The sequence below is a fragment of the Lolium rigidum genome, chromosome 3, assembly GCF_022539505.1.
Source record: "Lolium rigidum isolate FL_2022 chromosome 3, APGP_CSIRO_Lrig_0.1, whole genome shotgun sequence".
NCBI classification, from domain to species: domain Eukaryota; kingdom Viridiplantae; phylum Streptophyta; class Magnoliopsida; order Poales; family Poaceae; genus Lolium; species Lolium rigidum.
In genome coordinates, this window is record NC_061510.1 from 319,269,570 (window position 1) to 319,340,961 (window position 71,392).

Genomic DNA, 71,392 nt, shown 5'->3' on the forward strand with positions numbered 1-71,392 from the left:
GCCCCACTAATACAGGGAATGACATGAATACGTGGAGCAGTTATTAGGACTTTTTACAGAAGGAACGAGTAGGTGGTACTCCATGCATGCATGGATTTCGTGGCTAGAAGGCGCATTTAGCTCGGCGTGATGCAACCGTGGTGCATACAAGGGCATTGGAATGGTTTTCGTGGGGCATGTAGACTCATTGGCGGAATCCATTCACCAGCCGTGTCGGCTTCGGCTGATTCCTGGAGGCAGTTATTAGAGAACAAATCAGCATGCATGCATTTCTCAGTCAGGACGCGCATTGAGCTCAGCCTGATGCATCCTTGGCCGGAGAGCATTGAATCATTGGCCGAATCCATCCATGACGCTAAAGCAGGGATGGATGCTGATTTCTGGAGCAGTTGGAATTCCTTCACGGAGTAGAAGAGTAGGTGGTGCATGCAGGGAGCGGTATTTTGGAACATGGGAGCATATGCTCCCTCTATTTTGAAATGTATCTTACACATATTTTGAATTTCAAAAAAATTGAAACTAAAAATTCGCATTTAAATCTTATCGTGCTACACGCTTACAAAGTTGTTTCATAAAAAATCGACTTATCATGTAACGTGTGTAAAAAAGACAAAACTCAGTGCTAAAAATAATGCTTTTCACAAGATAAGTTTTCTCTTTTTTATATGGATCACAAAAAATATTATTTTTTCGTGAAACTTGACGAACGAACATATATTATGAAGATGTACATGTAAAAAATTTTGTTAAAATTTTTCGACATTTCGAAATATGATTTTTTGGTAGAGGGTGCATACGCACCCGGGAGCCGAATTGAATTTCCGGTGCATGCATGTATGTATTTTGCGCTAACATAGAAAGGGTTGTTGAGTTATTAGAGGAAAGAAACCATCGTTAATTAATCAAGGAAGGAGAACAACACCCTTCACGTTACCGATCCGAGGCACCACCCATCTCAGTCGTCTGTTATACTTCACCTGTAATGTAATTAAGGGCTATGGATGGAAACTAAATTAGCTGGAGGGAGGTAGGGAAAATGGCGCTGACAGAGCCTAAAAATTTCGAGCATGTCTATAAGTACCAATAAGGGTGGAGGTACCGCGTGCGGCTAGGGTCCTGGCCGAGAAATGCATGCATTGATTTCGTGGCTAGCTAGGCGTGATGCAACACAAGGGCATTGGCATGGTTTTCACGGGGCATGTAGAATCATTCGTGGAATCCGTCCACCGTCGTGTCGGCTTCCGAGCAGTTATTAGAGAACGGATCAGCTATGGATGGAGCGAAAAGGACCAGTAGGTGTATGCATGCATTTCTCGGCCAGGACGCGCCCTGAGTTTAGCATGATGCATCCGTGCCCGTATACACATCCATAAGTTAAGACCGAAGAGCATTGAATTATTGGCCGAATCCTTCCACAACACTAAAACAGGGAGGGATTTCCTGAAGCAGCTATTAAGGGAAGGAATTCTTTCACGGGATGGAAGAGTAGGTGGTGCATGCATGCATGTAGTTTACACTAATATAGAAAAGAATGTTGTGTTATTAGAGGAAAGAAATCATCTTTAATTAATTAAGGAAGGAGAATAGCACCCTTCACGTCGCTGATCCGAGGCACCACCCATCGCAGCAGTCTGCTGTGCGCTTCACTTGTAATGTAATCAAGGGTTGTGGATGGAAACTAAATTAGCGGGAGGGAGGTAGGGAAAATGGCGCCGACAGAGCCCAAAAATTTCGAGCAGACCGCGTGCGACCGACAGGGAGGGAGGGAGCCCACAGCTTGTCCTCCCGCTTGTCTATAAGTACCAATGGGGGTGGAGCGACCGCGTGCGGCTGGCGCGTGCGACCGACTTAGACTTAGACTCTTGCTCGTCGAGGAGAGGAGATGAGATGAGAGGACACTCTACTTGGAGATGAGATAGCCAGGTATGATGTGATCTTGTCATGCTAACGCGGTTCTTAATTGCATACGTAGGTGCCAGGTTATTGTATCTCTAATGCTTGGTTTATGCATCAGGCTGGTGCCTGGATCGGGCGCGTCGTGGGGAGTGAGCGAGGAGTAGGCGTGTCGTGGGGAGCGAGCCAGGAGTAGCGTCGTCGGGTCTGGACACTTGGTCACGGACAGAGGTCAGCACTATCGTCAATTTCATCAGGTAACTCGTTGACTCGATAGGTTCTTAGGTGATGAATCCGCTCGCTTGGTCGTACCGGCGGCCAATGGACCGGCATGGATTCAGCCAGACGGTGGTGTGTCATAGATATCCACTTCGATCGATTAAAGGCGCGAAACAGAATTAGCGATCGATCCAACCGGATTAATTCTTTTTTTTAGTTTAGGCTGACTATCCTAGTTCCTCCAATCGAAACCTCCTATATAACTGGAGAAGAGCGAGGGTTGAGGTGATTGCGGAGTTGGCGCTTTGGGGTTTCCGCAAGTCGCATGACTGTGTGCATTTGGCGATTCGACACCAGAGATCAAAAAACTGTTCGGTATCTTGAGCTACATTCTACATAGTGCATGCAGTTCACTAGTAGGAAAAAGCCTACATGTCACAGTGCCAATTTGAGCTACCAGCCGAGGTCATGCTGTTGACCATGAGACACCGCGAGCGAGGGCGTCGGCCGCGCGAGTGCCGCGAGCACGGGCGCCGCGAGGGAGTGCAGCGGCCGCGAGCGAGGACGTCAGCCGCGAGCTATATGGTGGACCCCACATACTAAATGGGCCGGCCCTTTAACAGGAAAGTGGGACCCACCTGTGTTTTTGGCCCGGCCCACTATCTTGTTGGGCCGGCCCACTTGCAGTATGGTGGACCCCACATACTAAATGGGCTGGCCCATTAACAGGAAAGTGGGACCCACCTGTGCTTTTGGCCCGGCCACTGGCTTGTTGGGCCGGCCCATTTGATCTAATGTGGACCCCACGTGCTAAATGGGCCGGCCCGATAGCGAGAAAGTGGGACCCACATGCTAATTGGGCCGGCCCAATAACTTCTTGGGCCGGCCCACTTTCTTTAAGGTGGACCCCACTTGGTAAATGGGCCGGCCCGATAACAGGAAAGTGGGTCCCACATGTTTTGTGGGCTAGCCCTTTTCCCTGTTGACCGGTCAAACGAGTGCCTTCACGAGAACATTACTATGACTTCTTTTCATACAGAAAGGTCACCTCTTGAATTCCAAATGTCACTATTAATTAGTATAGCCGTAATGTATGTTGCAACGATAATAAAACCTGCCATTAAAAATCACATTATTTGGCCTACGAAAGGATCACATTATTTTGAGTTCACCAGCGGCCTCTCTTACCCACCGCTTTATCTTGACATCTCTTTACCTCTCTCTCTCCTTCCACTAGCTCTCTTGCCACCCCTTTCCCGCAACTTTCTCTCATCATAGCCCTGGATTTATTTTACAATTAACAAATATGAAATGACATAAATCACCAATTTGGAAATAAATTTAGCGTCTAAGAGCCATAGAACAAAGGGACACATGAAATCAATCCAAGAATCAATCTAGGCCCAGAAACCCGACGGCGCTGCATGGTCTGAAGCAGAACGGTCAAGCCCTCTAGGCCCAGATCGGGCCCAAATCAGGCCCGCACCACCGCTAGATCGCCGCCGCCGCCGTCCCGCATCCCGTCGCCTTGCTGCCTCCTCCGCCGCGCCAAGCTCACCCGCCGACGCACCTCCCCACTCAGATGTGCCGCCGGACTTGCCGCCTCCTCTGCCATCCACCATTTGGCGGGTCGGGCGCCGCCACCGCCGCTAGCACCGGTGACGGCAGCGGCCTGGCCGGGGCAGGCGTGGAGAGTGACGGGGTCAGGGTAGATGGATCTCCTCCGGAGCCGCCCGAGGGGGAGCGACCCGGGAGGGAGAGGCGGATGGCACGGTGATCTCTTCTCGACCGGTGCCCTCTGCGGTGGTTCTTCCTGTGTGCGGACCCTCTGGCTCAATAATGTAGTTTGCTGATTTGTCTTCTCGTGAAAGGTCATAAGAATTTAGGTCTGCTTTTGAATACTCTCAATGGCCGTTTTGTATTTCATCATTTTCGGATTTTTGTTTACTGTACTTTTAAACACAAAAGTTTGTCCGGATGGAGATATAAAAAGAACACGGGGCGATCAGTGCACAGAGGGGGCTCACTCGTGCAGTAGCGGGAGGCCGTGTGATTTAGTCATCAATGCCGAAGTCAGGCTCACGGGGCTTAGGCACGGGTACATGGATCATGACCACCTCATCCCGCTTGGAGCGTTGCCTGTGCATCTTGGCGGCGAAGCGGGACACCAGTATGGTGGTCTTGAAGCTGGACGAGCGTCCCTCCTCTTCCTCCTCCTTCCGCCGCAGCTCGGCCGCCTTCCGCTTGAGGTGCCGCCGCCATGCGGCCTGGATGTAGGTGGCCGCCCAGGTGCGCCACTGCTGGGAGTAGAACCTGAAGGTGTGCTGCACCTGCTTGCTGTGCATGCGGCGGAACTGCCCCGCGACGAACTTGAGCTCCTCGGCGTGGAGCGCGAATGCCTCGACCTCGGAGAGCGCCATGACGGTGCGCGTGGAGGAGGGCAGGCTGACCCCTGACTTGGGGTCGAGCGCCCGAGTGAGCAGCTCCTCGCCGCAGAAGTCGCTCTCCTGGAGCATGCTGCGGTTGAAGAACCCGCTGCGGCCGCCGTCGGTGGTGATGCTCTCGAGGCTGCCGCGGATGATGAAGACCATCTGGTCCACGGGTCCCCTTCCCGGTTGATGTAGTTGCGCTCAGTGTAGAGCGCTGGCTTGAGCCGCTCGCATATGGCGTCCAACAGTCGCTCGTCCATGTTGTCGAAGAGCGGGATGCGGCGGACCAGGCCCATGCAGAGGTGTCGCTTGATGTCGCGGCGGAGGTCCTTGGGCAGGTTGTGGACCAGCGCCTCCTCGTCGATGTTGCGGGTGTTGACCCACTTGTACTTGTCGTAGCGCCGGACGCGCTCGTGCAGCTCCTACGGCAGGAGGCGGTGGTGCATCCACTGCTCCGAGTCGCGCCGCTTCTCCCGCATCTCCTCCAGACGCACTGTCAGGGACTGGAGATACCCAACACGCTCCACACGCAATCCCCCACACAAATCGGGTAGGAGCAGCTGCCTCATTTTCAATGGATTAATTTAATTTGGTCCGTCTTTTCTTCGAGGTTCTCATCTTTCTTCTTTTCAACTAGCACCGGATTAGCTAGCCACTCAGTATGCAGTACTTCCACGATGAAACCGGCAACCAACAACTTTGTCACTTCTTCTCCAATGATTTTCCTCCTATCCTCAGCAAACCGGCGTAAAGGTTGTCGCACCGGCTTCGCATCCTTCCGGACATTCAAAGAGTGCTCAGCCAGCTCCCTCAGAACACCTACCAAGTCATCATTACACAGGCAAAGATATTCCGATTCTCACGGAGGAAGCTGACGAGCGCGCTTTCCTATGCCTCACTGAGGCCGGCACCAATACGAACGGTGCGCTCAGGGTAAGCCGGATCCAGCACGATGTCCTTTGTTTCTTTTGTCGGCTTGTACGCCGGTGTGCCCAAGCTTGTACTCATTGCCGCTAAGCTCAACTGTGAGGACTGTGCCAGCGCAACCGCAGTTTATCCTCCTTTTCTCCTCTGCAATCACCAGCGATTCTGCCAGGTTCGATCCGGCGGAAGCAGTTTCCAGCGAAATCTTGTAGTTTCCCACCACAGTTAAGGGTCCACGAGGTGCCGGCATCTTCATCTTGAGATAGGCCGTGTGAGTCGAGGCCATGAACGCTGCCAATGCCGGTCTCCCCAGCAATGCATGGTAAGGACTATCTAGGTCCACCACCTCGAACTCAATGTTTTCAACCCGGCAATTGTCACGTCCTCCAAACGACACATCCACCCGGACTTTTCCCACTGGTGCGCAGGACAAGCCCGGAATGATTCCGTGGAAAGTTGTACGAGTTGGCTGTAGCATGTTGTCTGTTATGCCCAGCGTATGCATGGTGTGCCGGTACATGATGTTTATGCTGCTTCCATTGTCTATCAGCACTTTACTGAACTTGACTCGAGTCGTTGGCCCCTGCATGATTGGGTCCAACACAAGAGCATAACCACCCGGATTAGGCATTACCTTGGGGTGATCTTTGAACGACCAGAAGATTTCCTGATCTGACCACAGCATGTATTTTGGTATTGCCGGCATTACAACGTTTACTTCCATGGAACGGCGATGTAGGCTTTGCCTGTCTGTTGGCTCAGTAACGAACACAACACAGCACACGTCCGGATCCTTGTAAATGTTCCGACCCAAAGGTGCCGGTGGAGGTGGTTGGCCATTGCCTTCTCCCACCTGATGGACTTGCTGGTGCTGCTGCCGGTTTGGCTGAGGCTGCACCGGTAGAGCGTTTGCTCCGGTAAGTGGTGGTGGTGGTGGTAATTGATGCTGATGCAACATATCTTGAGATGGTGGTAGCATGGTGGAGCACCCTTGTGCCTGCGCATCTTTTACTGCTCCCTTGAGCATCAAGTACTTGGTCCAAGAACAGTCCTTCGTCAGATGATTTGACGGATGGGCCGGATTCGGAGTGTGCCACCGGCAAGGTTGATCCATCGCGGCTTCCATGGTGTATTTCACAGGTTCCTGCCAATTCTTTTTCTGGCCCCAAGGTTTCTTTTCGACCCATTGTTTCTTAGGACCCGCCCATGGCTGTGATCCGGTTTTCTGCCTCTGGCTGCCGCTGTCCTAACTACTGTCAAACTCGCTATTGGTTTACTCCATGTGCTATCCAAATGTCTCTCTGCAGTACGCCGCTACAGGAATTGTACTTGTCCAAATTTTCTTATCCAAGTGCCTCTGCAATACCTGAATCGGATTGTTTTCAGAATTGCGGTGTATGCTTGCTAGAGATATAGACAACTGAATTACAGCAACTGTGAAGCAGTTTGACACATAATAATAGATTAATAGCAGTACAACCAGTAATTCAGTTTGAGTACTGAGCACATAATAATCAACACATAACAATAGCAACAGTAGCAGATTTCAGGATATGGTCAATAGGTAGGAATTCTGCTTGCAACAAATTCTTGTAGCTTGCTTCCACTTCTATGTAGATACTTGTGATTGTGCTTGCTTGTGCTTGTGTTGCTTACGCTTTTTGCTTGTGCTTGTGCTTGCTTCTGCTGTAGGTATTTCTTCTTTTCTCTTGCGCTTTCTAGATTGATTGCTTTTCCTTGCCTCTTCCTTTTCTTTCTTTGCTTCTTCTCTTGCTTTCTTTGCTTCTTCTTTCTTTCGAGTTTCTTCTTGCTTTTCTTCTTCTATTGCTTTCTTTACTTCTTCTTTCTTGAGAGCTTCTTCTTGGTTTGCTTCTTCTTCAAATCGATGTACTAACTAAAAAGGTTACCAATCAAATTAGGAGGTGGGATCATCGCAGGTCGACTACGACCTCTGGTGAATGGATGAGATACATGAATTTTATTCTTGGTCTAACATACGACATAAAACTACTTCATGCCTTTACATAATCATAATATTGCAATTACAATCGCCACTAGGATAACAATAGCACCTTAGACATATTTCCTTCCCAAAAGCAAATCTATTAATCTTCAACTTTGATGCATCGGCCTTTATCTTGTGTTTGTGTAGGATACCAGCGAATCTCGTCCTCACCGTCTGGGGCCACGACAAAGATCGATCCGTCCCCATCCAGATACCCCGCTTCGACCGCGCCATCTCGATGAAGCTGACCGTGTACAACCTCCAGCTGGCACCGCCGGCGCAGGGCGCCCTGTTCCCCGTGCTGGAGCGGCTGACCATGTCGCGCTGCCACTTGAACACGGATTCGCTGGTCAGGCGGTGCCCTCGCCTGCGCGTCCTAGAGTTGCTCCAGTGCGCCATCGGCACAATCAAGGTTCACTCGCCAACGATCGAGGAGCTTGTGGTGAAGCAGAGCTTTTATACGCAGTGCATTCACATAATGGCCCCCATGCTTAAGCGGCTGACAATGGATGTCCAAGTGTGGTTCTTCTTCACCTTGTCGTGCTTCTCAGCGCCGATGGTGGAAGATGTCTCGTGGGAGTGCCGTAGTTTCTACCCAAATATTGGGGTTGGCCAGTCGTGGCGTCTACTATTGACACAGAATAGTGCCCGCACCCTACGGCTGTTCATAGATGCTAAGATGCTTCACTATACGGTATGGTTGTCTACTGAACCTTTATATTCATGTTAATTAACTGGTAGTTATCTGAGACCAGGGATTTGGTTACCGCCCGGGAAATCTGGTTCCCGGCCGGGAATCGGATATCCTGACCATCCCCGGGAATTGGTCTAACCGGCAAAAAAATCCCGAATTTTTTTGTTTTCGCGAAAATTTTAAATTTTAGCGAATATTCTATATAATTTTAGCGAATATTCTCTTTGAATTTAAATTTTCGATTTTGAATTCGTCCGGTAACCGGGCGGGATTTTCCGGTTACCGCGGTAACCGGGAATCCAGAGCACCCCCGGGATTTTTTTTCCTGTCGGGAGCCAAATCCTTGTCTGAGACTACATGAGCAACATGTCAACATGTATGTCCAAATAATAGTTTGTCTATGACACAATAGACGAGATGTAATGGGTTTATGCATCAGTCGACGCAGAGACACGGGGTCAATCCTCTTTTTCAAAAAAGTAATAGATGGAGATGCATATTTGAACCTTATATGTATCTAGAATAATATCCCTCTAATTCAAATTAATCGACTCAACTTTATCTAGATATGGGTGTTCAAATGTCAACCTAATTCCATGTATAGTCCTTGTTATCGAGATCAGGTAGACTAGTCGTAAATAGGGCATCGCATGCTGCCAGGTTTCTCAAATTAACTTAATACCAAACAATATACATAACTGAAAAAAGTGAGTAATTTCCCAAAATCATATTGCTAAAGACCCACTAAAAGCACGATGATAAATCTTCTTACTTTATATACGTTTTTGTTATCGAACGTCCTTTTGTATACTTGTATGCATGTGCTTAGAGCATCTCCCCTTAGATCCACGATATTTCACTTCCAAAAGGACGTTTTTGGGACAGGGGAGAGAATTTTTGGGCAAGTCAAAATTATTCGTATTTAGCAGCTTTCCTAAAATGTGCTCCATAAATATTATAGAGTCCTGCTATACATACCACAAACATCGTCCGATAATCGTACGATCCTATGTGGCTGCACTGCTACTCGCGCGAGGCAACGGGAGGTAAACACGATTTTGGGTTTGGGTCCAACTATCGGCCCAGCTCTCTCTTTCTGGTAGGCCCAACCTGGCAAATAATCATTATTTTTTTACTTTGCCTTATTTATCTTTTTTGCCATCACACTTTGCCTTATCTCTTTGTTGCTTGGGCGGAGTGTTCTAGTAGCGGACTAGCGGTAGCAACCAATTCGTGTAGAAATTTCACCAAGATGAGCTCTACGTGAGATTGATTAGATAGGCTACCGTCATCAGGCTCAAGGATTCAGCTTGAGACTGTAGCAAGGGAGATCATAGCATCTCCACCTGCGAGTCAAATAGAGCCCCCGACACCGATATTGGGGCTAGCGGTAAAATTGGAGTCACAATGGCGCTCCTAATAAGGCGCTGGCACCGTTTCGAGCCCAATAAAACCGTTGGCAGCCTCGTGCCGGTTCCACCACGCGGGGTTCCAAATGGGCGCGTCCGTCAGCGAGACATGGTGTCGGTTGCATTTTTCAAGACGTGTAATGGCCGGTGCAGCTAATTTAAAACCCCCGTCGACACCACCGTCTCCGCCCAACCCTAGCCACCGCCGTCTCCGCCCAACCCTAGCCACAGCTGTCTCAAATCCATAGCGCACAACTACGAGGCCGGCGGAAGCGGTGCGCTCACACCAGTTCACACCGCCGCCAGTTTACTATCTGTATTTCCCAAACGGAGGAAGGCGTGACGGCGTCCCCCATAATCGAGTGACGGCGCAGTTGTCAGCGCCTATTTAGGGGCCGCCAGTGGGGATGTTCTCAGCGACTATACTCGTCGGTGGCATAAATCAGATTGTGCTAGCCGCCTGGATGCAGCTTGTAGGGACAAGTGGAGCTCGCAATTTTGCTGGCTCGACATGAAATTTAGAGATGGAGCAGGGCCGACGCAATTTTTACCCTAACAGCGTCAAGGCCCCATTGAGGCTTGCCGTTGGCGATTACCGCTTCCCTCGCGGGGCCGGCGGTTCCCGTGCACGACCAATAGATTGGCGCATTTCGATGTCGTTTTTCGCGCGCGGGAAGCGGCTGGCGCGCGATTGGTGTTTCCCGCCCCGCCGTGACAATATATGGTCGACGCCGGCGGACGAGAAGGCACAACTGAACCCACTAACCATAGAAATCATCCATGGCCGAGCACGACCGCACCTGGGCTCGCCTTGTTGAGATGGCCCGCTGCGCCTACCCGTATGATCCGGACCTTACCGCCATCCACGCGATAGAGGCGTTCGTGGAGGAACAGACGGCCGCGTACATCCTCCAGGCCGAGCAGCTGGAGGCAGAGACGTCTCAGCTGGCAGACCGTCCACTATATGTCGGGCTGCTGAGTGTGGATGCAAACGCATATTACGACAGACTGCGCGGTTAAAAATGGTCGCTCGATCCGTGTTCATTTAAGTCAGGCCGTTGAAGATGCACTAATGTGAGAGGTTAGTGACAGACTGCTAGTTATTCTACACTCACTTTGAAGAGGGGGAAGAGGTGGAGTCGGACATATTTTGATGGGCTTCGGCAGTATTGTGGATTTGGGCTAGATTTTAGCTTAGAAGTAAGTAGCATGAGATGGAGGAAGTGTCGTACAGGGATCGGACGTGAATTATCGTGTGTGAAGCAATTCCGAATATTATATTTGGTCTAACATACGACATAAAACTGCTTCATGCCTTCAAATAGCACCGTAGACATATTTGTTTTCTAGGAGCATATGTTTTGATCTTCATCGATCTCCAACCTAGATACATCAGCATTAATCTTGTGTTCATGGAGGATATTGGCCAAGTGTACCTCAATTTGTCTTGTCTTCTTGAATTATCTTATCTTCTTTGATTGACTTCTTTCCTTCTTCCTCAATTTTCTTCATTGCTTCTCCATCTTTCAGGTTGCCTCACGTGCTAGCTCTAGCTTCTCTTCAACCTACTTCCTTTCATCAGATTTCTTCTCGTAGATTGTGAACTTCAGCTATTCCAAAATTAATATTTTTTTTTGAGTTAGTGCTTGCACTCGATTATCAAACCCGGAAAAACGCATGCACACGTCGATTAGAAATTCACAAATCAAATTTAAATCCACAAAAGTTCATGAAAACCCCAATCGGGTAACCCTAATTTTTTTAGCTCATCAGGCGAGGATATGTAGTTTCCAACTAAGCCTAGGCGCTCCTCGTTCTCGTTGGTATCCGACGAAACAATAATGAGCTCACGGTGTTGGCAATCTCTTGGGCGACAACAGCGTAGTGGTGAGATCATGAGGACAGGGGTGGCCGGGGTCGTGGGATCGCGAAATCATCCTAAATTACACCCAGCATACTAGGAATCATTTCTGCGAATTTACTATGAGATTCTCTCAATGACTGAAGAACATTGACATTTCATTTTAATTTTCTGTTGGTAAGGTTAGTTATTTTGATTTGGTCAACCAATTTTATCATGTTTAAATATATTATGGATATTTTTTAATACATGGGGGTCTATCGCAAGAAGTTCCAAATTTATCCACAAAAAGATAATGATTGGCTGATGTTTACTCACCTTGGTGTATACTTCAGTTTACATTTGCATAAAGGAGAAAGAGTGGTGGAGCACGTGCGCCCTGCGCACCCGTATCGCCTCTGTCAAATTTGTTTCCTCCCCTCAGGATTTCTGCGGCAGGGCCAGCTACATGCGAGTACTTCTAAAAAAAATCTGCTGCCACTCTGTCTCAAAAAGTCAAAAGTCTCTTACAGTCCTCCCTCTCTAAAGTTTCTCTTCTCTCTCCTAACTCTCTCTACTCTCTCCTGAAAAAGTTGTCGCTCTCTCACCTCTCTCTCCTCACTCTCTGTAAAAAATGCATGCAGCAAACTCTCTCTCTAAAAAAGATGCATGCAGCACACTCATTTTCTCTCTCACGGGCTGCACAGGGAAGAAAGAAGACAAGTTATAGAGGGCCCCACACAAAGAGAGTTGGTGCTAGTCATGGATTTCATTTTCACTGAAATTTCAACGTAATACAATGAATTTCAGTGATTTCGGTGGACACCGAAATTATTACCTTTCGGCAAAATATTTCAGTCATTTCAGTAATACACATGGATCTAAAAAAAATTAAAATATTTTTCAAATTTGATGCGCTCTACATTGGTGCTAGTACAGTACATGGTGCGCTCTACGCAGGTGCTCTAAAAATCCAGTCTCATAAACTTTGCATAAAACTTAGCAACTACCACTTTGATGTCTCTCTTATAAGGCTTCCTTCCGAGAAAGACATAAAACCTTTATTTGACCTTCTTTTGAAACTAACAATAATAAATACCGTATCATAAGTCACACAAGCATGCATGTTCCAGTTATCACTTTGTTGATGAAATTACTTCTGTGGTACATGGTATATTGTTAATTATTTCCTTTTCACACGTCACTTTTTAAATATTTGCAGAAGTATATGCCGCCCGCACAGCGAAATTTTAATCAACATATAGGACAACTCCCCGCCTTTTCTGTTATGGAGCTATATCTACTAAACGGAGAACATGTTTTTGGAGCAGCAGTGTTGAACCTACTTGAAATTCGTTCCACTATAAGAAGTCTTAAGGTGGTCATTCAACATCATGTGGTAATTGATTCTTTAACCAAGATCATTGATGTATACACTTTTGAAAATGTGTTGAGTTAGCTGCATAAGTTGATGTTGTTTTCGCATATGAAGAATCAACATTACTTTACTTTTGTTTCAGGACGAAGAATCATGCCCACCAGAATGTGCTTGTGATCTACCACGAAACTGGAGAAGTCAGAGCGTCTCCTTGGCGGCTCTTGAACAAGTGGAAATAAATGGTTTCAATGGAACTGACCACGAAATTGATTTCTTGAAACTTCTGTTCCGATGCGCAACTCAGATGAAAACAATGGCCGTGCAACTTTCCACAAATGTTTTGGGAAGTAACAGAAAATGGGCGGAAATATACAACATTTTTGAGGAAAATCCTTCCGTCGAATGTTCTCTTTACCATAGCGGTGAACAGCTTCTGTTTGGATGATGATTCTATGCTTCTGAGTGCGACAAGAGACTATATGTAAAAAAGATCAACTCTATTTAGTCAAAACACCTCTGTCCCGAATGCCTTCATATATACAGATGCCTTTGTGTTTTGACCTGTATGTTTCTTTTCATACTAAGGAAACCCGGCATGTTCTTTTGATTGAATGTCTATTGGATGATTCCTATTTTTGTTGATAAAAAGAGTGTAGCTGGTTGTCATCTTTTCTTTGGTTGTGATTATTTTGGTTTGTTTGGCCTCTAGTGCTGACACCTTCACTCAGGATGGATGTCTATTCATTCTTCAAATAATGCATCCTTAGACTGGTTAGTTTATGTATTTTATATCTTGTGGATCACCTGGGAAAAGCTCTTCGCTGTAGAGCGGACAGTTTTGTAGGTTCTCCATTCAGCGGCTGGTCTACACGACATACAGCTTCAGCATACGAGCAAAATCTCCGTACTCCCTCAGAATCCATAAGTGTCAGAGTTTAGTTTAAAATTAATTCAAATTTAAACTAAAATTCTGACACTTAGTATGGATGGGAGTATGATGCGATTTTTGGCATGACCTCTGCTGACCAAGTCACGTGTGAAAACTGAATGACAATTTAGGAAGCACAATTATTTTTTAAACTTTTTTATCTTTAAAATTTGTTTTAGAACTTATGTAGGGTTTTTTTGAGATGAACTTATGGAGAGTTGGAGATACAGATTGTTCAGGAACAGGAGTCGGAGAGCAATCCGTCCACGAGTCTATATGCATGGCTGATCCAGGCGATCGCCCCAGGCCTACAAATATGCCCTCGACAGAGAGATGACTGGAAGACAGAAGGATCCGATCGATGCCGCCGATTCGACGACACCTCGATCGCGCCCGTTCCGCGGCGACGCCATACCCCAACGGCTGGCTGTCGCGACGCCACCGCCGGAGCAGAACCACACGCGCCGATGGCGATGGGGCCCTACCGGCCAACGTCCTCTCCGAGATCATCGCCCGCGCATCTTCGGGCAACACCGACGTCGCGCGCTTCTCTTCCACGTGCCGCCGCTGGGGCTTCGCCGTGGCCACGCACGCCGCCGCCATCTGCCGCTCACTGCCTCCGCCCACACGGTACCAGACGCACCTCACCCTCGGCTTCTTCCATCAAGAAAACGAAGACGTCCGCGCCTTCCACAGGCGCCGCCGACCTTGCGACTCCGCGCAGCCGAGCTTCGTGCCGACAGCGTCCGCCTCACACCTCCTAGGCACGCTGTCGCTGGGCTCCCAACTCTTCGGCGGCCTGTTCGAGCATGCCCGCCCGGTCGCGTCCCGGAACGGGCGCCTCGTCCTGGAGCTCCGGCGCGAGGAGCGCGCCCAAGGCCTCACCCTCAGCGTGTACAACCCCATGACTGGGGAGGTGTCCGTGCTTCCCGCCCTCGCCGGCGAGGACTGCCCCGGGTACTCACTACTGTACGGTCCATATTTAGGGGCACTTCAAAGTGCCCCAATAGGTAGCCAAAGTGCCCCTAATTACTTTTAGGGGCACTATGAAAAGTGCCCCGGATGCTTGTGTCCCTAAATGTATTTGGGGCACTTTGAATGAAATGCCCCAAATACATTTAGGGGCAGTTTGAAAAGTGCCTCTAAAGGTTTTTAAGGGCAGTTTGAAAAGTGCCTCTAAAGGTTTTTAGGGGCAGTTTGAATTTTGCCTCTAAAGGTTTTTAGGGGCAGTTTGAAAAGTGCCTCTAAAGGTTTTTAGGGGCAGTTTGAAAAGTGCTTCTAAAGGTTTTTAGGGGCAGTTTGAATTTTGCCTCTAAAGGTTTTTAGGGGCAGTTTGAAAAGTTCCTCTAAAGGTTTTTAGGGGCAGTTTGAGATTTGCCTCTAAAGGTTTTTAGGGGCAGTTTGAATTTTGCCTCTAAATGTTTTTAGAGGCACTTTGAAAACTGCCCCAAAAGGTATTTAGGGGCACTTTGAGATGTGCCCCAAAATACAATTAGAGGCAGTTTCATAAAATGGCCCAAATCCCATTTAGAGGCAACTAGCAAAATACCCCAAAACACAATTTGAGGCGATTTAATAAAACACACCAAAACACAATTAGAGGCAACATATTTAAATGACTAAATGTATCACAAGGCAATATAAACAATAATGCCTCATTATACCAACAGAGGCAATACAAACAAGCATATAATCCGAGGTATCCAATATAAACGGTAGCAAAAGGACACACAAGAGGCAGGCGCTGCCGCTGGTAAGGGGAATGCGCAGGGGAGCAGCTGGGCAAGAGCACTTGCAGCCACACAAGCATCTCGGGCATGTGTAACAGGAGCAGCAGCCACAATCCGCACACACGACGCCTCACCGGTGGCCGCTGCAGCAATGGCACAACCCTTCCAGCGCTCCAAGGAAGCAGCAGCAGCTCGGCCCCTTGATCTTGACGGTGGAGTCGGCTTCTATGTGTCAACCCCTGAAACAACATAATCAAGTCTGATTGCCTAGCTGAAATGGTGAGGAGGCTGTGGATCCCAGGTGATGCCTAAAACAGTCAAAACAAATCAAACATAAATCATTTAGATACAGGTCATGTACTGATCACTGGGGTTGGGGTAGAATCGTCCACGGGCTCACTAGCTGAACCGGCGATGCAAGATACTCGATCTACACCAGCAGCAGGGCCTCACCGCCGCGCATCTCAGCAAAACAGAATTTCTCCACGGGCTCACTAGCTGAACCGGCGATGCAAGATACTCGATCTACACCAGCAGCAGAGCCTCACCGCCGCGCATCTCAGCAAAACAGAATTTCTACCTTTCCACTCCGCGCCCCTCTGCTCTGTGGTGCTGGATCTGGAGTGCCGGCAGGGGTTCCTCCATGCATGCGCCAGCAAAGCAGGGTTTCTAAATTTATGCTCTCCGGCCTACTTATTTCCGCTTCTTTTTCTTCTTTCTAACCTCCGATTAATCTCATCTCTTTGCCTACGGCTACGGCTGCTTGCTCCCCCTTCTCCATTTTTCTAAATGTTTTAGCCAGGCATGGTCTCTCAGGAAAAGAAAAATAACGGATACAGAGCTACAGGCTGCTAACTGAACATACAAGAAAAACAAAGAGCAACGTCACGACAACTCACGCGTAGTGTTCTCATGCTTGTGTATAATTAGCTTAGCTATGATACTCTATCTAGCCACTGCCATATTCCTGTGCTTACGTAATCAAACAACAATCAAGTCCAATCTGATCCATGCCAGCAAACTAACAAGAGCAACACGGCAGCATCGCAAAACTTTGTTTTCCTCACTGCTGCATCTTATATCATCTAATTAAATCACTTTTTATAAAATACTTAGAATGATCATACTCTCGAGGCAAGAAAAAGATAGTCCTCCGTACCACACATTCCACCGCACCAAGGTGGGGAGCCCCCGGCCACCCAGGGGACATCAAGAGGTGATAATCGTCGACGTCGGGGTAACAGAAGCATAGGTGTTGTGAGCCCCATCCCCACATCTAGGGTTTCACGGGCATGCGCTGTATGGTGGCGTGGAGGTGTGGGTCCATGCAGAGCACAAAATAACATATTGATCAGGTTTTATAAAAGAAATAACACCGGCCAATGAATATGTTTTTCCTTCAAGAAAAAGCAAAGAAACATTCTACAACAGCAAAGCTTGTTTTAACTCTTTACCATAAAAAGCAAACCTAGAAACTAAGGCTCAAAACAAAAGAGAACATATTCCAAACAGAGAAGCACAATGGGGGTCCATTTCCATTAGTATAAAGAAGGAAATCATGTCCTGAGCATCCGAAATCACAAAAAATGAAATGAATTGTGTGTTGATAATTTATATGTTGCATGTCCTTAAAAATCCATGTAAATACCACCACTCATTAATAGGGACGTAATGACCATTTAGTAATGGTGCATGACTCCTTTGACACCTCTGTTTAACATTTGAAATAACAATATTTTATAAGAATCTATATTCAAGACCCTCCTATGTATAAAATGGCAAAAGTATCAATGCTACAAACTATTGATAATAGCTGACAAAGAAGTACATAATAAAAATATCAGGGAAACTCACTTAAATCGTGACAAACGCCACCACAATATATCTGCTACAAATTGGATAATGTACTGCAGGAGACTTACATAGAAACTCCCTCTTTGATAAATATAACCTGGAAAACTAAAATGGCAACATCATCACATGCGGAATTTATGCAATGAACTGAACATCTATTAATAGATTAAATTTCCAAAAAAGATAATGCCAAAGTGCAAAAGACCATAATTGGATCACACAACGTAACAATAAAGATTAAGGCATATGAGAACCTGATACTTGTCTCATCTTATATGTATGCAATATTTGCAATCTTTCTCTTTGATAACAAAAATATGTGCCTCATCTTGTTCCATCCTGTGTAGTACAGAACCCTGACCGAGAAACATGCAGTAGAAAAAAGGCAGATATGTTCAGCCTACAAGAGCTCAAACTGGAAGGCTCGCAAATTTAGTATACTGATGCTCTAAGCTCGTGACAAACCAAGTACTACCTTCTGTGAAATCGTATCACATGCATAATTTCTTTGGGGTATCCATTCAACCTGGACAACTGTGTCATCTGAGTACCACAACAACTATGATTTTAACAGATCAATTTGAAAGTGAAAAATTTGCATTTTTTCTCTGTAAAATCTATAATTTCTCTCCAGCTTAGAAACACCTTTTGTGTTTGTAGCATGAAGTGTGTTTTTACCGACGTCTACCTTATAACAAAATTTCCCATGCTGCCTATAAGAACAAAATCTCAATAGATGGATGTTTTATGTCCTATCTTCCTTCAGCCATATATAAAGGAAACGAATTGAAGGAAGCAATACTGGACTATTAACCATGAGACAATTAACTACATAAGTCTTACAAAAAATAGTTAATATGTGGCTAAACTTTATTTATATCACTGGACATTCCTCCAATAAAATGGAAATTAGCTTTTCTGACCAAATAGTATAGTAGGCTATAAACTAAATAGATGTGCCACACTATCAATTAAGCAACTTAACCTCAGTGAACTTATACAAATACATGAAGTAACAGGGAGAAGGATTTCACAGAATAGGTTCCCACATCAACAATCCAATATATCAGTGTGCAAACAGGAAATAAGATAAAGCTGTAGGTACATATGATTGAATCTTTTATTTACCATCAGTAGAGATACTATTGTGGGAATCTAGTGCTTATATCATAAGAGTGAGAAACTAAAGAACCAGTTAGGAGGAAAGCTTTCAGTGGTTGCCTCCCTCCCTGCTAAGAACAATGTGTTACACCAAAACCTGACAACTAAAAACTTCAATAAGGAAGATGATTCATGGAATTGAATTAACTTTAATACCAGTACAGGAAATCCTAGAACATTACAAGCTTAATGAGGAACTATTGGAGGCAAAATAGAGTAGGACAGCACAATACTTTGAATCATCTATAACCAGCACAGCTTTAAACTAAAATAAAATTAAATTAAATTAAATTAAATTAAATTAAATAATGAAAACTAAGAATGCTAGAGTAGGACAACAATGTCAGCGTTAAAGAGCAAAACATGGATTAACTCACCAGGCATATCCAAGGAACAAAACGTACATCTCACTTATTGGCAGCACCACTCGGAAATAGGGAAGAGCTCACCATCTCGCTGAAGAGAAGATTAAGATATTAAAGCATGCAAATTATCTTAATATAATTCACAGTACCAATAGTTGGCAACTCCATATGATGAAGGGAAACATGTATTCTTTTCAAGAAATATAAAGTAAACCTGATAGTGAGGTACAGAAAGGTTCCATATAAAGTAAATCGGCCTATTTCCATACAGATTGTGTGATACCTACAGATTGTGGAGGAAATTAAATTGTAACTGAGTTTGGGACTGCACTACCACACTTTCTTCTATATCATACCTAATTATGATGGTACAATGGAATAGAGTATGGTGATAACTGAACTACCACACTCTCTTCTATATCATATGTTAAACATAACCAAAACACTCACACGATGCCTTTCAACTCAATCAGGAACTACAGACATTTTAAAAAAATAGCTGCTTGGCACTCATCTGCCAGAAAAATATGGAAGGATTTTTCGGGTTTCTAATTACGCGCCCTTATGCTCATACGGAGTATTTAGACATTGGACTGCTCTTGTGCGAAATTTTATTTCGATTGGTAGGTGCTCAATTGCTAGCTTTAGGAACATGTCCGGATATTTATTTGTCAAAGCAATTGAAAAGTACTGCAAACATAAGTAAGAAAAGGTTGGTCTATGTCTTGTGTAGAAGGATAGGATAGGAAACAGAACACTTTATAGCAATGTAGTCATCAGAGTCGTTGGATCTTGAAGCGGACGATGAGACCATTGCGCCATGAGACTGTTAACCCAATAATATAATAATTTTTTAATTTAATTTTTTTGTCCCTAGTCAGTTCAAATACAACATGAAATGCTAGCAGCAGATAACCTAGTGTTGTTGAAATCATTTGTGCTCAACTTGCAGATTCAGATGGTGTCAAACTGGCAATACAACAATACTTTAGGCATCTTACAAGATAAATTCTTATAACAAAAATTTTAGGAAAATGAGAGGTTTCCACAGACGTGGTCCAGAAGTAAATGTTCATGTATGAATATCAGAGAACGCCCTTGTTATCTATTTTATTACCTAGCTTTATTTCAACAATGCATCATTTTACCAATTAAGTCAGCTTAGCTCGAAGCATCTTTCATAAATACAGAAGCATGAATCGACAAACTAATCAGGGTAATGTGTATCTCAATAATTTTACAATCTATGGAGATTATCGGGGAAGAATGAGTAGCTGAGCATCACCTTGGTATCTACTTAATGAATTTATTTCATAACCTAGTGCACTAAGTAACTAATGGAGCAAGTGTGCTCTTCCTATGACATGGTTGTAGAATAAGAAAAAACCGACAATGCTTCACTCTTGTCCCGTAGAAGGGTGAGACATTATACACCAGAAATACTGACCACTAATGCCTACAAATAACAATATGATATTTACCAAAAGAATTCGGAAAAAAAATTAAGGAAAGTAGCTAAAACTAAAGTATAATATATTTTTTTGAGGGAAAAAACTAAAGTATCATATTAGTTCTCCAAGCCTAAAGCTATTTTCTAAAGAATCAGCAGCTCTACTATATTCTGATGTGTCCTACTAATGAGAGGTTCTGAAGCATGCAGAGAGCGAAGATTCTAAAAGAATTGGAATCGTGAGAATTTCTGAGAATCCTGAAACATGGAATGGCGGCAGAGGAATATTCAGTACTCGATGGACATCAATCATGGTAAATATGTTTAGATATATGCAGGGCAATTTCCTGTGAGGATGCCTATTGATAGCAGTCTATACTTAATTTTCTTGGTTTCGTGAGTTGCACTGTGACTTGTAAAAGGCAGAATAGTCTGGTCATGTTCAGATGTGTATTGAGGACCTCCTAAATAAATTAAGTATTTATCTATACATTCTAGTTTACAAAATTCGAATTATACTTGAGTCATTTTGTCAGTGCATGGTACATGTTTGTTGCGTGAATGAAAAGACATAGGAAAAAATATTGCTTGAGCCCTTTTACTTGTTCACCACTATCTAAGCTAAGGAAGTAAGCACTAATAGAGAATGGTACACAGACATTCCTTTTTACTATGCAACTGCGAGCCGAAAAGCACACTATCAACATAACAACCAGAGACTGTCAGGTTTTGCATAACTAATCACAGAGGGTGAAAATGATGATGAAGGTATAAAACACTACAGTTTACCGTCTAAAAACCTTTTAGCCAAATCTTAAGAACTTTAAATTCATTGTCTCGACGAAGGAGACAGACTGCTGGGATACTCGAGATCTGCTCCATCGTGAAAACAGACCCAGGTCCTTGATGTCCTTTTTTCCTAGATGATACCTCAGAGATATTACTGGTTGCTGATGAAGATAGTCAACAAGATATAATCACATCATTTCCAAAGGAGAAATTTACCTGGGGAGCAAACTCTGAATGTGTTCATGTTGGTTCAGCCTTTACTGGAATACAAATAGACCGGCCCATCTTATCCAACTCCTTAGCCCTCTCTGCATCTTAGACAAAGTGACCTTTAAGTATCAGTTTTAAGCTTCCAGATGATTGTACATGCATACTGAATCTTGCAGCAAGCATAGGGGAAATTTATGACAAAATATATTGTGAAGCAAAAGTATAGTTGGCTAGTTTCTTTTCAAAAAATCCTACTTAGAAATTCCAAAAATGTTGCTCTATCATCCAGTGGCAAACTGTACATTAGTTAAACCAAAATTCAACATAGTTCGGTTCAAGTCTTCATTTTAGAAGCACATATTGTTGTAATTGTAGAGATTCAGTAAGAGGTTGAATGGGCACCCATCCCAGCCTTACACATATCCGGCCAACATTGGTGTGAACCTGAGTGGCCAAAGCATTGGTGTGTAAATATGAAATTGACTGCATATGAATCAAAAGTTCAAAACTACTCCAACAACAACTTACAGGGAAGGCATTATGATGTAATGTCAGTAGACGAACACATTACACTTTTGAGCCCCACTACACGTAAGCTAAGCAGGTAATCCCTGGGAAAAAAATGAAATCAGTTTTAATGAACTTCTCTTTACGGAACTGCATGGGGCTTCCAGACTTTCTTAAAACTAAAAAAAAATATCCTTAACTATTTTAGCCAACAACATCACATATTACAGCCTTTTGATATGATTGTGCCACGCACTTAACTTTTAAATTAGCACACAGTACTCATATGCTAGAGGCACCAAATTCATGGAAGTAGAATAAAGAATGCTTCATATGCTAGTTGGCATGCCTCTTTTTTTCTAGATATTATGGGGTTTACTAGTAGTATTGCTAAGCAGTTTTTAGATTCCCAATTTGATAGAGAAACAAGTCATATGTCCATTATTTAAGAGTTAAGACTAAGTCTCAGGAAGGCGTCACCTATATCATAAAGTTATAATGATGGTAATGAACCTCACTCATTTATCACCGCAACAAGATCACAGTTGTTAGGGCCACCTGATGATACCAGGGCAGGGTGGTAAAGACTGCCAGGGGCACAAAGGATTTTTTATTTATTTCATGAATGGATATTTATCATTGATAGGTCATGCTACAGAACAAGAAAGATTCAGAAACTCTTTCAGGAAAACATCTAGACAAGAAAGACCTCAAGGAAAAATAACATTTAGGCAGATACCACTCTCTTGACAAAAATATTATTACCTGAACGAACCCGAAAACATCTAGAGTACTCTAAATAAGCTACTTGCAGTGCAAAGACTTCCCTAACAGATCGAGTTAAATGAGTTTGACTCGCCTAAGGTAGAAATTCTTCAGCAAGATATACGCTTCAGGTTTCATCTCCATTCATATGTTTCCGCCCTCCAGCACCTTGAAGAGGACCAGAACCAATCCATCATTCAGTTCTGATTTAAGGTGTATCATCCCTGGATACAAATGAAGCCCGACACAAAATCAGTTAGCGGTGGAACATGTCAAGAGCAGGTTAGAATACCTAAGAATTGCCACCGGAGTACATCGTGCAGCCTCGCATAAAGAAGTTTCAGCAAGAAATTTGGCAGGTCCGCCAAGTAGACCATGGAACATACCTCCTCCAGGTCACCCTCAACTACCCATTTTAGTATGTCAATGTAAACAGGCATCCACACAACTTTGCAGCCAGAGCCAATGTAAGTAAACATAATAACACATATAGGTGACCTGTGGCGTCATGCGCACAGTTCTGAGATAAAATACATGTCAATATGATTGGTTATGTCTTACAAACAAAGAAGAGCGACTGCGACTTTTTACTATCTTACCACTGAAAAAACTTCAAAATAAAATCCTATCTGTTTTATACTATGTATGACAATACAGCAAAGGTTGTTTGTACCAAGCTACATAATTTGAGCATCAAATATTATTCCGGATACATACTACACTTTATAGTTTCTTATAGCTATATTTGGTGTGCACTCTGTACATCGTGTGAATTACATTTGCTAGATTAGTAAGACATAGTACTGATGTACATGTAAAATAGAAACATTACAGTGAAGAAACATACCCTGAAATCAGTTTGAACACACAGTACCACAGTGCGCTTAGGTTCTTTAACCTATAAGGCTGGTATTGACATATTGTAAGAGTCAGATATTGAAAATCATATGTGGTTAAGAAAAGAAAACGCAATACATGGAAGAAGTAATAATCGATGCATTTTTTTTGTTTGAAAATGCTACTCTACTTACTGTAATCAATACTGTATACACCTACTGCTACGCTCCTAGCTTCGATTCTGGATGAATAAATTACCACCACAATGAGACCCCCCAAATTCCCCTCAAGCAGTCCCCAAAAATCGATCGCCCGCTCCAATCGAGCAACCACCATAGAGGGCCTACTCTAATTCAACCACGAAATAGGATGGGAACGATGATTCATACCTTTGGGAGAGGCTTCCGCCCGGTCCGCGGGGGCGGCGTGGCTTCGGGGCGACAAAGGGGACCACCAGGAGGCGCGGCGGCGCGGGAACCGCGGCGGCGACCGAGCCCACAGCTAGGGTTAGCCGCAGCGTCGTGCCCAGGGGCGGAACGGCGGGGCGCGGGTGGGGATCCGGGTGTTGGGGCAAGGCGCAGCTTTCTTAGGGCGTGGCTGCGGAGGATGTGGCCGGCGTTGGCCGGCACGGGGGCGAGCGGCGGTGGCGCATCGGGGAACCGAGGGAGGCGCGAGAGAGGGAGGGAGGGAGGCGCGGTCGTGCCGGGGAGGAGAGAGAGAGAGAGTTGAGTTCGGTAGGTTCGATTTTTGGCATTTAGGCCCTTCAATTGGGTCGTACGAGTACGTCGCAGTATAGTTTTCATTTTTGCCCCTTAGATTCTGAGATATTAACCCGCACTCCGTATGCCCTCGCCCCTGTTCCAACGCCGCCCGCTCCGTCCCCCACGTCCGAGTCGCCGCCGTCCCCAAACCCGGCGAGGAGTAGGGCGCTAGCGAGGATGAGTTGCCTCCACGCTGCACCGACAACCATCGCGTGTCCCGCATCGACGAGGGCTTCTGAGCTCCCGGCTCGAAGATGCAGAGCGTCGGCCGACGACGAGTTCTCCTACAACTGCCAGACCACATCTTCGACTACCTCGTCAACAAGGATTCAGTGAGTTCTCCGCCCGCTCCCATCCGATCCTTGCTTCATTCGTTGTGGATTTGATTAGACATCTGTTGATCTGGTATGGTTTGTGCTCGATTTTTGCAGGCTGGGTGCAGATCTGTTTGCACAGTCTGGGTGCAGATCTATTTCCAGGCTTTCTTTGGTCTGGAGAATGTAGCCCAGGCTGTGGATGAGGTAGCTGCCACTGCCAGTAGCTATTCGGATTTTCTTTGTGCATTTTGTGTTCCCATCGAATCAAGATCACCGTGCTGTTCGTCTAATGAACCGTGTCCTGATGTGAGTTGTTCATCTATTCTAGATATGTGCAGACATACATTTTCAAGAGATATTTTTATTAGAAGAAATATTGGTTCTAAGGCTTCATTCGTAGGATACTGCTTGCTTGGGTCATAAGATATTATGATTAAACCGAAAAAGGTTACATTGATGATTTAAATTGTTTCTTTTATGTATAAACTTTAAAGTATCTATGATTTCTAGCATTCTAAAGTGCTCGTATGTGTCTCTAGATGCCATGTACTTGTTGGGTTTTTTAAGATCTAAATTACGGAAATTCTGTTTTGAATGTTATGTTGTTACCTATTTCTGTTACGCTCCCATGCTATGCAAAACTAAAAACTAATTCTGTTATGATATTTGCAGCTTGAGATTAAAAAAGAAGGATCGAGTACACATGTAGTTCTGAATAGTTTTCGATAAACTGAAACTTGGTTGGTTTGTGTATCCGACCTCTAAAAAAATGGTTTGGAGGGATAGTAGCTCACTGGTGAAACTACTAAAATCTTTCTCTTGGATATTTTGAGCATAAGTTGGCACAAAGTGGTGAGTTATGACTTCCCAGCTTGCACACGTTCTGTAGTAAATCATGTTGCCACAGTATATATGAGTAGTATAAAGATCTGGTTGTAAGGTTTAATGTTAGGAATGGAAAATGTTCCCGTTGATTGTTGTTTCAAATTGACACTCGATCATTAGTATTTAAATATTACTTATCTTCTTAATTTTTATTTATGTATTTATGGATGTTATTTGTTGCATTCAGTATCTAGGCATGTAAAACGTAATACTCTGAATGAGGAGCTGTATGGTTCAGTAAATACTCCTTCTGGTGAGTGTCCTTGCCGTTCATCCTTATCCAGGTGAATCTTTTTTTCCCAGTTATTCCTTCTGTCCATAATCTCAGGCCAAATGAAAGTATATGTTCTTGTCTTCCAGCATTTCATTGCATACCATAGATGATTGTCTTGTCTCTTTCTTGGTTCACATTGACAACTGCTTGTTGCTTTGTTGCAAAGTACATATTTATCTCAAAGTTATATTTTAAATATCAGCTAGAACTTGTGTTTTCAAGAAAGGATAAACATGTTTTGGAAATTGTTAATTCCGTGTACCTTGTTTTTGTATAAAAAATGTCAGCAGAATTGCAAAGATGACACAGTTCCGTGACATGGAATTGAAAGCTGATTTTTTTTTTCCAAACTCCAGTATGATGAGTGTTTTATGGATTCTGATGTCGATGTTGAGAGGGAATGGAGCTTTCACAGGGAGCTGGCTAGATGAATTGTATTCTGTAGCTACACAGGGAGCTTTTATATATTGACCAATGCATTCTTTTAGCAGATTAATATCGTATTCTAGAGTTCGTAGCCAACAAGCATGAACATCTGTAGAAAACATCGATATATCTTTTCTTTCTGCAAAACATCAGTAGAAAACATGTGTTAAGACATAAGCATGTCTTAACATATGGGATATTGATTTGGTTCCGTTATCTTACTTGCAGCTTTTATTTTCAAGTTTCGACCATAACATGCTATACTAAGCAGCAACCATCTTCTGAGCAACTTTTACTTGAAGTCTTGGACCATAATGTTGTACTCATCAGAATCATGGGCAGGTCGACATCAACCTATTTTTGATGCTGCTTGCTTACTCAACATGTAGTATATTAGTAGCTTATGTAATGTTAAAATAATTATTATAGATGCAGTAACATGTATTAGTGCATAAACCATTTACTTGTACACTACTCCTGATGCAGAGCTTTGCAAATAATTTTCATGGCTGTGCATAAATAATCTCCAATTCTGTTATCCTGAATCGTGGTGTGCTCAGGATTCTGCTCTTCTAATGATGTGGTTTTGTATATGCTTGGTGCTCGCAGTTGACGGAGAAAAAGCTGGCAACTTCATGCGGGAGATAAAGGTGCAGAAGCTCGTCCTTGACATCTCCGTCGGGGAGTCAAGATCGCCTCAGCCGTGCGTCGAAGGTATAAATATGACTATCTATTTATCCTAATTCTCTCCTGGTTGAGCTCGCGCTTGTCGGATTCAGATTACTTTCGTCGAGATATATTAGTATGTTTGCTGTTAGCTTTGGTGATGCTGGGATGAGCAGCGAGTGTTCTACTTCACTTGTAGCATTCTAGTTAATCTGGAACAACCTACAAAGTCTTTTCCCTGTTTGTCTTGGTCCTTTATGTCTCCTAACAAATCAAATAGATTATTTAGCTCAGTAGATATGTTACATGGCGATATAGTTTGATCGACTAGTTCTTTTTTCTTGGTAGCACACAACACACTCTGTTCTGAAATTCCTCTCATTTTCTCTCTGATCTAATCTCTCGCTCTCTCTCTCTCTCTCTCTCTCTCTCTCTCAATTACAGTAACCATGCAGGATACGCGATTTGGTGGTGCTACTTTTCCCAAGACTTGAGGTTATTTTCCTCCCCAAATTCTAATCCTTTAGGACTGAGAATGTGGATGCTTATGCTTGTAGCAATGTTTGAACATGGAATTTTCCCTTCTAAAATATGCATGTTGTGGTTTTAGTACACAGAAATCTGTTAGTACTGGTTATGATGTTGAACCATGACCCTGGATCTTTTCCCTTGTTGGTAATATTTAGTATATTTTCAAACCTTGATATTGGACCTTATATTCTTCATTTAGTTCCACCAGTTCATGTTCTTGCTCGATATAAAAAGGAGCTTAAAACAAAGCTTCTTTAGAGAAGGAAACCCCGGAAGTTAGAATAGCCAATGAGAGGAAAACAAGTGAATGCCAATTATGTATGTGCGTCTTAGTAGCCTATATGTGAGTTTCTTCCTACACCTGATGCTGCTACGTTGTTTTTATCTAGAATGGCTTATTAAGTTGTTGCAAAATTTCTGGTACTCAAAGATATAAATGAGAACAAAAAACACATCAGTTTCATAGAAGATTTTTTCAGAAATGGTTGGCATTCACGCTGCAGCAACAGCCTGTCAGCTTTCTAGACATAAGACATGGAGTTAATAATTATGCTGCTAACCTTGTACAGCATGCTGCACATTAAATCTATTATTTTCTTTGCAATTGGAATGGAGGTCCTTGAGGTCCTTCATTTCTTGTCACATCCCTTTTCTTAATTGACAGGACGTGAAGGTTTTACGGTAGCTCCACGTCAAGGTTTGATGACATGTGAAGCCTACTTATCAAAAAAGTATCAGAGCTGTGGTTGTACTGTACGATACATGATGTAATAGACTGATCATGTGTAATACTGATCCTGTGTAACAGACTGATTCTGGCCGTATATCAAGCGTAAATTTGATTTATGCCTGGTCTGATAATTATTATTTTTATTTATATACTTTAAAAACATGAAATCTGCATTCTCGAAAACAACAGCGAATCGGGAATCTGAGGAACATGACAAAACCTGACATGTGATATGTGGTGCCTGAACTGATTTGGTGTGGGTTTGGCATCCGATGCTGATAAAGTAATACTGCTTTTTTGTTGATCTGCTCTTGGTGCCTGAACTGTAGTATTTCTCTTCCAGGTTCCTTCACCGCGTTCACTTTTCCAAACTGCCCCAAAAAGACTTACCTATTAGGGCACCTCTCCAAAATACCCCAAAAAGTAGCCACCTACAGGGGCACTTCTCCAAAATGCCCCAAAAAGTAGCCACCTACAGGGGCACTTCTCCAAAATGCCCCAAAAAGTAGCCACCTACAGGGGCACTTCTCCAAAATGCCCCAAAAAGTAGCCACCTACAGGGGCACTTCTCCAAACTGCCCCAATAGGTATATACCAATTGGGGCACTTCTCAAAACTGCCCTAATAGGTGTATACCTATTGGGGCACTTCTCAAAACTGCCCCAATAGGTATCACGTATTGGGGCACTTCTCAAAACTGCCCCAATAGGTAGGGCATTAGAGGCATTTTGGCAAAAGTGCCTCTAAAAGGGGGTATTTAGGGGCACTTTGAAAAGTGCCCCAGGGCAAAGTGCCCCTAAATCCCTACCGTGTAGTAGTGACTACGCGTGCGCCATACTCACGGGCGACGATCTTGACGCCGCCAGCACTCCGCTGGGCTTCTTCCGCGTGCTCCTCGTCTACAACCGCCGCGGTTTCACGGCGCTGCGGATCTTCTCCTCCGACGTCGGCAGCTGGGGGCCGGAAGGCAGGATGCCCGGCGCAAAGATGGATGCCGGTAAGCTGCGCCGGCTAGGCCCTGCTGTCGTGGTCCGCGGAGTGGCCTACTGGCCCATGCACCGTGCGGCGTTGGGCGTGCGCCTCGACGGCGCACCCATGGAGGCGATCACGGACGTGTTCTTCGTGCCCTACATCGTGTTAGAATTGTAATTAGACCCGGACTCTGTCCTGTCGTGTGTATCAAGTATACGTGTTGTATACGTTGTAATTGTATGATGTCAATATAAAGTGGAGATAGGTGCGGGGTTGTTTACCCACGCACAAACCCTAAACTCTCTTTTCAATCTTGGTATCAGAGCCACAGCAGCCGCGAGTCTCCTCCGCCGCCGCTGCAAGATCCGATCGTCGCCGCCGCCGCGAGTTCCCTCCACCGCCGCTGCGATGACGTCCTCCCTCCAGCTCTCCACTTCCGTCGGGTCCATGGCATCGTCGTCGTCCGTCTCTGCTTCCGCGGGGATCGTCCCCGCGACCGCTGTTCGGCTGGAGGCCGGGAACTTCAACCTCTGGAAGGGCATCCTCCTTCCCAATCTCGCTGGTGCCGGCCTTCATCGCCACCTTGACGCAACCATCGCGGCGCCAGCGAAGACCATCACGACGGGGGAAGGTGACGAGGCCACTACTGTGGCTAACCCCGAGTACGAACGCCTGGTGGATCCGGGACCAGCGCGCGTCATCGGGCTTCTTCTCGGCTCCATGGAGCCCGACATCGCCAACCAGCTCATTGGTCGCGCGACCGCTGCCTCGGTCCGGAAAAGCGTCCATGACCCGTACGGCGCGCGAGTCGCGCCAATGTGCGCCACATCCGTCGCCAACTTGTGTCGACGCGCAAGGAAGACCTCTCCGCCGCCGCCTACATGCAGAAGATGAAGGCGTTAGCCGACGCCATGGCTGCAGCCGGTGTTCCCATCACCGATGACGAGCTCGTCGATTACGTTGTCATTGGGCTCGGTTCTGCCTACAACGCCGTCACCGCACCACTCACCCTCGGCAACAGCACCGAGGCAATCTCCTATGTGACCTTCTACTCGAACGTGCTCTCCTTCGAGTCCCTCCAAGCGCAGCAGGCCCACGCCGAAGGATGGACTTCCTCGGTCAATACGGCCATGCGTCCTAACCCTGCCCTTCAAGGCGGTGGATCCTCCACCCGTCCCTACGGCAATGATGGCCGGCGGGGACAGCCCCGCAGCGGCGGTGGCGGAAACGGCGGCTTCGGCGGCCGCAATGATGGTGGCGGCTACGGCCGCAACGATGGTGGAGGCTTTGGTGGTCGCAATGACGGCCGCACTGGTGGCGGCAACGGTGGCGGCTGGAATGATGGCCGCAACAACAACAATCGTAATGGCGGTGGTCAGCAGCGCCGCTGGCGGCCACGCTGCCAGATCTGTGGCAATTGGGGGCATCTCGCCAGGGACCGCCGCAACCGCTTCGATGCTACCTATCAGCCTCCGCAGCAGCGCGGAGGCAATGCTGCCACGACAAACTACAACAACAACCCCTGGATCATGGATTCAGGGGCTACGGATCACCTGACCAGCGAGCTCGCCCGCCTTCAAGCTTACGAGCGCTACGGTGGCAAAGATCAGGTGCAAGTGGCCAATGGTGCAGGTTTGTCAATTTCGCATATTGGTCATTCACTTTTAGCTGGTTCATCTATTCATCTTAAGAACATCCTTCATGTGCCTGATGCTCGTCTGAGTCTCCTTTCTGTTTATCGTATTGTCTGTGACAACCATGTGTTTGTCGAGTTTCACCGTGACTTTTTCTGTGTAAAGGACAAAACCACGAGGAAGGTTCTTCTTCTCGGTAGGAGTCATGGAGGCCTGTATCCCGTCCCTTTCGGAAGAGCTTCGTCATCATCTCGAGTGTCGGCCGGTGCTATCTCTTCACGGTGGCATCAACGTCTTGGCCATCCATCCAATAATGTAGTTCAAAATATTGTTAGGCTAAATGAGCTTTCTAGTTCCTCGTCAGATACTTCTTTTTCGATGTGTGATGCTTGTCAACGTGCTAAAAGTCATCAATTACCATACTCGTTATCCTCTCGTGTTTCTACTGTACCTCTTGAATTGATTCATTCTGATGTTTGGGGGCCGGCAGTGTCTCCTCGGGTGGGTACAAGTACTATGTTAGCTTTGTTGATGACTATTCTCGTTTTTGCTGGATTTACCTCCTTAGACACAAATCTGATGTAGAACAAGTTTTCTATTCCTTTCAAACTCATGTTGAGCGTCTTCCGAACGCTAAGATCAAGGCTTTTCGAGTCTGACCGGGGTGGTGAATACCACCGTCTACATCGGTATTTTGAGCGCACCGGCATAGTTCATCGTGTCTCGTGTCCTCATACTTCCCAGCAGAACGGGATAGCTGAGCGCAAACATCGACATCTGGTCGAGACCGGTCTTACTCTCCTTGCTCACTCGCAATTACCCTTGCGTTTTTGGGATGAGGCCTTCCTTACGGCATGTTATCTCATTAACCGTATGCCTACCCCCGTCATCAATAAGGAGACACCTTTATTCCGACTCATGAACATTCAGCCTAACTACTCCTTTCTCCGCATTTTTGGGTGCGCTTGTTGGCCTAGTCTCCGGAAATATAACTCTCACAAGTTAGAATTTCGGTCTAAGATGTGTGTGTTTCTGGGGTATAGTCCTATGCACAAAGGATACAAATGTTTAGATCGATCCACGGGGCGAATTTATATTTCTCGTGATGTTGTCTTTGATGAGTCTGTTTTTCCTTTCGCTACCCCCGGTGCATCCGTGGATATCACTTCTCTTGAACATGCTATTCGCTTTCCCTCCGATGAACCAGTTACTAGTGAACCTGTGCGAAATTACGACCTATCGTACCTGTCTACTGATCCGTCCGTGCCAGGTGTTGGTGTTCCCTCGCAGGTGGTCGGTGCTCTCCCGGATCAGGCGACGATCGACGTGGTTCCGATCGACGTGCATGGAGGGGCCATGCACGCGCCGTCCCCTGGCGCCAGCTCGCCTCCCTCTCGCAACGGCCCATGGGCCGCCGGAGCCTCCCGTGATCGGGTCAGCCCGCGTTGCCTTCGCCGCACCGCCGGCCGCGGCGCCTCGGTTGACCCGTCCGATGCTGCTACGTCGCAACATGCGATGATGACCAGGCATCGCGATCAGACTCGACGGGAGAAGGTGTATACTGATGGTACGGTCCGGTATGATCCTCGTCGACGTGCCTTCTTTGCTGCCCCATCTTCGCATCGCGAGGCGCTTCTCGAACCGGCGTGGCATTCCGCTATGGCTGATGAGTTCTCTCGCCCCGAAGAAGACAGCACGTGGACTCGGGTTCCGCGGCCACCGGGCGTTAATATCGTCGGCAGCAAGTGGATTTTCAAGACAAAGCATCGTCCGGATGGGTCTATTGACAAGCATAAGGCGAGATTGGTCGCTCGTGGTTTCACTCAGCAGACACGGGATTGATTATGGAGACACGTTTAGTCCAGCTTGTGAAGCCGGCTACGGTCCGTCTCGTCTCCGTCTCTCGCAGTTTCTCGTGGGTGGACGCTTCGATGCAGTTGATGTCAGCAATGCCTTTTTGCATGGATTCTTGGCTGAAACGGTATATATGCAGCAACCTCCTGGTTTTGAGGACGCCCAATACCCCTCTCATGTTTGCAAACTACAGCGGTCGATCTATGGTCTAAAGCAGTCTCCGCGTGCATGGTATGCACGATTGAGTCAGCGTTTATATCGACTCGGGTTTGTTTCCTCCAAAGCTGACACGTCACTCTTCATCTACTCGCATCATGGTGTGCAGATTTTCATGTTGGTATATGTGGATGATATTGTTATTGCTGGTTCTACACCGGATGTCGTCGATGTTCTGGTTCGTTCTCTCGCTGCTACGTTTCCTATCAAGGACTTGGGCAAGTTGGAGTATTTTCTTGGACTGGAGGCTACTTACAATTCAGGGGGAATGATATTGACTCAGAAGAAGTATGCTCTTGACCTTCTGCATCGAGTCAACATGGAGAATTGTAATCCTGCTATTACTCCACTTGCGGCGTCAGAGACTTTGTCAAGAAGTTCAGGAACTTTGCTCAATTCTGATGACTCTCACAGATACCGCAGTGTTGTTGGAGGACTACAGTATCTCACGCTCACTCGGCCTGATATCTCTTTCGCGGTGAACAAGGTTTGCCAGTTTCTATCACAGCCAACTGATGTTCACTGGGAGTCTGTGAAACGTATTTTGCGTTATGTCAAAGGGTCGTTGACGACTGGTTTGCGGATTCACAAGTCATCGTCAACAGTCATCAGTATCTTCACTGACGCAGATTGGGCTGGCCGTGTAGATGATCGGCGTTCCACCAGCGGTTTTGCAGTGTATGTTGGAGCAAATCTTATTTCTTGGAGCTCTAAGAAGCAACCAACAGTCTCGAGGTCAAGTACAGAGGCAGAATACAAAGCGTTGGCTAATGGCGCTGCTGAAGCTATATGGGTCGATTCTCTTCTCAAAGAGCTTGGTGTGGTTCGGCAGCGTACCCCCATATTGTGGTGTGATAATCTTGGGGCAACTTACCTGACGGCGAATCCAGTCTTTCATGCTCGGACGAAGCACATTGAGATAGACTTTCATTTTGTGCGAGAACGAGTAGCAGCCGGTGACTTGGATGTCAGGTTCATCTCCACTCGTGATCAACTGGCTGATGTACTTACTAAACCAGCCACCCGACAGATGATAGATAGATTTAAGTCCAATCTCAACCTTGTCACGGTTTAGATTGAGGGGGAGTGTTAGAATTGTAATTAGACCCGGACTCTGTCCTGTCGTGTGTATCAAGTATACGTGTTGTATACGTTGTAATTGTATGATGTCAATATAAAGTGGAGATAGGTGCGGGGTTGTTTACCCACGCACAAACCCTAAACTCTCTTTTCAATCTCATCGAGCACTTTTTGCCGGATTACCGCCTGCTGGGCGTGACACCGGATGGGAGCCTGAGCTTCGTCTACACGCGCTCTTCACCGGCCTCACCATCACCGTGGAGAGCCTGAAGCCGCAGAGCTTGAGCACGGCTACTGAGTGGGAGTTGCGCGAATTGATCGACGTTCCCGAAGCCCCGGTGAGTGGAGGGACCGCGTTTAAGTTGCGGTGGTTCAACGAGAAGAGCGGCACCGTGTTATTCACCACCAGAGAAGGCGGAGACGCTACCAGCGGCGCCTTCATGTTGAACCTCGCGACCAAGTCCCTGGAGAAGCTTGCGGGCGGCGTCGAGTGTCATGGATGGAGAAACTTTTGCGGGTACGAGATGGACCGTGTGGCTCTCCTTGCTTCCATAGCCCGCTTCTGAGTCCTTGTTACCATGTGGCATGTGCTACTTTGATAAAAAAAAAATTAGATAAAAGGCACTTAAGTGCCCAACGGCAAGAACGATACAAAGTGTTGAATCCAGCTTACAGAACGACACCACACACCCACACGAAATACCGAAGAAGCTACAACCGGAAGCACGACCGACAAGCTCAGCCAAAGCGCCTACAAGGACTCGGAGAAAAAACGCTACTTTGATACCTGATGATGTAATCTTGGTTTTTTAACACATACTCTTTATTTTCATTCATAATTAAAGTTACATTTATGGTCGCCAACCAAAAATCTGAACTTTTAAATTTTGCCATATGGGCTAATTCATGAACAATACGAACGTGGCGATTCCGCCACGAGTTTGGGGCCCTGGTCTTATCTCTTATCCAACCGCCACGAATGTGCTAGATTAGTGCAAGTATAGTTTGCACAAAATATCTGAACATTGAACGTATTCACACTCCTATAGAAATCATAATATTTTTTTAAAACAAATGTAAAAGATTTACCTCATTCTATTAATTAAGGAGAAGCATCCTGACATGACTAGGTAGGTGTTCAAGGTTACCAAAACAGATTCCTTTCCAAACATTACATAGCCCAAATTTTTCGTCTCCGCCTTGACCCAAAGCTTCACCTCATTCTTGATGCTTCCGAGTAAGATGGTCGTAGGGGCTGAATTTTTTCAAAAACCCTTGTGGTTCTCTCGTTCCAAATCATCCAACCAATCAACATGGTGAGGGAGGTCATTGTTTTTCGATTCGAAGTCGCTTTGATGGACATGGTGGGTCACCATTCATCGATTGAACACTCGTTAGACCACTCATGACCGTAATGGTAGGTAGCTAGGCCAAACTAATCCTTACTCATTCCCCAAATTCTCTTGGTATACCGGCAATGGACGAATAGGTGAGCCTCTAATTCTTGTGTTTGATTGCAAAGCGTGCAAATATTGTAATTATTTTAATCTCTCCTCTCAAGTTTATCCACCGTACAAAGCCTATCATGCACGGCAAGTCAAGAAAAAGAACTTGATACTTGGAAGAGACCAAGCCTTCCACATCATCTTGTTGAAGCAAGTTCCCCACAGTGACTCTAAATGTACATTCTCGTGCACAATTGCAGAGAGTCGCCGGCACGAATCTATTGTGTAGAGAGTTCATATATCTCGATGCCTCCCATTCATATACACACAGTTTGATTTTTTTTTTGAAAAAGAGGTGGTATTCAATTAAAGAAACACAAGGCGGTTACAATATGCATACAGACCCCTAACCTTACTTGCCCTGAAGAACCTAGTTTTTGAAGATAAGGCATGTAACTTTATAGAAAACACCCCAGAACAAAGAATGTAAAAGCAATCAGGTCCTGGAGTAGCGCCGCCGCTGATCGCCGGCTTCCTCGAAGCGTCGCCGCCAATGAAAGGAGAGAAGAAGCTCGAACTCTTCCGACCGGCGAAAATCCACCCCCACTGGCAACCTTCTCGCCGCCGGGAACGAAGCACTTGGCTGCAAGAAGGCGTCGAGCACCAGTAGGGACAGAGAGATGCCTCCGTCTCAGAGGCAGAGAAGCAGCCATCATGTCGGCTGCAGATCACAGCGGCCATGGAGCCAGCTGTGTGTTTGCGCTTGTAGAGAAACCACCAGAGAAAGAAGAAGTAGATACGGCACCACCTCGAGTGCGCAGCAGCAGTGCCTCCCCTGCCCTCTCTCTCGCCTCCACGGCCGACCAAGAGGAGCAGCAAAAGCACTCGGCCGCTGCACCAAAAGCAGCGAAGATAAGGCCACCCATCGGCCGGCCGACGAAGATCTGGCGCGGCTGTGCTCCTCCTCGCCTCCATGGCCGGCCAGGAGCTCGATGACGCCGTTGGTCGCAGGTAGGGACGCTTTTCCCCCCTCGCCGCCGAGGCCGGCCAGGGAAAAACGCCTCCCGCTGCAGTCGATCTGCAGAAGGTGGATCGCCGCCACATCTTTATTGAGCTGAGCAGTCGCCGTCCTCTCCACTCCCACCTCCGACCACCGGAGAAATAGAGAGAGAAGGAAGAACCCTAAATCGGACGAGATCCAGGCGGACTGATCTCCTCCACCGCTCGCACCATCGGGCATCAAGCCCCCTACTGGCATAAAGCCACAACTCCTAGCTAGACTATGTACTCCGGCGCCTCCCCTCCACCCATCTCGGCCGGCGACGCCGGCGAGATTGGCTTTGGTTCGGCCCGGTCTCTTTGGGGAAAAGCTCAGCTACTGTAGCTGCGTGAGAGAGGGGAGGGGGGAGTATGGGCACTGCAACGCTTTTACACACAGTTTGATAGATGGATCTATCATATGCATGTTCTCTAAAAACTATATTACATGTATGCGCTAGGAAGCCATTACTTCAACCAAACAGGTTGAAGTAATCCAGGTCCCCTACAACCACTGCAATCCACTCCTAGTGAATCATATCATCTTCTTTTATCTGGTGAGCAGGTGAGATACATGTCATGTTGCAGCCGATGAAATATATAATAGGAAAACCTTATCAAACTAGTACAAGGATGGTAAATATAAATGTGGAATTGCATCTACCGCATATTAATTACTTAGGGCATCTCTAGCAGATCCCTTCAAATCTATTAGAGGATTTTTTTTTGGAGGTTAGATCGCACCTAGCCGATCCCTCAAACTGGTTACTCAGGTGGTTTAGTCGTCCTCTACATTATAAGGGATCTGAAGTTCTCACCAAAGTTGGTGGAATTTTAATCAACAAATAACTATACTAATGCCCAGGTTTAAATGTAATTTACTTAAAATTAAGCGTGAGAAACTTTCTTCATAGATTTTAGCCTAATATTTCGTGCTTCTTTCTTCATATAACAATTATCGAAGATTTATCAAATTTGAAGATATCTAGATAGTTTCACGAGACGGAGGGAGTATTTAGAATGAAAAAACGGTTGTAATGAACCATTGTCACACCCAAATAGAGTTTTGTAATCATTATCCGCCTGTTTTGCCGCCCCAAAACAAAAAAAAGCTCGCTCTTATGAAAGTTTATTTTAAGACCAGACAATTGTTCAAAAATGCATAGAACAAATTTCACATTTAGAGCTTTATCTAGGTCGTGTTCCATAAATAAAATGGTGTCATATGCATACTGACCCCCCCCCCACCCCTCCATGTACAAGATGAGGAATAAGACTAGCAACCTGACCATCTTCTTTGGCCCTAACGATCAGAATAGCCAACATATCCGCAACAATATTAAATAGAATGGGAGACAGATGATCGCCTTGTCTAAGACCTTTTTTTGTTTGAAAATAACGACCTATGTCATTTTTTACTCTAATACCCACACTACCTTTCTCAATTTAATTCTAAATCCATGAACACCACTTAGGATCAAAACTTTTCATACGCAACGCTTGTTGCAAAAAAAAGCCCTAGTTTACCTTGTCATATGCCTTTTCAAAATCTATCTTAAACAAAACACCATCTAATTTCTTCCTATGAAGTTCGTGTATGGTTTCGTGAAGGATAACAACACCCTCGAGAATGTGTCTACTAGGCATGAAAGTAGTTTGGGTCGGCTGGACCACACTTTCAACAATATTTGAAACACGATTAGTCCCTACCTTGGTGAAAACTTTGAAGCTTACATTTAACAAGCAAATAGGACGATATTGTCGTCTTTGGATGGCATTTTCTTTTTTTGGGGAGAAGGATGTTCGCCCCAAAGTTCAAATGAAAAAGAGGTAACTCTCCTCTCTGAAAACATTCGAACATCGCTATCAAGTCGGATTTCAAGATATCCCAGCCGGGAACCCATCCGGTCCCGGCGCCCTATTCTTTTCCATTTGCATTATGGCCTTAACCTCTTCTGCAGTAAAATCACAAATCAAAATCGCATTTTCCTCGGTAGAAATTTTCTTTATATCATGATTCATCGATTCGACCATAATACAAGAACTAGGTGGTGGCGGTCCAAAAAGATTTTTGTAATACTCAGAGATATAATGTTTCAAATTTTCCTGACCCAAAATTGTTCGTTCCTCTTGTTCTAATTGGAAAATTCTCTTTCGACGACTTTTGCACGCTCATCCCACTTAGACTCCTCTTCACGATGTAGCTTAGCTAAATCAACATTTGCCTTACGCATGGTATGTCTCTCTTGAGCATCTAACGGGACTGTTTCCGCTTTGCAATCAAGGATCTCAACAATATTTAAGAGCCTATCTTTTTCAATTTTATAGTATCCGCTTAAATTACGTGTCGAACCACGAAGATATTTTGCGGGAAATAATTTCTTGGAAATAGGCAAGAAAACGTCGACAAACACTTTTGTCTTTGACTTCACAGTGAGAAAAATTTCCAATTTGTTCTCTGAGATAATCAATAAAGACATTCATCCTATTTTGGTTGTAAACTCATTTACTTACGCTATGCATACAAAAATTTAAGAAAGAACTATTAGGGTTTGTACCATAACTTGTATGGTGTCATTTTTACGGACTATGATGATGCTCTATTTAGTGTAAAAACGGTAGTCTCTAAAGCATAATCTACAAAAATATAATGGCATCATTTTATTTTATATCATCATTAATTCAATAAGCTTGCAGGCGGAGTTGAGTATCATGGATGGGGAAACTTTTGCGGGTATAAGGTGGACTTTGTATCACTCCTTGCGTCCATAGCCTGTTTGTGAGTCCTTATTACCACATGCAACTTTTGTAAATGATGCAATTTCAGTTTTTCGTAACACATAATTCCTCTTTATTCATTCATAATCAAAGTTACATTGTCAATTAAAAGAGATGCTATGGGTTTTTTTTTTGGAAGATCTTTTTTGGGTGATCGAGAGTTTAGGGATTCGCAATATCCGGTATGAAATAGCAGACATATACTCCCTTTGTGCTAAATTGTAAGACATTTATGTGTAGTAAAACAGTGTGTCACAACGTCTTATATTCCCACAGAGGGAGGGAATATAACTAAAGTTTGTCTAGATCATATTGACACACCACCCGATCCAGACGTCAAATCATTGACTCGGTACAGATGATGAAGGCTAAGCTATGTTAGGAAGTAGTAACCGGAGGCGGAGGCCGTGTGTGTGATTCAGTCATCAATGCCGAAGTCAGGCTCACGGGGCTTAGGCACGGGGACATGGATCATGACCTCCTCATCCCGCTTGGAGCGTTGCCTGTGCATCTTGGCGGCGAAGCGGGACACGAGTATAGTGGTCTTGAAGCTGGACGAGCGTCCCTCCTCTTCCTCCTCCTTGCGCCGCAGCTCGGCGGCCTTCCGCTTGAGATGCCGCCGCCATGCCGCCTGGATGTAGGTGGCCGCCCAGGTGCGCCACTGCTGGGAGTAGAACCTGAAGGTGTGCTGCACCTGCTTGCTGTGCATGCGACGGAACTGCCCCGCCACGAACTTGAGCTCCTCGGCGTGGAGCGCGAATGCCTCAACCTCGGAGAGCGCCATGACGGTGCGCGTGGAGGAGGGCAGGCTGACCCCGGACTTGGGGTCGAGCGCCCAGGTGAGCAGCTCCTCGCCGCAGAAGTCGCTCTCCTGGAGCATGCTGCGGTTGAAGAAGCCGCTCCGGCCGCCGTCGGTGGTGATGCTCTCGAGGCTGCCGCGGATGATGAAGACCATCTGGTCCACGGGGTCCCCCTCGCGGATGATGTAGGTGCGCTCCGTGTAGAGCGCCGGCTTGAGCCGCTCGCAGATGGCGTCCAGCAGCCGCTCGTCCATGTTGTCGAAGAGCGGGACGCGGCGGACCAGGCCCAGGCAGAGGTGCCGCTTGATGTCGCGGCGGAGGTCCTTGGGCAGGTTCTGGACCAGCGCCTCCTCGTCGACGCCGCGCGTGTTCACCCACTTGTACTGGTCGTAGCGCCGGACGCGCTCGCGCAGCTCCTGCGGCAGGAGGCGGTGGTGCATCCACTGCTCCGAGTCGCGCCGCTTCACCCGCATCTCCTCCAGACGCACCGTCAGGGACTGGAGATACGTCTGCATTTGCGCAATCCCCCACATGTTGTCACTTGTCAGTACACTTCAGACAGTAAATTAGTTCAATCTTGTGGGGGCTTGGGGCTACCTGAATGTTTCCGATGAGCATGGCCATGAGGATGAGGCCGAAGGTGGCGAGCGATATGGCGAAGAGCGACTCCCCGGTGTAGATGGTTGTCTTGAGCCCCTGGCCGAGCGTACTGATCGATCGATCGATCACCAATGTTAGTACTCTACCATTGCAACACAAATCGATCATGGTAGCTGAGCCTAGAACTTTTGGATACCTCAAGTTTGCGAGGCCAAACCATAGGCAGAAGAGCAGCTTGGTGGTCATGTCTTTTGACCTGATGACCTCGGAGGTGACGGCGGAGGAGTAGATGCCGTAGTCGAAGGGGTTCTGTCCGTCGGGCTCGCAGTTCTCGTAGATGACCTGCTTGATCACGGTGGTCCACTCCTTGAACTCGTCGTTGCTCTCCTCCGTGGAGCCGCAGTACATGTAGATGGTGTTACATCCGGGGAACTCGTCGCAGTTGGCCCTCCAGCAGTCGCTCACCCGCTCGATCGACAGCAGGTACCAGAACGCGCCCACGATCTAACACAATCAAGAATGCTCGATCAGCGGATGATGAGGATGCAGGGTCATGATGGATCCGATGATATAGGGTGGGACGTACATGGCTGGCGAGCATGTACCAGAGGAGGTAGTAGGCGGCGCCGGCGAGGGCCGTCTCGGCGAAGACACCGCTGGTGCGCTTGAGCTCCGTGGAGAGCGGGTATATCCGGACCAGGCGAGGCACGTACTGCGCGATGATGATGAAGAGCAGGTTGTCCTTGGTCTCCAGCACGGCGGTCTTGCTGTTGCTGAAGAGGAACCTCCAGGTGATCACCTGCGGCAGCGGCAGGATGGAGAGCACGTCGGCGACGAAGAAGCGGCGGAAGTAGCGCTTGGCGATCTCCACGGTGTCGATGACCAGCTCGCCGCGGCCGAACACCCTGGAGGAGGGCGCGATGAAGGCGGTGCGGAACTGCAGCACGATGCGCGCCAGGAAGAAGAGGTCCACCACGGTGCGGAGCACGGCGGTGGAGATGGCCAGGCTCCTCTCGATGCCGATGCACATGTTGTTTTTGTTGTCATCCAGGGTCACCACGGGCCCGTAGAAGAACATGGGGTCGATGGCGATGGACAGGATGCACGAGATGAGGAAGCTCCGGTTCAGACGCACCAGGAGCCGGTCCTGCGGGTCGAAGATCTTCTTCGACGTGGTCTTCAGGTCCTCCTGGAACACCGCCGCCATGGCTGCGCCCGTGCGGATGGACCGCCCCAGCGTGCGGAGCTGCGCCGACCCCGTCGTGATCACGCCGCGCGCCAGGGCCTCCGGCTGCGCCAGCCGGCGCCGGGAAGCGCCAACCACGCCGCCGTACCCGATGTGGAAGGCGGAGCGCCGCCGCTCCCCGCCGCCGATGCCGGCGGTGGACGCCTCGTACGACATCCTGCTGCTCGCGGCGTCCTCGTCGTCGTCAAGCCTAAGCTACGAGGCAAAAACACGACGTTCAATTTCCATCCACCATGCATGAGGGCGCGGCAGCAAGAGACTAATGCCTTCGATCTGATGCGCGCACCTTACGAATTTCTTCTTGCTGCCGTCGATGAACTTGGTCTTGTAGCGGCCGCAGCCGAACATGATCTGCTAGCTGCTGCTCCTGGAAGGTGGCCGATCCGATTCATAATAATAATGTGGCCATGAACCAAATTAAGGTTCTGCCGCTTCACTCTCTATCGATCGATCGATTCCTCCTCTCGACAAACAGATATCTGCCGCTAAAATGCCCAAATGCTTAAAAACAGAGAATTGTTATCTGCAATCAACGGAAGAAACCAAATTAATTTTCGTACGAGCTTTCACCTCTCGAATCAATGGATCAGTATGGAAAGAAACGAACCTTGTTCATCGCCTCCCCACTCCAAAACCGCTCTCTGCATCAGGAACACATTTGGTTCCCCCGTTCGCATTCGGCCCAACCAACCACCATGCGGCTAAAAACGGCAAAGTGAATCACCGGCTGAGGATCCGTGGGCTAAACTTGGTGTCAAGTGGGATCTCATCTAAATCTCACTTGTAGCGCATTTTGCTTTTTGTAGTATAAATTTTGACACTAAATTTAAACTAGAAAAGTTAAAATACACTAAAAGTGAAATCCCACGAGAATCCCACCTTGACACCACCCCAATTTGGTCAGAGGCTAGTTTTGAGAGCTGCTTCTAAGCTTGAGTGAGCTGATTAGGAGTTGCAGATGCATGCTTGGGACCAATTATTTGTTCCCATCTGTTAAGTAGTGTTAATGTTTGGCTGAAAGGTTTGAAAGGTTGGAATAGGAAACTTGCGGCCGTGGTGATTGCAGTTGTTATTTGGGGGATTTGGAAGACAAAGGACTTAGCATGTTTTCAAAGGAAATGGCTGTTGGATAATTAGGCACAATTTCCATGATTAATTCCAGAATATAAAGCATGACGAAAGTAACTACTAACATGTGAAACTCGAACACACTAGATGCAGTGATCAACATGTACAGTAGCAGAGCAAACAGTACAACATCCATCGCTAAAACGCGATCGAGATATGTCGCACGTACCGATCCGGTGGAGGTGGCGGTGGAGGTGTAGCGGACGATGTCGCAGCGGTAACGTTGTTGATGACAACGTTGTTGACGACGGGGACGATGGGTCGAAGTAGACGGCGTTGAAGACGACGGTAGGCAGCACCGCCCGACTTGGACGGAAGGCGACCCGTGATGAAGAGCTTGAGCAAGCCGCGCGAGCGCTTCCCAAAAACCTAATTCGCCCTCTCCCGTACAGGATCGCAAGGACGAGCGGTTCCGGAGACCTTCTCTCCCGTTCGCCGATGCACGCTCGGCGCGCGGGATGGAGTAGGCTACGATGGCGGCGCAAGCGCAGAGAGGTAGAAACCCTAACTCGTGTATTAGATGTATTTCTCGCGGTAGTCGGGCAAGAGATTATATAGGCTCGGGAAACCCTAGGCAACGTGGGCCACGCCCACGTCGCACGAACGTTTCGAGTCGGTTACGTATAGCCCACGATCCGGGAGCGACCCGAACCGACTCAACCGCGACGCGTCCGTCTAGGACTCGTTCGTTTTCCCGAACCGACTAACCGCGACGCGTCCGTCTAGGACTCGTTCGTTTTCCCCGAGCTGCAAAAGTAAGGAAAGTCTCGGCTCGAGGCTCAATCCACTCACCACGAGCGCGGCGCGCGCGTCGTGACGTGTCGTGTCGATTCGAGACGAGCGAGCGAGGAGGAGGAGGAGCGCGCGCGTGTAGCACTCCTATTCTCACTCACTTACTAGTGGTGAAACAACCCACCTTATAAGGTGGTCTAACTTCCTCCCAACTTTCCATGTGGGACTAAACTTCCCACCTATTACCCCTCCCTAGTGAGCTGCCACCAACTTGGGCTCAAACTCACATGGCTGCCACTATGTGGGCTTTGAGATTTATAGGAAAAACTGAAATCTAATTTGGGCCACTAAAAGTGGGCCCAATATTTCAACAATCCCCCACCAGATCTCAAATCCCCATTTAGAGATTTACCAATACTCGCTCGCTTGTTTATATACCGGTGTTTCGGCGGAGACCGTAAGTTGAACTTCCGCCTAGAACCTTAAGCTACATCCATTCACACTTGAACAATGGACTAAGCCTTGAATTGCAAGTTTTGCGTGAACAGGGTTTCACTCAAAGTCATGACCAGTACATGGCTGCCGGCAGCCTACCCCGCGGGTGAAGCATATGCGTCATACTTCGTGGTCTCTTCATGAGTTTACTAGAGATCACCCAAATCTCATAGATTGCGACGTTTAACAATCGGACTCATATAGGTGTGTTATTTCAAGAATGCTCGTAGGACAGCACCTTTGCTAAAATAGCCAACATAAACACATTAAGGCTTGTTGCCAACCTGCCTTACAGCAATTGAGAGTTGTGCATCTTCACATAGAGAGGGTTACAGAATACTCTCCTCAATTAAACCACTAGTTTGTTCTTCCCAAGTCCTAATTCACGGGATCTCCGATCACAAAGGTTGGGTTACCACTATGGTGTAACATCAACGGGTCTCAAACCCATCTCCCTCGATGCACTTTCTATCACATTACGTGATAGTCCCTTTGTAAAGGGATCTGCCAGGTTTTTGTCTCGTTTGAATATATGTAACAGCTTATTACTCCGGAGTTTCGCAATTTCCCGACGGACTTCAAACGTCTCTTGACGTGTCTTGATGACTTCGCGTTATCCTTAGAATTGTTCACTTTGATAATTACAGTTTGATTGTCACAATTCAAAAGGATTGCCGGAACAGAGTTTTTCAACCACATGCAAGTCCATCAAGAGCTCACGCAACCATTCCGATTCAACGAGTGGTTGTGTCTAAAGCAAGAAGTTCTCGCTTCCATAGTTGACCTCGTCAATATGGTTTGCTTGCAAGATCTCCATGACACTGCGCCACCTCCAAAGGTAAATACATACCCACTTGTGGCGTACGGATCAGCTACATCCGAGATCCAATTCGAATCACTATATCCTTCAAGCACAGCTGGGTGCCCCGAATAGTGAATCCCATAACTCATTGTACCACATAGGTAGCGCATGACCCTATTAAGTGCATGCCAATGATCGATACCGGGTTTGACATGAACCTACTCAACTTGCTAACGAGCAAAAGAGATGTCGGGTCTAGTCGCGCTCGCTAAGTACATGAGTGAGCCAACGATCCGAGAATATCTCAATTGATCTATGGAAATCCTCCGGTTCTTGCGTAGTGTCACACTCGGGATCATAAGGTGTTGAAGAAGGCTTGCTATCAATATAGCCGAACCGGCTCAAGATCTTCTCAACATAATGGGATTGCGTTAGAGTAATCCCACTCTCGTTCTTAATCAGCTTGATGTTCAGAATCACATCGCCTTCTCCCGGATCTTTCATATCAAAGCTCTTTGACAAGAAAGACTTGACCTCGTGTATTACTTTCATGTTTGTACCAAAGATCGAATATCATCCACATACAAACATAGTATAACACCTTCGCCCCCACCATGGCGATAGTAAACACACTTGTCGACCTCATTGACAACAAAGCCTACATAAGTCAAAGTTCCGTCAAACTTCTCATGCCATTGCTTAGGTGCTTGTTTCGGGCCATATAAAGATTTCAGCAACTTGCACACCTTTCTCTACGCACCTTTTACTACAAACCCATCGGGCTGATCCATATAGATTTCCTCTTCCAACTCTCCATTAAGGAAAGCTGTCTTTACGTCCATTTGATGAACGATAAGACCATGGGAGGCAGCCATGGATAGTAGTACTCGAATGGTGGTAAGTCTAGCGACGAGTGAATAGGTGTCGAAGTAATCTTCGCCTTCTCTCCGTGTGTAGCCTTTCGCTACAAGCCGCGCCTTGTACTTTTCAATAGTACCATCGAGGTCTTAGCTTCTTCTTGAACACCCATTTGCAGCCTACGGAGCTTGCATCCGTGGGGTCGTTTCGACAACTCCCAAGTTCCATTAGAAAGAATCGAGTCCATCTCATTATGGACAGCTTCTTTCCAGATCATCTGCATCCGGAGATGCATATGCCTCTCGCAATGGACGTGGGAGTATCATCCACAAGGTACACAATGAAATCATCACCAAAGGATTTTTCAATCCTCCGTCTCTTGCTCCGTTTAGGAGCTTCATTGTCATCCTTCTCAATAACAATCTCATGTGATTGTTCAAAATACTCATTAGATGTACTAGATTCAGGGAACTATGTCGGTAGAAATTCTAGCAATGCTATGCATATCTTTCATAGGAAACATATTCTCAAAGAATGTTGCATCACGAGATTCCATAATAGTATCAACATGCATATCGGGTACTTCGATTGAACTACTAAAAATCTATAGCCTACACTCCGCGGAGCATAACCTAGAAAGATACAATCCATCTGTCTTTGGTCCGAGTTTGCGCTTCTTAGTAATTGGAATATTGACTTTCGCCAAACATCCCCATGTGCGCAAATACGAAAGTGATGGTTTTCTCCCGGACCACTCCTCGTAAGGGGTTTTATCTTTATTCTTGTTAGGAACTCTATTCGGGACATGACATGAAGTCAACAAAGCCTCCCCCACCATGCCTTTGATAAACCAGCAGTGGCTAACATGGAATTCACCAAGTCGGTCAGCGTGCGGTTTTTCCTCTCGGCAACCCCGTTTGATTGGGGCGAATAGGGAGACGTCCTCTCATGAATAATACCATGTTCCTCACGAATTCATCAAAGATTTTAGGAAAATACTCGCCACCACGATCCGACCTAAGACGCTTGATCTTTCTCTCTAGTTGATTTTCAACTTCGGCCTTATAAATTTTAAAGTAGTCTAAAGCTTCATCTTTAGTTCGCAACAAATAAACATAGCAAAATCTAGTCGCATCATCAATCAATGTCATGAAATATCTCTTTCCACCTTTTGTCAACACACCATTCATCTCGCATAGATCGGAATGTATGAGTTCTAGAGGTGCCAAGTTTCTCTCCTCGGCCGCCTTGTGAGGCTTCCGAGGTTGCTTTGATTGCACACAACTATGGCACTTAGAACCTTTGGCAATGGTGAAATTCGGAATTAAACTTAAACTGGATAGCCGAGACATTAAACCAAAATTAATGTGACATAAACGAGAATGCCAAACACCGGTATCATCACTAACATTGCCACAAATATGGTTCACGTACTTATTGCTGAAATCGAAGCGAAAAGCGGAACAAGCCTCCGCACTCATAGCCTTTACCAATAAATTGTCCAAACTTGGAAACAACTACTTTATTCGACTCTAAAACAACCTTAAACCCATCTCTGCATAGAAGGGAGCCGCTAACGAGATTCTTGTTCATAGTAGGGACATGCTGCACGTTCCTCAGCTCGCACGATCTTCCCGAAGTGAACTTCGGATCTACCGTGCCAACACCACGAACGAAGCATGTGACCCATTCCCCATCAAGACGGAAGAATCCCGGGCGACCTGGTAAGAAGTGAACATGGATATGTCAGCACACACATGAACATTAGCACCTGTATCAATCCACCAACATGGAGATTGAAATACCGAAAGAACAGTAAAGAGATTACCGTACCCATCAGCATTGCTAGCGGTCACCGTGTTGACTTGCCTTGCCTTTTTCTTGCGGTCCGCCCTCTCTCGGACAGTCCTTAGAAAAGTGGCCAGCCTCTCCACGTGTAAAGCAGCTCGGATCTGCTTTGTTTATCATCTTCTTCTTCTTGAAGGTTGTAGTCTTCATAGGCTTATTGAAGGAGGGCTTGTTATTCCCTTTGTTCTTGCTCGTAGGGTTTCTTCCGCACCATGTTGGCGCTAGACTCGACCCTCTCCTTTCTCAGTATTATCCTTAGCCCGAGCTTTCTCTCAACATCAAGAGACGCTATCAGATTTTCAACCGATATCTCCCTGTCTCTTGTGTTTGAGAGTTGTGGCAAAGTTCCTCCATGAAGGGGGCAACTTAGCGATGATGCATCCAGCCACAAACTTGTCGGGTAAGGCACACTTAAGGAGTTCAAGCTCTTTCGCAATGCACCGTATCTCATGAGCTTGTTCGACTACGTAACGGTTGTTTACCATCCCGATGTCATGGAAGCTCTCCATGATGTACAGTTCATCGCTCGCATCGGTTGCACCGAATTTAGCATTCAGTGCATCCCGGAGCTCTTTACCATCCGTTATGTGCATGTACACATCACACGGACGATCGGCAAGAATACTCGAACGCATCCGACGAAGAGAGTATTGTTTTCCTTGAACTTGTTCTGATCTTGGTCAGATATAGTTCCTTCGGGTAAACCATCGTAACGTCGAATATTTTCATATGAGTAAGCCGAGCATGGCCTTAACTTGCCATCTCTTAAAGTGCACACCGGTGAACTTATCCGGCCTCGAGGCATCAGCAGAAACCAGCCATTGTTAACTCAGGAAATTGCCTACAATTAGGTTTTTGGATTGTTGGATAATTAGGCACAATTTCCATGATTAATTCCAGAATATAAAGCACGACGAAAGTAACTACTAACATGTGAAACTCGAACACACTAGATGCAGTGATCAACATGTACAGTAGCAGAGCAAACGGTACAACATCCGCTAAACAGATCGAGATATGTCGCACGTACCGATCTGGTGGAGGTGGCGGTGGAGGTGTAGCAGACGATGTCGCAGCAGTAACGTTGTTGATGACAACGTTGTTGACGACGGGGACGATGGGTCGAAGTAGACGGCGTTGAAGACGACGGTAGGCAGCACCGCCCGACTTGGACGGAAGGCGACCCGTGATGAAGAGCTTGAGCGCTCGCGCGAGCGCTTCCCAAAAACCTAATTCGCCCTCTCCCGTACAGGATCGCAAGGACGAGCGGTTCCGGAGACCTGCTCTCCCGTTCGCCGATGCACGTCGGCGCGCGGGATGGAGTAGGCTACGATGGCGGCGCAAGCGCAGAGAGGTAGAAACCCTAACTCGTGTATTAGATGTATTTCTGCGGTAGCCGGGCAAGAGATTATATAGGCTCGGGAAACCCTAGGCAACGTGGGCCACGCCCACGTCGCACGAACGTTTCGAGTCGGTTACAGAGCGACCCGAACCGACTAACTGCGACGCGTCCGTCTAGGACTCTGTTCGTTTTCCTGAGCTGCAAAAAGTAAGGAAAGTCTCGGCTCGAGGCTCAATCCACTCACCACGAGCGCGGCGCGCGCGTCGTGACGTGTCGAGGAGGAGGAGGAGCGCGCGCGTGTAGCACTCCTATTCTCACTCACTTACTAGTGGTGAAACAACCCACCTTATAAGGTGGTCTAACTTCCTCCCAACTTTCCATGTGGGACTATACTTCCCACCTATTGCCCCTCCCTAGTGAGCTGCCACCAACTTGGGCTCAAACTCACATGGCTGCCACTATGTGGGCTTTGAGATTTATAGGAAAAACTGAAATCTAATTTGGGCCACTAAAAATGGGCCCAATATTTCAACAATGGCAAGATGAACCAATTTGTGTGATTTACAGAATTTGCTATTGGATTGTTTTCCTAGAGCTCTTCGCAGGTGAAGGACCGCGCAAGGGACCGACTTCAGTGGCTCGCAAAGCTGGTGGAGCGAGTCGCGACTGAAGTGTTTGGAACGAGACGAAGCTGGAAGTCGTGGAATCCAAGGTTGACGATGTAGCTATAAGTTTTTGCTGAAGAAGGTCTTGCTTCAAGGGATAGGATTATGTCAATTTGTCTCAGGCTGGCAAGAAAGAAAAAGAGGAGAGGTGTGTAATTCTGAGCTACCATCTGAAAAAGCTAATATGGAAGGGAGATGTATAAGTGTAGCTCTCAGTTCTTAGGAGTAATCCTCTGTAGCTTTGCTTCCCCTGCTATTTCTCTTCCCACTTTAGCTTTTTCTGTGTTTGTGTAGTCTCTCAGAAATAACTAAACCATGGAGGTTAACTCTGCTTTGTTGCTGAGGCTGTAGCGAATTCATATGGTTTCTATCAATGAAAATCGGGGAGAGCCCTGTTAATCTAAAAAGTAGCATTTGCAAGTGACGGTACTAGTAGAATTCTTTGATTATGATATTTTGCTCACACTCAGCCCAACTAAGCAACATCGGATCTCAACCTAGTATCGCTCTTTTTTGTTGCTTTCAGATGCCTTCGACCTTTTCTTTCCACCCAAATTCGGTAATAACGATTTGTTGAAGGTTGTGTGCAGTGTCTTGGTTCAAAGGTCAAGTGATCAATATACAAACCTGACGGAAAACCCATGAATAATGGTGGTAGGTTGAACAGTTTTATAGGGAATGCACATCAAACTAAGAAAAAAGGATGCACAATACAATTATGTCGTGTTTTAAGTTCTCATACTTTCTATTACAACTGATGATATTCCTATAGAAACTACAAACAAAACACACTTTTTTGCAAATTTATAGTTTAACCCAGGAGAACATGGAATACATATTTGACAATAGATAATCCAATAAACGAGAAATGCCAAAGAGAGAAGGAAAAGTCCTTGAGGAAATCCTGTATGCTCTAGAATTTTCCATTACTTGCACCTCGGATAGGCAACAGTATACTATACTCTATAAATGTATGTAAAATCATTAGATATTAGCCTTAGATCTTCATGTTGGAATATTTATGATAAAATTGGCACACAAACACATGTATATTATTATTAATATATTTGCCACTAATAATCTACAAAGGCACTATCCATTATATTTATATACTATATTTCTAGTATATATGGGACTTGAAATAAAGGATTTAAGAGTTGGTGCATAAAAAGGAATCACCTCACGGTAATTTTTATTGCGGAGAAATGTGTAAATCAAATATTAACACTGTTCAAAAATTAAAATTTATTCTACTAATTATTATCACTATCATGTAATTAATTTTGGTAAGTGTAATAGTAGTGATCCTCCATCTACACACACATCTTATAGAAAACAATTACCTCTTGTAGGTGCGATAATACAAAGCTGAAGGTGTTTTCAATAAGGATAATTTTTTAACCAAACTATACAAAGCTGAAGGTGTTTTCAATGCATAGTCCGTAGGTTTTAGCATTATTGGTGTAATAGATTATTAACTTACCAATAAATAGATAAATGAGATCTTTACTCTAGTGCATTGATGTTCCCAAGAAATAAGAATCCCTCGGGTGTGTGGTAGTGGCAATACATTACATTATGCCATTCAGATAAAAAAAACTTACAAACAAGATTAATGGAGAATGAAAAGTTTCTTTAATTTACTTAGCATTGCACCCTCGATAAAATCCGCAAGCAAATCGGCCTTGGGGACAAGAACCCACATGTCTTGTTGAATGATCGTAAAAGACTAGGCTATCATCATGGTGATGGTTCTCGACATCGAACATAATTGACGAATACATCACCAAGTAAATAGTGCGTAACCGATCTCGATCGTGTATTTCTGTCGAGTCTGTAGTGACAAGAGCGTGTAGTGACGAGAGCATGTGTGGCGCCCCAACCAATACCTCTGTTCACCCGATCCGGCTGGAATCAATGGAAACAAAGATGAAAAACAAACAATGCATCAAATTTACAAGACATGAAACAATATTTTCTTCAAAAGGAACAAACAAAACAAGATGAAGAACTACATTGGTCGGGCAAGCAGGAGTGTAGGACCCACTACTTGTCATTCTTTCCAGTTGTCGGAACGTTGGATGGTTGTCATCTTCCCCTCCCTTGATTGCCCAAACGGTGTGGCCGGAGAACCACATAGGATATGTTGTCGTTTTTGACCCGGATGCCATTCTTCCAATTTGTAGAGAATCATCGATGTTCTCATCCAAACCGCCAACCATGGTGACCTGAGAGACCCATAGATCATGCCATTAAACACGAGGTGCAAGATTGCAAGAACTAAATAAATGCAAGAACATAATTTTTTTATATGAGAAGAGCAATGTCTATCCTGGGTTTATAAAGATACTTACAGGAAGAACGAGTGCTCCTAGCCAGTGGTGGAGCTGCATGCTGACTATGTTGTCAAGGGACAACACAAAAAAATGATGTGCAATAATCCCCAGCTATGAATATACTTAATTGACCTCATAAATCCTATTTCTTGGCATCAGTGTGATTCCTTTTTTTAAGATTTGATATCCCTGTGTGCAATTCCCAGCTCCACCACTGCTCCTAGCTGAGCCTGGGGATGGTGGTACGTGGTTGCAGGCAGCAATTAATGGATGCATGCACATGCAGTCGGACAGTTCATATTTGCCGCTCAACTGGCAGCGGGTAACATGTTGCGCACCCCGAACCATTTATGACGGCTTAGTTTTTCTGGTCTGTTTTCTTTATTTTTATGTTTTTTCTTTTTCTTTTTATTTCTATTTTCCTTTTCTTTCTCTTTTTTTCTATTTCTATTTCTTTGTTTTAATTTTATGTTTCTTTCATATTAAAACTTTATTCAAGTAGTTTTTATAAAATATCCATGGGTTTTAAAATATTACTTATGTATTCCAAAAATAGGTTAACACATTAAAAATGTTAACAAGGTTTTAATAAATTGTTCATGTTTTCCAAAAATAGGTTAACGAAAATTCGAAACAATGTTCACAGGATTCACAAAATGCCTTCACACACTAAAAATATATTCTTATCGTATCTAAAAGTTGTTCATGTTGTTTAAACAATGTTCACGAGGTTGTATATATTATTCATGTGTAAAAAACTATGTTTAAGGATTCTTTTTTGCATGTATTTAGACAAATATTCATGGTTTTGAAAAATACATGTTCATGTATTCGCAAAAAAAACATTCTAGGTTCAAAGATATTCATAGTACAAAAAATGTCCATGTTCCGTTTAGAAAATGAAAAACATAAAACATACAAAAAGAATAGAAAAATGGAAATCACCTATTATAATGTGCCCCTATTCTCCGCCTTAAGTCGGCGGTAGGCTCGCTCCGCATAGTGTGTTCCCGCCAAGGGCCGCCAGGTAAGAAGTACAGTTTTTCATTTTTTTTCTTTTTTCTTTCTGGTTGCATTTTGAAATATATAAAATTTAAAACTATTTAAATCTAAAAAAGTTAAACTAAAAAGTTCTAATTTTAAAAAAAGGTTCAAATTTTAAAAGTTTAGATAAAAAATGTTCAAATCTAAAATTAAATGTTGAAAAATGTATAAGTCTGAAAATTTTAAACTTGAAAATTTTAAATTTTTTTTTTCAGGTTTAAGAAAAGTTCAAAAAACTGGGGAGAACAAAAAAAGACCAAAATAATGCAGTAAAAACCGAAAGAAAACCATAAAACATAAAGAAAACCGAAATAATGCAGTAACGGGCCTTGCCACGGTGGGGTTCTGGCCTGTAGCCCATATACCAAATTCATCTCAAAGGAAAAAAGGCCTAGGCTTGGGCGCTTGGGTCGCCTCGTTGAACCCTCTCCCTCGCACGCCGCCGCATTTACCCAACCCTCCCAAAACCCGCCGCCGGCGAGAAAAAAATGCCTCTTCTGCCTCGGCGGCCGGTGGCGGCGCTGTACGTGCCGGCGAGGGGCCTCCTGGAGGCCCGCGTGCCCTGGGGCCGGGACCGCGCGCTGGACCACGTCGTGGAGCGGGAGCGCCACCTCGTGCCCTTCCTCCTCACCAAGGACGCGCTCCTCACGGCGGCGCCGCCGCCGCACGCCGTGCCGCTCCACGCGCTGCCCTCCTCCATCCCCTTCCCGTTCCGCCCGCTCCGCTTCCTCCGCCTCTACGGCTCCGCCTTCGCGCTCTCGGACCACCCCGTCGCCGTCTCCCCCACGCACCGCCTCAGCGCGCTCCACCTCGACGAGGCGCAGGCCGCCGACGCCACCCGCGCCGACGCCGCCGACCGCCTGCTGCGCCTCCTCATGCTCGCGCCCGCCCGCGCGCTCCCGCTCCACCTCCTCGCCCGCCTCCGCCTCGACCTCGGCCTCCCCGCCGACTTCCCCCGCTCCCTCCTCCCGCACTACCCGGACTACTTCGCGCTCTCCCCCGACGGCCGCCTCCTCGAGCTCGTCTGCTACCGGAAGGACCTCGCCGTCTCCGACGTGCAGTCCTACGCCCAGCGAACCGGCGGGTACAAGGTCGGCGACCCCATCGCGTTCCAGCTCTCCTTCCCCCGCGGGTTTGAGCTCCACAAGAACGTCCGCAAGTGGCTGGACGAGTGGCAGAAGCTCCCCTACATCTCTCCCTACGAAGACGGAACTCACTTGGGTCCGAGGAGCGACATCACGGAGAAGAGGACCGTGGCGGTGCTCCACGAGGCCCTCAGCCTCACCATCGGCAAAAAGATGGAGAAGGAGGTTTTGGTCAAGCTTGGGGAAGCTCTACGGCTGCCGCCGGGGTTCAGGAAGGTGCTCGCGAAGCACCCAGGCATTTTCTACCTGTCGCATAAGCTGAGGACACAAACCGTGGTGCTCCGAGAAGCCTACCGGAGGCATATGTTGGTGGTCAAGCACCCGATGATGGGGATAAGATATCAGTACCTGCATTTGATGCATATGGGGAAGGAGGAGGCCGGGAAATCCAAGGGCAAGGAAAGGAAGACGGTGCGTGGCGAGCAGATGATGGGAGATGAGTATGGCGCGGATGAGGACAATGGGGAAGAGGAGTACGATGATGAAGCGGATGAGGAAGATGAGGGCGATGACATAGAAGCCGGTGCTGCCTCAGAGGACGAGGATAGTGATGATGAGGATACAGAGAACACTGCAGAGGGATAAGCTGGAGAACTGCAGTCAGAGACATCCGGAAGAATATAGTCCGTAAACTGAAAATAAAGCCTGCATCTTAGCTGTTCTCCTAATGCCAGTTTCACTTTGTTTTGAGTTATGACTGAAACTAGAGCCTGCATCATAACCGTCCCTATACTGGAGAATGGTAGTTGTAGACATGAGGAAGAATACAGTCCGTAAACTGAAAGTAGAGTCTGCATCATGGCTGTTCTTCTAATGCCAATGTCACTGTGCTTTGAATTACTTGAATTCGGAGAAACAACTCAGCAACAGAATGTACAATCACAACTTTTATAGCAGGTATAAACCTACTAGAAGATGGAGCTTATTTTTGTTTTTCTTGATTGTTAAGTAGCCGGTGATCGTTAAGTAAAATCATTCATGTTGTACCTTGGTGTCTTCACCTGAATTATTAATATATATCTTAGTTTTTCGGGTATATTACTGATAGCTTCTTTTCTTTCCTTAGTGTGCCAATCACTTGTTCAGTTGAAAAACTGCTCAATGTGCGTCACTTTTGTTCTAACTCTGTACCTGCAACCTTCGGAAAACATACTTGTAAATTTATCATTTTGCTATTTTGACAAGAATTGTTTTGTTTCCATGGCAATCAGTTGAGGCCATCCTTTCTATTGGTTGATTATAATCGTGTATGAACCAGCTTAGCAAACATGAAACAGTATGTTCCTCTTGTACTCTCATATCTGTATAGATTCACATCTTTTCAAACGTAAAGATGTGTTCCAGATATTCTTGTGAAAACGTACATATGTAACTTCCTTTAAAAGGGGCTAGCCTATTCAGCCTGTGAGAATTTCTTCCGATTGGATGGCCCGATTCACCCTAGTCTCAGCTCTGGCTGCTTCTTTACCATCAGTTTCTGCAATTTGGCTTTTACTCTCTTTTGACATCGTGGCGTGGCTGCCATCCAGCCCAGTCTGAGCCTCTGAGGCTGGTCCTGCTCTACAGGCAGTGTAGGAATATTTTTCCTGAGTACTGCACTTGTTTGTACAAATTGTGTGGATGTTTTGTTTTTTATATTCCGCACTAAGAAAATATAATCAACTATAGCTGCCTGTATGAGAAATAGTGAAAAAATAAGTTTAACATAGTTATTAATTCTCTACTGAAGATATCAACATAAAGAAGGTATCTGAACTAGAATTTTCATTAATATTTTTCAATATAAAGTTAGCGTAAATTAATTTGTTCTATGCTTGGTGGATGCTAACGGGGATGGTGGACATCGTTCGATCTCAAGATGGCCATGACCTCCCAGCTGTGTGGACCATGGACGGTGACCCTTGCTGGCACATGTGCTATCTTTCTTTTTGTTCCTGTTCTCATGTGTTGGGAGTTTTTTCTAGAGCCTTTGTTTTCTTTAAAATCTCAAACAGACAGTACATGGCTTGATTTCTATCGATATTTAGGATTTGTTACAGTATAATCTATGTGACAATGCTCAGTAATTACCAAAATTATCTTGGTGTGGCCATATTAACTAGTATATTGGGTTGATACATGCTTGATGCTACAGCTACAGGTGGCAACTAGGAATTTTGGAAGGCCCCAATCTATGATGCATATACCAAATGGATGAATCTAAGAATTTTGGAAGGCCCTAATCTATGATGCATATACCAAATGGATGAATCTAGGAATTTTGGAAGGCCTCAATCTATGATGCATATACCAAATGGATGAATCAATTTGGTTCCATTTCTGCATTTAGGATAGATCCTTCCTTGATTTTAACAGCTCTGGCTTCAAGGTCCCAAGTTAAGGTTTTGCTTGCTACTTTACTCATCAACGTCTCTGTTGTGGGCTACGTTATCAAGGATGCAATTTGTGTGCTAATTTGGATGGCTTATAGTGCCACTCTAGTGCAGGTCAGTCGAACTGTTTGGTTTAGATTGTACCTAGTGTGGAAAATAATACTTGAGCTAGCTTATATACATGTTCATCAATGTTCTGGATTGAGACAAATATCGTTCATTAATGTAAGTATTAATTAATTTGTCTGTTTCCTTCCTCATTAACTAATTTGTATGTTTATATGTCGCCGATTAATCTAGCATACCTAGACAGTTAGCTGGGTCCACGCTACTTGGACTTACAATTCAGTCTGAATGTTTCCTTTTCTTTAACACATTATCTTGCCATTGAGGTTTGGGATTAGTTCGTTGCTCTGTTTTTTTTCAGCAATAGAGCTAGCTGAGAGTGCAAGTTATGAGTTAGCAAACTACAAAATATACTAACTTAACATGCAATTGTTTCCTCTGTTTTTCATCCATGCTTCCGCAGTAGAAGGTGAAAGCAAAGCCGAAAATAGAAGCACCGAAACTGATCTAAAGAAAAAAGTGGGGCTGCAGGCAGTCGAAGAACTAAAAGGAGCAGTTGGTAACTATCTTATGAATTCCTTGTATTGTTCATTATATCCACATATTTTTCGAGTGGTAGAGTTCCTCTTTTGCTTACCATTTTATCCGGTTCAATCTTCCTAGCATAATAATTATTTGAGTGGTAGCATGCAATAATTAGTTTCAGCTTCTTTGTATGCAAGTTTTCTTACAATCTGATTCAGTGTTTTATTTTGGTCTTTCGATGTAGCTGCCACTTATTTTCCTACTTTGAGTATTTAGTGATTGAAAATTTGGGAACCTCGATTGCCCTTCTACGTGTGGAATGGCATTCAATTTTAACAAATAGGTGAAAAAAGGAAAAAATATTGTTTCTTTTCTCTCCTTGGCACCCGCGTAAATGATTTGGGCTGCTGCGTATAAGAGGTTTAATATTTTTACATGTTGGCATGTTGCACATTGAATCATGAAGAAATATTTAGCCCATTGACTCGAGGAGGTTCCAAGATGGTTCATGGGTTTTGTTCTGTCGTGTGCTATCCTGTATGAATTGCTCGATTCTTCTGAATAATAACCATAATGGTTAAGATAAGTGTTCATGTTTTGTGTAATTAGTTTATTGGTTCTATTTGTCATTATCGCTCAGCACACTGGCTGGTGAGAGATCCAAAAATGTTCTCTACCACCGAAGCCTGAAGTGAATATGTAATAATCTATGGTCAAGCTATGTTTGCCCTTTACAGCGTTGCAGGATGTCCTGTATGATTGTTAACGTAGTATTAATTTTGATTTTACTTTGTCATCAGCGGCCTCTTGAACCCTGGGTGAGAAATTGATGAAAAACGAAAAATATGTTAGCTTCCTAATAATATCTATATGAAACATGATAATGACAAGGAGAACCAATAAACTAACCCGGAGTATAGTTTATCAAGGTTGTTTTGATATTCCAAAGACACATGGGAGTTTAAGAAAAAATGTTTGACAATGATTTTCTTGCATCTTCAGAAAAAGGGAGATGCTCAACAATGTGGCTCTGCTGAAGGTATGTCTTATGCGCTCCGATATTTAATTATTTACTACGGGCATCGTTTAGTTTAGATAGAACATGGTGCTTTGAGACTGATGTATGTGTTGTGTTCTTCTATTGTTAAGAAAAGTCATTCTTTGGCTTTATTCTGCAAGGAGATTGTGTGACTCCTTCCAAGCATGCCATATGTAGTTAGCCATCCCGGTACTAGGTAAAGTTCACTTGAGTATTAGGGTGATGGCTTACATTCTTGGGTTTTTGTTCCGTTTATTGTATAGATTATGTAAGAGCAATCCCAGTCTGTTCATTGGTTTGTGACATCTGTCCCAAACCATGGTTCATCTATCATTGGTTATTTGGTTGTAGATTTGTAGTTGCTCATCGATCAGACAATATGAAAATTCAGTGTGATATACAATAAAAGTGTTGCACATTGTTTTACCATGCATTTTATATAGGACCCGGTGATCCCATCTAACCATCTTGGCTGAGCTTGTTCAATTCAAATGAATTCAACCATGTAAATCTCACATCTTATATTGATACTATTAAAACTGAATTGCCCCTTATGAATTATACTGAAAATGAATTTGTAAATTAGTAAACTGGAGTAATAAAATAAATTTCTATAAACATGAATGCAAATAACAATGTTGAAGACATGGTGACCATGTTTGGGCCGCGTTGAATGCAAATAACAACTTCAATTCCCAATCAACAACTTCAATCCATGGTGAAATGGTGACCATGTATCATAACCCTAGGTGGCCGCGTTGATCTAATGCCCCAACTGTTCTGGAGTTGTCCGTCTTGTTTGTGCTAAAACATGTTTACATTTCAAGAGAAAATTTGGGTTTTCGCTTTGGTCTAATACATCACCGGTTTCCTTTTTTTGGCTGTACATATGGATGAACAGTGAACAGCAAAAGAAAACAGATTTGATGAGTTCTGTGAGTTTTCCAAGTTATGTAATGTTGGATTTTTTCCTCATTCTTTTATGATATAACATAAATTTGTAAAATAAATTTTGTTTGCATCTAACATGGATGATGAAGTTTCTGTGATTAATCAAATTGTGTTACTAAAATTACATAGTGTTGGATCTTTCATAATGCAATTGACAATACTTTTCCCAGTTTTGCTCTATTGTTGTTTTTCACATTTTTATGCGAGAGAATGTTTTTTATTTACCTACTGTTGTTCAGTTCTCATATGACTACATTAAACCTATTTGGACAATTTGATAAAGTGATGATGTATTTTTGTTCCAGCTGGTTTATCTATTGCCCTCTGTCATTGAGCATTGGTGCATGTATTGTGCTATGATTTCTTAGTTCCTTTACTTCCAAGGCGAGCTCAAGTTTAGTGATATAAAAAAGCTATAGCATCTTGCGTTTTTTCTTTCTACCCTTGCATTTCATCACTTTCTGTTCTGAATGGTATGTCACTCTTGGTTGCCCCTTTCTGTGCTTTGATCTCTCTCACAGTACCCTCTAAAACATTTTATAGCTTATCTAAGCTTGCATTGTCTTGTACAGAGTTAGTATTCATGTTTTTTTTGGCATGGCATACAATTTTTGGTAAGAGTACAGAAACTAGCGAGGCTAACATGACCAGAAAGAACCTGGAGGGGAAGAAAGTCAAGTGGTAGGCGAGGTGCATGCCTACAGCCTTTTATGATAGTTATATAAACGTGTCGTGTTTGCATTTTGTTTCTACTTATCATACATTGCTTCCTGGTCTGACACTACACTACCTTTATGTTTTAGATACCTCTGTAGGCCGCCTGCTGCTTCCTTCTTCATGTTGTAGTGAAGTACTAGCTTTTGATGTTCTAAGGCTGTCATCGTTAACGCCCTAACTGTTGAATTCGTGATATAAACCTGAAATTAAGCAAACAACCTACCATGCATACTTAGGAAAGTTATACCAGTATTGATTATGGTACTGGTGCTCTCTCTCTTGGTAGCTGGACATTATGTGTTTTGTATCATCTGAGCAATTTTTTTTACTTGCCTTGGTTGCTCACTTGCTCCTGGTTCTTAGATGTCTTACTTTGCTTCTGTATTTGGTGTACATAGACAATGGCTGCACTAATCTACAATAGCATTAGCAATCTAGCATGTTGTGCAGCACTTGTAAACTTATCTTTTCTTTGAAAGAGGAAAAAGCTTTGCACGCGTCAACTTATGATACATAATAATGCTCAACCATCACTGTACCTTTCCTTGCTGCACAGCGTTTTCAAAATACACTAGCCATGGTAGACATGGCCCTCTAATTAAACTAAATTCAAGCTTCACATCTGAATATAAATAATGCTGTGCAATCTGACCCACATAACACACCTACACAGTACACTAACCACGGACATCACATCATTCTGATTCTAGAAAATCTCTCCATCGCCTGTTTTTCTGTAGATTTCTTTTTCTGGATTTCACCACTGATTTTGCCTCATTGATCCCATCCCATGCTGCTAAAGTAACATACTTCTGTGGATTTTTCCATTCCCTATTATTTATTAGCTTACTTTCTTGCCAAATTCCAGAGCCTGCCCCCTTTTCTTCTCCCAGTTCCACTCTTTTGTCCAAAAATTCTGTATCTGCAATTCATCATCCGCATGGCAGCATTGCACAGAGCTTGACTACGATAAGGCAGGGGTTACAACACTAGCCGGAGCTCGTCTTGCATGGTGACGACAGAGTGCCATTCAAGGCCTCAGGTTTGATCTTATCCCAATAGTATTTCTAGCTCCAGATATGGGTGTAGATGTTCCAATCTACATAAGCTTGTTTGTGGCATCTAGAGCATGTTCCAATCTTTCTAAGCTCGTCCAAGGCCTCGGCAGCATGTATTGACCTTGCCCACGGTGGCAGCACAGTAAGAAACTAAGATTCTAACAGGGAGAGGAACGTCTAGTGCTTCTGGTGACTGATGACCTCAAGGAGTTTCTTTCTGAAACAAGTTGCAATGGACTTCCTGAACTTGGTGCTAATATGAAAGGGTATTTAGTTTTTTCCATAATCAGTGCCCTTTTAGTTTATCACCATTGCGAAGTCCGCAGAAATTTGTGACGCGCTGATTTTAGGGGCATGTGGCCTATTAGACTAAATCTCTGTCCTGTTCCAAAATTGCAAAACAATCAACGGCATAGACCAAATGTTCCTTCAGTTGCCTCAGTATGAGGGGAAATACTTTGGTCAAGCTCTGTAGCCCATATGTTGTCCTGTTGGGCTAGAAGCTGCTAGACACCTACACCCACATCTGGAACTAGAAATACTATCGGGATAAGATTAAACCCAGTTTATTGCGCTGCCCAGTCTAATATACTTCAGATTCGTTTAACCTGCTTAATGGTGATGCCCAGTTGTGGAACACAATAAAATACTAAAATTTGCAGTGATGTGGAATTTAGTTTGAGAGAATGTCAGATAATTTTCCCAGAAAAAGGTCAGGCAATTTGCGCCAGATGTGAAGTTCCATTAGTTCGTATTTCAGTTTTGATTTTTTGTAGCAATATTTCAATATGAGTTAATATCGTTCTATACTAGCATTTACCATTCACATTGCTCGAGTGATTGGGTTCACCATGCTTCTGTACAGGGAAGGATGCAATGGGTGATAGAGGCCTTGATGATACCCATCTGTGGATTGTTCGCCCAAAGATCATGTTAGAGAAAGGCCTACTACTGAAGTTGTTGGCTTGTGGTGTCTACAGGTTAACATCTCTAGAAGGTGTTGGAAAATAACCTATGGTAGCAGGTGCTGGAACATGAACAATAATATAGAGGTAAGTCATATTGATTTAAACTGCATTCTAATTAGTTGTATGCATTAGAGAATATAAAGGCACTAGTAACCGAGCTTTGGTAAATATGATTGGATGAGTAAAATTTTGCTATCTGCTTTATCCTTGTTGATGGTGTGTCACATTTGGTTATGATATAAGCTGCTCTTGCCGAATCTCCTCATCTTATTATTCTGGCTTATGATTCCATGCCAAGTAACGCACAACGTAACGGGGAAAAGAAAAAGAAAAAGAACACTCCATTTGATGGTTAGCTGCTAATAGTTTGGTGAGAAGACAGTAAGGATAGCTACAGCACCTGCTACCATAGGTTATTTTCCAAAAAACCTTGGTCCTATTCTTTTAAGAGGGACCTCTTCCTTCTTTCTTACAAAATGGAGAACGACCTAAAAACCCCTCTCTTAGCCTGACTAGACGCTTTGTAGTTCTCTTTGGGTTATGCCCAGGGCTAGGGAGGAGGCGTTTTGGCTCATAGGAGCATTTGCACCTATTATGCAAAATAATTAAAAACCAATTAAAAAAATGTTAAAAATTTTGACATAAAATTTATGGTGTACGTTGTGACATTTTATGTTTGTACATAAGTTTTCGTGAAAAAACAACATTTTATGTGGCATGTACAAAAAAGACAAAAAAAAATGTCCTCTACGTAGTGGTGTTGTAGCGCATCAAAATTTGTATTTTTTTACAGGACAGATTTTTTTTTTCTGGAAACTTATGTACGAACATAAAATGTCTATATGTACATGCAAAATTTTATTTCAGATTTTTTTGACACTTCAAAATGTATTTTCACACAACGGGTTCACATGCTCCTATAAGCCAAAGTGGATTTTCCCAGGGCTAAGCCCTTTTGTACATTCCCTCCTGTCTTCTCCTCTTGTACATGCTTTATCTCTTTAAATAAAAATTTACTGTCGGGGCCTACCCTACAGTTTTCAGCTCAAAAAAAAGGATAGCTACAGCATCATTCCCCCAAAAGCGCCATGTGAACTGTTGGGTGCTGTTTAGTCACCTTTATGCTGTCTACTCTGCTGAACGATTCAGTCACTAGCTTCAAGTGCTTGACTTACAGGCCCAAAAAAGCATTCAAAAGGTCCCCTGCATCTTGTAATTGAATATGAAAATTTTGTTGGTGTAAGTGCTGATTGTCTTTGTCCTTTGGTCCAGGGGTCTTGACCTGCAATCTTATATGACTGAGCACGCGTTTATATACTGAATCTTGCTTTTTTTTTTCTCCTACTTTGTTCATCTGGCAATATCATTTCACAGTGCATTGTTTTTCATCAGATCTCTAGAAGTCTTATTAAGCTTTCACAGACAAACCTTCTGATTTGCACTAGGTCTGTCCACACGTGGATGACTATCTTGGATAGGTTGAACTGTGGGAAAAAAACAGCAAAGTATAGATTAAGGCGTTCTTCAGTAACACCAATGCACAGAGCTAATTGTAGCCACATATATATTATTCGAGTGTGTACCTACCACACGGGCGTCAGCATTATTAGTGACCATTGCATCTTCTGAATTATTTTTGTATGGATTCTTTTGACTTGGTAATCGTCTCTGTTTATCTTCTGTAGCAGCTGCCCTAGAAGAAACACCATTGCGCAGAAGATGGCGGGAGTACATCATCAGTGAAAACAATTTGTGGTAGCACCTACTAAGGTGAGATCCCCCCTAATAAATCCCTAATGTTTGTACCGGTTCCTTACTAACGTTGCGGAGCCTGAGGGTCAACGTATGGGGGAAACTAAAGCGCAGGGACAGAGTTGAGCGACGTTTCTTCTTATGTGGCAGAGATGCTGACTTGGATAGGCTCTGCATGTCAAGAGAAATAGGTTAGTGGATTGTCTCTGTTGGGTAACGACGAGTGAGGTGACACATAACATGGTAGATACTTGGACACAGCCATGTGACCGAGCACCCAACCGTGGGGAGTTAAATGCCAAGTGTTGATACCACGGTACACCACCATGTGTTAGCTCCTGGACCTCGGAAGGTTTCAGTCATGTGTTCATCCGGAATCTGAATGTGGCGTGTGTGCTAGATTTTGTATTCAGTGTTTAGTGGTTACCAAACGTAGGATACAAATGGTTCACGCTGGTCGATAACATTAGTGGCGGCGCATTTGTTTGGCGGGGTTGTTGAGGCGTAACATGTGCTAGCATCGTCAGCCTCCTTTTTGCGGGAGCGATCAGGATTCAGGTACTGGCGAAGTGGCAAACCAACCGCCCCTATCCGGAACAAGCATAGATAGACCAACTAACGAGCGAGCGAGTTGGGTCTAACGGGAGGCCCAGAATCGCTCCCCAGCATGTCGATCGTATCGATGAAAGTAGGCCACATGACTGCAATCGGACCGTTCACACGTCAGGTATGCAGCGGTGCGTCGGCGAATGGATGGATGAATGATCAGCTGAAATTGCAACTGTAAAGTTGTGTATCGGCAACCAGAACTGAATGTAGTGGCTCTCGTGATCCCCAAAACTTGGACACAAGTCCCTAATTCCATGGATATCGTATCATGCATGTGCACCTCATGGGAGGGACACACACGCACCAACCACACACGCACTCTCAACTTTTGTGAAATTTCACCCGGCGTCCACTGTTAACCAGGGGATTGCCACTAAGGTAGCTAGCCACTGATTTTCTTGTAGGTAAGGCCAATGTCCAATGGTTTCAAAATCCACATGTACTAGTAGCACATTTTTTCTTTGCCACAATCCTTTTTAGGAAAATAAAAGCGACAAGCATGTCTTAGAATTCTCTCCAACTTCTCTACGTGTTATTTGATAGATGGTCTGTTCTGTCCCAACAAGTTCTCTTGTTCATTTGGTTGATTGCATGCTTGATAGATGGTCTGTTCTGTCCCAACAAGTTCTCTTGTTCATTTGGTTGATTGCATCACTGCATGCGTATAGAAGACGCTTTTTCCCATAGTTAATTGATCTTAGGCATTTGGTTGACCGCGCCGCTCCTACTAGTTATCATCATATACTCAATGATTGGGGAGTTTGGTCATGAAATTACTTAAACGCGTCCAGACTACTTTTCAGCCAATGTGTGGCAGTGTGTTCATTTGCCTTTTCTTTCTGTCTTTCTGGCGAGGCTTTTGGCCTGGCCAAGAAAGTCGCAAACTGTCGTGTATCCATTAACTACCCTAGCCTATGGTTGATATTCAAGGCCTAGCATGTACGATATATGGTCTGGCCCTGCTTAGGATCTAGCAAGCCGGATCTTGTCCATATTATAACCTAATCTATCCCACTACAAAATGCTTGGATCGTTAATCGCATGTGATCAACATAAATAAACAAATTATGCCACATCTGCGAGATATTGAACGGCCCTGGAAAGCCCAGCATGCGCGGCGCGCCTGTATGCAGACCGCGGATCGCAGCATATTTTAAGCATACTAGAAGATTGCTAGCATACCCAAGTACCCAATCATACGTAACTTACGTCGGTTCATCAGTTGATCCATTTGTTTAATCTTCTCTCTCAGACCAGCTTAGCTACCTGCATTATGCCGATGGCCTGTCAGTGTCGAAAGGATTTGAAGATTTGTGCGCTGTGTATGTCATCGTCATTGATGGATCGACTGGGCATGAAGAGGTTTTCTGCCCCTTCTTTCCCAGGCCGATAACATACATTACCGTATCCATGCGAATTAAAAAAACCCTTTGTGGTTAATTTGGATAATGATGTTGCTCAAAAGTTGATGATTGCGTACTTGTTAGTTAGTTTGGAGATCACTAGAGGTAGTTACGCCGTGTGATCATCTGATCCCATTTTCATAATCCCTAGCACGATCAGGGTATTCGTCAGCAAAGTGAAGTGACGGAACATAAGGGAGCGTTCCCACCACGTCATGCAATATTAAGTGGCAGTTAGTACTTCCTACATGCATTGTATATATTACCATCACACGGCTTATTAGTTAGATCCTGAACCACGCATATTACCCGTGGTGCATAATCTTCTTGAGCGAAAAGGGAACACATGTCGATATCTGTTCCTTTTTGCAAAGTGATGAGCCTTTTCCATCTTATAATTTTCATTTTAATTACTTGGGTGCTTGGCTAGGTACAAGGAAAAAATGCAGGAACAGAACATCATGTCATGTTGAATCATGCAGGATTAGAAAACTGCAGAAACTTGCATCAAACTAGAAGGGATGTCATCACGAAAATAAATAAAAGAATTATAAAAAGAAGTTTAAGTGGATGGATAATTTCCCCTAAAACATAGAGCAATGTAATACATAGGGAGAATTCACAGGGCTTTCATCCTATGAATCAAATGCATACATAGAAACAAATAATAAAAAAGAAACAAATCCAAATGGATAAGATCCCCCACCTATGGAATTCCTTTGAATCAAAGGAGCCCTTTCAAAAGTATCTTTATAGTGTATTTAATAACACAAATGATATACTTGAAAGTACAACCTTTACTTAGGATATTGTCTGGTTTTTATAAAACATAAGAGAATTTTGGAGGGCAACATATAAGACTTATGACATGAAACTAATTTTCATGTACTTTAACAAAGAAGTGTGTAGTAGGAATGCAAGTGATAACATGTGTAGAACAAAATAGGTGCTAATCAAATTTTAATTATTTTGAGCAAATTTAGGCTTGGCGAGAACAGAAAGCCAAAAGATCATGTTAGAGAAATACCCACCACTGAAGTTGATGACTTATAGTGTCTGTAGTTGAATATCTGTAGTTGATGACAGGCCCAGTTCTTTTGGAGCTTTTGACTGGCTTAGAGGTGAAAATAAACTTAAGCTAAAAAGAACTCGATTTTAAGCCGTTTCCTGGGACAGCCGGCTTCCACGTTTTCTTCACGATTGGGAAAAGCTGGGTACCCCCAGCTTCCCGTGGCTTCCCGAACTCTGGCCGAAACGGTATATCCCTCGACCCCTATGTTTCATGCTATTTACTCCAAATGCCACCGCGCCGCACCGAGAGGAGAATCGTTTCTCCACAAGCGCAATCTGATTTCTCATAGCTAGGTTTCCTCCCCTCGCACCCGTTCGCCGCCGCCGTTGCCGTCACAGCAACTCCAGATGCCGGCGCACCGGTCCGCCGCCGCCGCCGTCACAGGCAACTCCGGACTCGCCATCCCCTGCCAACCCTGTTCCAATTTCATGGCGGAAGGGTAGCTCGCGGCCAGCCCCTAGCTCGTCGGCCCGGATCGATCCCAGCTTGAGGTAGCCGGCCGGGGCTCGATCTACTGCAGCGCCCAAGCAGCAGCACCGCCGCTGCCCCTCACCTATGCTGGACATATCCCTGCAGATCCTCCAGCCCGGCTGCTTGATGGTGCCGGCTAGCATCTGCTCGCCGCCAGCAGTGGCAGAAACAGAGTACTACCAGACCCGTTCATTCAGTTCATGCGCTATTCATCTTACCTGACTTCTGACTATGTGTGCATTCGGCGGGCAGGAATTCGTTGCGGAGGCGCATTGATGCTTCAGTTTTGGTACATGATAAGAGAAGTGCAAGCTCTGAACACCAAAAGATAACTCAAAAATAGATAGCAAATTCATCCTAGGGCATTATGGACTTTTCATCAGACAACTTAGACAATAAGCTTGAACACTAGAAGCTGAAAAGAACTGGATTGCTGTTTTTCAAAAGCTTATTTTCACAGCTGTTTCTCTGGACAGCTAAGCCAAGGTGGGCTTATGCAGAAGCCAAAGCTCAAAAGAACTGGGCCTTATAGTGTCTGTAGTTGAATATCTGTAGCAGGTGCTCAAACATAAACCTATAATAGCAAGTGTTCGAACATGAAAACAACATAGAAGTAAGTAATATTGATTTAAACTGCATTTTAATTAGTTTTATGTAGTATTGGATGCAGAGTCCTAAATTAATTGGTAACCTAGATCTGCTAAATATGATTGGTCGAGTGAACTTTTGCTAATAATCTATCATTGTTGATGTTGTTTTGCATTTGATTATGATATAAGCTGCTCTTGCCAAATCTCCTCATGTGATTCTTCTGTCGCATGATTCCATGCCAAGTAATGCAGAACTTAATGTGGAACAGAAAAAAGACAAAAAAAACACTCCATTTGATGTTAGTTGCTAGTATAGTCTGGTGAGAGGACAGTAAGGATAGCTGCAGCATGTGAACTGTTGGGTGGTGTTCAGTCACCTTTTTTATGTTGTTGAATATGCTGAAAGTTTCAGTCACTAGCTTCAAATGCTGACTTACATGCCCAAAAAAGCATTCAAAAGGTTCGTTTGCATGTTGTGATTGAGTATGACGATTTGGTTGGTGTAAGTTGTGATATGCACATTGTGTTGCCTTTGGCCTTTATTTGGTCCTGTTGTATTGACCTGCAATATTATATGACTGGGTACACATTTGATCTACTGAATCTTGCTTCTTCTTTTCCTAGTTAGTTGATTTGACTTTATTATTGTACATCGTTCTTCAGGTGACCAGGTCTTTAAAAGTCTTACGAACCTCCTGATTTTCTCTAGGTCTGTCTTTACGCGGATGACCATCTTGGTCAGGTTGAACTGTGGGTAAAATATAACACTGCAAAGTACAGATTAAGGCGTTGTTAAGTAACACCAATGAACAGAACTAATTGTAGCCTTCGAGTATACCTACCACACGCGTTCAGCATTACTAGTGACCACTGCGTCTTGTGAAATTATTTTATATGTATTCTTTTGACTTGATATTTGCTTTCTGTTGTTCATCTATAGCAGCTGCCCTAGAAGAAACACAATTGCACAAAAGATGGCCAAACCGCCGCGGGGAGTGCATCATCACTGAAAACAATATGTGGTAGGGTTTTTTGAGAGAAAAGAAGAATCTACTACTAAGGTGAGACCTCTCCCTTTGTTTGTACCGGTCGTTTCTTATCTTCCTCGGTTGGGTAACGACGGCTCGACGAGTGAAGTGACACATAACATGGATTGCCCATGGGAGCAGCCCATAGATAGATACTTGGACACGTCCATGTGACGGAGCACCCAACCCAACTGCCGGAAGATAAGTGCCAAATGTTAGCACCATAGTACCACCATGTGCCACTGCCTCGCCTCCAACTTTGAGTAGAACACCACCGTTGCAGTGGCCACCAGTGTTTGGTGCTGAGATCCCGACAGTTCCTTCAGGAAGGTTTCGGTCATGTCGTCCGGGATCTGAATGCCACGTGCATGCCACATTTTGTATCCCATGGTACCAATGCAAGATAAAGATACACATGGGTTTTGTTTGTCGATTCGGTATAGACGATGTGATAACCATACGTGGCGGTGCCTTTGTTTGGCAGGGTACGTTAGCCAGCGCTGCAGATGGAGAGACGTAACATGTGCTAGCAACATCAGCCTCCTTTCTGACGGGGCGATCAGGATTCAGGTGGTGGCGAACTAACCGTCCCTATCCGGCCGGAACATGCACTCACGCCAGTCGTAGACCAAGCAACCAACGATTTCAGTCAAACGGGACTACGGGAGGCCTAGAATCGCTCCACGGCACATCGTATACAGCGAACGCAGGCCACGGGACTGGAATCAGGAATCGTATCGTCCTTACGTCAGGTAGGCGCCGGTGCGTCAGCGAATGGATGGATGACAGGATGAGTGATCTAATTCCTTGGCTATCATCATATCATGCATGTGCACTTCATGGGACACAAAGCACAACCACGCACGCACTCTGTAAATTTGGTACAAATTCACCCGGACTACACTGAATTTAGCGGATTAGTACTACTAGCCACCCATTGATTTTCTGGCAGGTCAGGCCAATGTCTAATGGTTCCCTTCTTGTCATAATTCTTAGAGTGAATTCCACCTTTTACTCTGTAATTGTGCATTTGTGACACATATTACCTAATTTAGTGGGACTTCTACCAAAGTATCACATTTAGGAGACTCTAAAAGCGATTTAACCCCAGTTGAGCATTTCGATTATTATTGTTAGATAGGACATGCATTATATGTCGATGTGGCACGGCAAAATGCGTAAATGTCGTCATCGGCGATTATGTCCATGACTTCTTCTATACATATGTTCCATTCTTAGCCGCTGTCTTGATATTTTTGGACCTTGATCATCACCCTTGTCCCGACACAGATCAGAAAATGATGGTCTAAAGCTTTTTAAAGGGGTAAATCTACACGAATTTTCGCTTGAGGAGGGTAATTAGTGTCACAAATACATAACTAGAGGGTAAAATGTGGAAAACACTCTAATTCTTATAGCAGTTGTAATTTAAATATGAATTAAAACCATAATTAAGAATTATATACGGAGGAAGTAGTATAGTTTTCTTTCTTTCTGTTAGGAAGAAAGATGTGACAATCGTGTCTTAGAATTCTCCCCAACTTCTGTATGTATAGGGTCACCCTAGCTGGCGATCGTTCGCTCAAAACCTGCCTAGCGATCACTTTCCGACAGCTCTTTTTGGTTTAATCGTGCGGGAGTTTGGCTCCTCTTTCTAGCAAAACAATAATTACTGGATGACCCGTACGTGAGCAAACCTCTTTCTTCTCCTTTCTTTGACTCACGTCCACGTTAAAACTTTCCAAATTTGAAAATTCAAAACGTTTTAACTTTCAAACGACAACTCCAAATTAAGATTCGCTTTCACCAATAAATCCGTCTCGACGAGGTTTCTCGTCGAGACGGATTTATTGGTGAAAGCGAATCTTAATTTGGAGTTGTCGTTTGAAAGTTAAAACGTTTTGAATTTTCAAATTTGGAAAGTTTTAACGTGGACGTGAGTCAAAGAAAGGAGAAGAAAGAGGTTTGCTCACGTACGGGTCATCCAGTAATTATTGTTTTGCTAGAAAGAGGAGCCAAACTCCCGCACGATTAAACCAAAAAGAGCTGTCGGAAAGTGATCGCTAGGCAGGTTTTGAGCGAACGATCGCCAGCTAGGGTGACCCAGTATGAACACGTGTGAACGCAATTAAAACACTACGTGATACAAAGGGAATTGAGTCGCGCTTTCGCGCGAGCGCTCCGCGCCGGCAGAAACCGATCGCTCGAGCGAGCGATTGCCAGGGAGGGGATTCGGTATGTATATGTGATAGATGATGTGTTCTGTCCCAACAAGTTTCCTTGTTAATTTGGCCGATGGCATCACTGCAGACGTATATAAGACGCTTTTTCCCATACTTAATTGCTCTTAAGCATTTGGTTGATCGCCCCGCTCCCACTAGTTATCGTCATGTATCAATGATTGCGGAGTTTGTTCATGAAAATTAGGTAAACGCGGCCAGACTACTTTTGCAGTTGATCTGTGGCGTGTTTATTTTCCCTTTTTCTTTCTGTCTTTTTGGCGAGACCGTCATCTTTACTCCTTAAAGTTGTTGCCGAAGAAGCCCTGTACAATTCGTAGCCGTACGCCCTATGCCTATGTTTGATATATATTCAAGGCCTAGCACGTACATATATGGACCAAGCCTGATCTTGACCATACTATCCTAGTCTGTGTCCCACTACCAAATGCTTGGTTCGTTAATCCCATGTGATCAACATAAATAAAAAAATTATGCCATGTATGCTGGATAATGA

General features: G+C 44.9%; 3 protein-coding genes, 1 long non-coding RNA gene and 1 pseudogene across 26 annotated transcripts; 2 read left to right on the forward strand and 3 right to left on the reverse strand.

Moving 5' to 3' along the window:
- Nucleotides 1-4,166: 4,166 nt before the first annotated feature.
- On the reverse strand, nt 4,167-5,110 carry LOC124696940 (annotated as a pseudogene).
- A 10,446-nt stretch (nt 5,111-15,556) lies between these two features.
- Nucleotides 15,557-23,939, reverse strand: LOC124703785. Of its 7 annotated transcripts, none has more exons than XR_007003273.1 (6): nt 23,777-23,939; nt 23,398-23,456; nt 21,285-22,774; nt 21,080-21,198; nt 18,842-18,920; nt 15,557-15,688 (listed from the first exon to the last, which is right to left on the reverse strand). It is a non-coding gene; the product is annotated as an uncharacterized LOC124703785 (long non-coding RNA). The 7 variants fall into 7 exon arrangements; XR_007003270.1 differs by having other exon boundaries at nt 21,069-21,198; nt 23,777-23,938; XR_007003272.1 differs by lacking the exon at nt 15,557-15,688 and having other exon boundaries at nt 18,577-18,920; nt 21,069-21,198; nt 21,285-21,722; nt 21,807-22,774; nt 23,777-23,938.
- A 335-nt stretch (nt 23,940-24,274) lies between these two features.
- Nucleotides 24,275-28,093, forward strand: LOC124703786. 17 transcript variants are annotated; one of them, XR_007003277.1, is made up of 7 exons: nt 24,275-24,480; nt 24,580-24,771; nt 25,138-25,317; nt 25,538-25,634; nt 25,981-26,764; nt 27,161-27,211; nt 27,912-28,093. XR_007003277.1 is itself a non-coding variant. In XM_047236018.1 (3 exons), exons 1-3 carry the CDS (start codon nt 24,403-24,405, stop codon nt 25,192-25,194), a joined length of 327 nt encoding a protein of 108 aa, XP_047091974.1. In that variant the 5' UTR covers nt 24,275-24,402; the 3' UTR covers nt 25,195-25,524. The 17 variants fall into 17 exon arrangements, 1 of the variants encoding a protein (XP_047091974.1); XR_007003285.1 differs by having other exon boundaries at nt 27,172-27,211; XR_007003275.1 differs by lacking the exon at nt 27,912-28,093 and having other exon boundaries at nt 25,981-26,392; nt 26,660-26,764; nt 27,161-27,432.
- Nucleotides 28,094-39,412: 11,319 nt separating this feature from the next.
- Nucleotides 39,413-41,796, reverse strand: LOC124699943 (putative cyclic nucleotide-gated ion channel 9). The gene is made up of 4 exons (XM_047232158.1): nt 40,981-41,796; nt 40,591-40,898; nt 40,392-40,503; nt 39,413-40,303 (listed from the first exon to the last, which is right to left on the reverse strand). Exons 1-4 carry the CDS (start codon nt 41,794-41,796, stop codon nt 39,413-39,415), a joined length of 2,127 nt encoding a protein of 708 aa, XP_047088114.1.
- An 11,582-nt stretch (nt 41,797-53,378) lies between these two features.
- Nucleotides 53,379-55,030, forward strand: LOC124699944 (protein WHAT'S THIS FACTOR 9, mitochondrial-like). Its single transcript, XM_047232159.1, has one exon. It carries the CDS (start codon nt 53,379-53,381, stop codon nt 54,618-54,620), a length of 1,242 nt encoding a protein of 413 aa, XP_047088115.1. The 3' UTR covers nt 54,621-55,030.
- Nucleotides 55,031-71,392: the final 16,362 nt, after the last annotated feature.

What these genes read in the sequence shown, in the direction of transcription:
- LOC124703786 (XM_047236018.1), top strand. Translation starts at nt 24,403, where the DNA reads ATGCAGAGCGTCGGCCGACGACGAGTTCTCCTACAACTGCCAGACCAC. An exon ending in ACCTCGTCAACAAGGATTCA is followed by an intron (nt 24,481 to 24,579) that starts GTGAGTTCTCCG and finishes CGATTTTTGCAG; the next exon opens with GCTGGGTGCAGATCTGTTTG. An exon ending in CTAATGAACCGTGTCCTGAT is followed by an intron (nt 24,772 to 25,137) that starts GTGAGTTGTTCA and finishes TGATATTTGCAG; the next exon opens with CTTGAGATTAAAAAAGAAGG.
- LOC124699944 (XM_047232159.1), top strand. Translation starts at nt 53,379, where the DNA reads ATGCCTCTTCTGCCTCGGCGGCCGGTGGCGGCGCTGTACGTGCCGGCG.
- LOC124699943 (XM_047232158.1), bottom strand. Translation starts at nt 41,796, where the DNA reads ATGTCGTACGAGGCGTCCACCGCCGGCATCGGCGGCGGGGAGCGGCGG. An exon ending in TTTGGCCTCGCAAACTTGAG is followed by an intron (nt 40,504 to 40,590) that starts GTATCCAAAAGT and finishes TCGATCGATCAG; the next exon opens with TACGCTCGGCCAGGGGCTCA. An exon ending in TGCTCATCGGAAACATTCAG is followed by an intron (nt 40,304 to 40,391) that starts GTAGCCCCAAGC and finishes GCGCAAATGCAG; the next exon opens with ACGTATCTCCAGTCCCTGAC.